This window comes from Ornithorhynchus anatinus, chromosome 4, assembly GCF_004115215.2.
Source record: "Ornithorhynchus anatinus isolate Pmale09 chromosome 4, mOrnAna1.pri.v4, whole genome shotgun sequence".
NCBI lineage: Eukaryota > Metazoa > Chordata > Mammalia > Monotremata > Ornithorhynchidae > Ornithorhynchus > Ornithorhynchus anatinus.
Window position 1 is genome coordinate 59,116,835 of NC_041731.1, and position 71,156 is coordinate 59,187,990.

The following is a 71,156-nucleotide window of genomic DNA, read 5'->3' on the forward strand; positions in this document are numbered from 1 at the left end:
CACAGTCTTAATTCCCATTTTACAGATGAGGTAAGTGAAGGCCAGAGAAGTGAAATAATTAGGTCACACACAGCAGATAAGTGGAGGAGCTGGAATTTGAATCTGAGTCCTTCTGACTCCCGGGCCCGTGCTCTACCCACCAGGCCATGCTGCTTCTCAAAACAAAATAATTTTAAAAACGGTTTACTCATATTTTCCTTATACTAAACCATCTCCGTTGCGGAACCAACTCTAGCCTGATTTTTAATTGAATGCTCAAAATAAAGAAGCTTTCAGGATAACAAATGAGCTCATTGTAGGCAGGGAATGTATCTGTTATTGTTTTTTAGTCTCCCAAACAGTTAGTACAGTGCCCAGCAGACTGTTAAATGCTCAATAAATACAACTGATTGATTTGGTGGTCCCCCTGAAGCTCCTTAGGTCTTCACTATACTTGACTGTTAAGAGGGATAACCCTTATTTATATTAATAAATCTTGACAGAAAAGCATCTCTTTTTAATTTAAAATCCAATCAGATAATTTGAAAAATGACTTGTTGACATTTAGTACTTTATACCCTGCAATGTCATACTAGGTGGGGTTCAGATAAAGTCGTCAGTTGGTGGGGGAAGGTTGGGGGTCTTATATGAAATCATAAGGCTTTATTTAAACCCACACCAAGCAGCCTTAGGAGACAGATGCGGTACACACTTGTAATAATAATCATAATAATGATGGTATTTGTTAAGCTTTTACTATGTGCCAAGCACTGTTCCAAGCGCTGGGGGAGATACAAGGTTATCAGGTTGCCCCAAGTGGGGTTCACAATCTTGATTCCTATTTTACAGATGAAGGAACTGAGGCACAGAGAAGTGAAGTGACTTGCCCAAAGTCACACAGGGGACAAGTGGAGGAGCCAGGATTAGAACCCAGGACCTTCTGATTCCCAGCCCGGGCTCTTTCCACTAAGTCACAGTGCTGTTCAGTGATGTCCCGAGGTCACCCAGCAGTCAAGTGGCAGAGATGGGATTACCCAGAAATTTATGCTCAGTGATCTGAAAGTTGGCAGAGTCGGCTGTGTGACTGTGGGCAAGTCACTTAACTTCTCTGTGCCTCAGTTCCCTCATCTGTAAAATGGGGATTAAGACTGTGAGCCCCACGTGGGACAACCTGATTCCCCTATGTCTACCCCAGCGCTTAGAACAGTGCTCGGCACATAGTAAGCGCTTAACAAATACCAACATTATTATTAAAAGTTATTCTGATATGGGTAAAGTGAAACAAAAATATTCCAACCCCAAATATGGTGCAGTGCCTAGCATATTAATAGTGCTCAATAAACATTTACTATTAATAAGGACTGCACCAATGCCTTAGCTTAGAGGAGCATTCTGGCAAAATTAATAATAATAATAATGTTGGTATTTGTTAAGTGCTTACTATGTGCAGAGCACTGTTCTAAGTGCTGGGGTAGATACAGGGTAATCAGGTTGTCCCACGTGAGGCTCACAGTCTTCAACCCCATTTTACAGACGAGGTAACTGAGGCACAGAGAAGTTAAGTGACTTGCCCACAGTCACACAGCTGACAAGTGGCAGAACCGGTATTCGAACCCATGACCTCTGACTCCCAAGCCCGGGCTCTTGCCACTGAACCACACTGCTTTTCTCACACACACACACACACACACAAATACAGACACACACAAATAGAGGTACTGGGATCGGGAAACTGAAGTAAAACACGGGCCTGAACAAAACAAACTGGAATTTCCGGAACTGGTTCTGATGACCAACCTGTTTCAAAGTGGAGAAGTACTGATGCTCGACACTTATATAACGTCTAAAACACCAGACTTTATTGCCCGACGAGAGCTCATGATATTGCCAAGAAAGAGGAGGGGGACACAAGCCAAGTAAAAAGCGTAGGGAGTTGTCCGACTTTTATAACTGATGCACGCACCGACGGTTTGAAGAACAAAAGGCAAAGAATCTAAGCAGGCACCACCCGCTTCTCTGCAGTTGCAGGTCTCTAGACTGTAAACTCATTGTGGGCAGGACACATGCCTACTAACTCCGTTGCATTATACTCTCCCAAGAGCTTAGTGCAGCACTCTGCACACAACAGGCATTCTATAAATACCACTGATTGATCGATCTGTGGGAGTCAGCCTCAATTCTAAGAGGATTTGGTAACTAATAAGTAGACATGTCGCACAAAGTGGATTGACCTGTGCTGGGAGTAGCAGCAGGGGAAAGAGTCAAAGGCGGACGATCGAGTGATCAAAACGACGATCAAAGACGACGGCAGAGCCGCGAGTTTTTACTGCATGGGAGAAGGCGATGGTGAACCACTTCCGTATTTTTACCAAGAGAACTACGGATACACGTACCAGAACGACCCTATGACAGAAGACGGGACGTTCTGAAGAGGGTATGTCCATGGAGTCGCTACGGGTCGGAAACGACTCGAAGGCATTTGAAGAAGAAGAGGTAGAAATAAGAACGGTATTTATTAAATGCTCGCTGTGTGCCGAGCACCGTTCGAAGTGCTGGGAAAGATTACACAGGAGGGAAATAGACCTGGTCTCCGTACCTGGAGGGGCGGGAAGAGGTGGTTCACAATCTTAAAGAGGATGCTTAACGGACATCTGGTTGTCTCTCTGCTCCCAGCTACTACTACCTAGACTGGAAGCTCATTGTGGGCAGGGAATGGGTTTGTTTCTTGTTATATTGTACCCTCCCGAGCTCCCCTCTCATGATGGCACCTGGAGAGTTTCCAGTACACAACCAGTCTCGGCTACTGGAGGGAGAGTCAAGCAGAGGCCTACCCATTCCATTCCTAGCTTGGGCAGTGGCTAGCGAGGGGAAGGCCATCTGCTACAAATCAAAAGTCACCCGTGCTGGGCAGCGGTGGCACGGGAGAGAGTCGAGGACGGAGACTCGAATTTTCTGCACAGAGAAAGGCAGTGGTCAACCGCTTCTGCATTTTTACCAAGAAAACTCCACGGATACACTAGCAGAACGATTTCAGATGGAGATGGGGAGAGATGCGTCCATGGAGTAGCTGTGGCTCGGAAATGCCTCGACAGCCAAAAACAAGATAAGACTCACCCAAGCACTTAGTACACAGTAAATGCTTAATAAATATGACTGGCTGACTTATCTAGGCCCTGAAGAGTATCCTGATGACACCAAGGCAGTGGCCTCTGGGAGGGAGCTCAAAGGGAGGGGCAAGTGGAAAAATCAGGGTGTGTGTTCTATGAAAAGAGAAGCAGTATGGTATAGTGGATAGAGCACGGGCCTGCGAGTCGAAGTCATGGGTTCTCATCCCGACTTGGCCTCAGGTCTGCTGCGTGACCTTGGGCAAATCACTTCACTTCTCTGGGCCTCGGTTACCTCATCTGTAAAAAATGGGGATTAAGAGTGTGAGCTCAATGTGAGACAGGGACCTTGTCCACCTTGACTAACCTGTACTGCCCCATTGCTTAGAACAATGCTTGGGACATGGTAAGCGCTTCACAAGTACCCAAATTATTGCTATTATTAAGGAGGTGGGCCGGGGTATTGGTCGTCCGGGTGACAGAGAGGCAGGCATCAGCAGCTCCACGCAGGAGGGCACTGCTCACGCCAACCGAGGATAGGGAACAGACAGTGAGGTCCTAAAATAATGATGGCATTTGTTAAGCGCTTACTATGTGCCAAGCACTGTTCTAATGCCAGGAGGGGTACAACGCAATCAGGTTGTCCCACATGGGGCTCATAGTCTTAATCCCCATTTTACAGATGAGGGAACTGAGGCACAGAGAAGTTAAGTGACTTGCCCAAAGTCACACAGTTGACAAGTGGCGGAGCCGGGAAGCCGTTAGCCTCGCCCAAACTCAGACTAGACTCACCTGAGGGCTTAGGTTGGTAAGCGGCAACCTGAGGGGGAAAAACTAAACAGAAACCTGCAAACTCTTAAAAAAAAAATCCCAAAGATAAAGCCTCTGTGAAACCGGTCATACGGACACTCTCTGACGATGAGGACAGTCAACATCCTATAAGGAGGAGAGCACTTGTTCCTTTTGAATTAGTCAGATAGAGAGAAAACATCGCAATGCTCAGTCCCCGAAGACTTCCTGTTGAGGGGCAGCTGGAAGAGGCGGGTGCTGGATTTCTCTTTTTCCAGAGAAGATTTCCCTCTTCCAAATGAAGACTCACCGGTGTAGGCGTCACACTCAGAAGATGACTCGTCTCAGAGGCTTTAGTAAGTATCACGGTGTGGCTTCATGGAAAGAGCCCGGGCTTGGGAGTCAGAGGTCGTGGGTTCTAATCCCGACTCTGCCACTTGTCAGCTGTGTGACTTTGGGCGAGTCACTTAACTTCTCTGTGCCTCGGTTACCTCACCAGTAAAATGGTGATTAAGACTGTGAGCCCCACGTGGCACAACCTTGTATCTTCCCCAAGCGCTTAGAACAGTGCTTGGCACATAGTAAGCACTTAAATACCATCATTATTATTATTTTACCTCTAATAAGACTAGAATTAGAATGCTTAACAAATACAGTTGAATGAATCTCTGCACAAGTGCTCAGTAAAACCGTATTGCGCACAGTAAGTGCTCAGTAAATAGCATGTCTGGCACACGGTAAGCACTCAGTAAAAACTTGTCTGCACACAGTAAGCGCTTAGTAAATCGCAAGTCTGCACACAGAATGGGTTTAGTAAATACCATGGCCGCACACAATAATAATAATGATGGCATTTGTTAAGCGCTTACTATGTGCAAAGCACTGTTCTAAGCGCTGGGGAAGATACAAGGGAACAGGTTGTCCCACGTGGGGCTCACAGTCTTCATCCCCATTTTACAGTTGAGGGAACTGAGGCACAGAGAGGTTAAGTGACTTGCCCAAAGTCACACAGCTGACAAGCGGCGGAGCTGGGATTTGAACCCATGACCTCTGAGTCCCCAGCCTGTGCTCTTTCCACTGAGCCACGCTGCTTCATAGGTGCTTTTTTTTTTAACCTCTAATAAGACTAGAATTAGAATGCTCAATAAATACGATCGAACGAATTTCTGCACAAGTGCTCAGTAAAACTGTATCTGCACAAAGTAAGTGCTCAGTAAATAGCACGTGTGCCCACAGTAAGCACTCAGTAAATAACATGGATGGATGTTAGAAGCTTAACATCAGTTGGCAAGATCACAGAAATCAGAGAGAAGTCCTAGAATACAGTTAGAAGTCCAGCATCGAGGCAATACCGCAGCTGGGTTGGGACACCAGAGTGGAAAACGACGTGATACCCAACAGGAGGCTTTGAAGCGGGCTGACATGAGGTAACCATAAATAGGGCGAACAGAAAAATCCCAGTGCAGAAAACACAAATGAGGCCAGACTTCACACAGTGTGGCTGCAGAAAGCAGGTCAGAAGCAGGGTGATGGTGTGGGAGCAGATTTTTCAGGAAGGTGGCGAGTCAAAGAGGTAGAAACAGTGCAGTAAGGGACACTATTCACCCGCACGTAATGTGGCAGGGTGTTCATCACACACTGGTCTGAACAATTTCACCCAAATATGCCAGAAAAATCTCCCTGTCGAACTAAAGAACGCACTTACAGAGAAGAGCGTGGTTTTCCATTTTAGCAAGAGCTCAGGCCCCCGGCACGTCGGGGAAATACCGGGCACCAGCCTCACCCTATCAACCCAACTTTCTACGAAGATACAGAGTTAAGGAATAATTGCGGGTGTAAGCAACTCAGCAAACCAGAAGTAGTGTTGATTCTAGGTGGCGGATCTTCTGTGCCGGAGACCGGCACTTTGGCTTCAAGGCCAATGTGATCTTGAACTTTTCGATGGGGTATTAAAACCAAGGTCAGTATGAGATTGGATATTAAGCTCACTTCTTTATAACACAGAGGAGGTCCCGATTCTACCAGGAGGTCCTCGGCTAGAAATAGATATAAAACGCCTGTTCTGCTTTAAAAAACAAAACACCTTTTCCTCTCCATTTCCAGGTTGTTCCACGTTTGAACTCCCTCTGAGTCCGTTTTGCGTGTCTCACCTCAGTAGGACCACGCTCTTCCCAGAGGTACAACAAATACGATCGAATGAACGAATAAATGAACGACACCTCTTTCTTCTACCGGCTACGTAGGCAAGGTGATATAGTTTCAGATGAATTTTCTAAGCGGAGGTGAACAAGTGGCTAGGACTCTTCTCCTTAGAAGGAGACATCGATAACTTGATTCTGATGTTATTCAGAGGGTTCGTTTCTCGACTAGGCCTTTACCTGATAAACCACCAGAAGCAGATTGAATAAACTGTATCACCCATTTTGTCGAGAATACGTGAAGACATTCAACATCTCTCCTTACATTACAGGGAGTGTAAATAAATTGAAGATACAAATGATCATTAGGGTTCTGCTGGCCAACTCCTGCCTACTTCCTTTGACTCATTCAATCGACTAAACTGATTGAGCAGTGTGCAGAGCACTGTAGTAAGCGCTTGGGAGGGTACAGGAAGACAATATAACCGACACATTCCCTGCCCACAACCATGCATTAGTTAGAGATATACCAAAACAACCACTTTTGTCACACGGCTGCTCTGCGAGGCCCAGGTTCTCAACTAGATTTTTCAAGACCACCCCAATAATTAAATACCAGAATCCGTTTCCTGAAAACACAAAACGGCTTTGAAGAGAAAAACAATTTGTCAAAAGATGATTTTAAAAAAAAAAATAATCCCTTCGGACCTTTCCTATTCCATCCCAGCTCTGCCACTTGTCAGCTGTTTGACTGTGGGCAAGTCACTTAACTTCTCTGCGCCTCAGTGACGTCATCTGTAAAATGGGGATGAAGACTGTGAGCCCCACGTGGGACAACCTGATTCCCCTGTGTCTACCCCAGCGCTTAGAACAGTGCTCTGCACGTAGTAAGCGCTTAACAAATACCAACATTATTATTCTTTCCCACTGCCGATATTTCCCCGTGCAATTTGTTACTTCTGCGTGAAAACAGGACGTGTAAAAGCAAGTTGAGTTTTTGAAAAAAAAGTTTAATAATACAGCAATAGTTGGAGAATCACCTAGGAAAAGTGTACTGTAAAAATGTTCGGAATATTAATTTACCTCAGATAACTTTAGAGTTATAAATACTCGCATTATAAGTGAGGTAGACAGTTTAAAACAAAAACGGTTTCCATTGTTAGCACAGAATTTAAATTTCGCAATAATATTAAGGAAATGATGATGTTACGTAAGAACGAAATATCTGATTAATGCTTAACTGTACAACTCAAATATAAACTTTTAAAATATTAGACATTATAACATTTCGAGTGCATATAATGTTTTGTACATTAAAATGAAAGGCGGGCTGTTCACTTCCGTTTTGCACTTTCAGTCTGCTTAAATAAACAAATATTTACAGCCTTAACATGAACAACAGTGCATCCAAAGCAAATGTGCATTTTAAATTATTGCTCCTGGCCGAGTCCTTTTTATTAGTATTTTATATTATAATTATTTTCATTATTATTATTCTCATCCTGTCTTTGCCAGTTTGTAGTTCTGTGAACCAGAGAAGCTAACAGTTTCACACTAAGAGAGAGTGAAACTACAGGGGGGGGGGGGGGGGGAAAAGAAAGAAAGAAAAAAAGAAAGAAAAGAACCGTCGCTTGATGCATGGTTCTTGGACGTGGTTCTTTGTCCTCTGGGCGAAACCGCTCCACAGGCCAAACGTGGAAAGCACAAAAACTCTCTGTAGGGTTGTTTCCAGAACCGTGTTTCCATATAATACTGGTGCAGGTTGACAAAAAAAAGAGATCACATTTTTGATCCTACCACATCGGGGAATCGCACTGTACCTTCTTCTAGCGGAAAGTTCATCGCGACTCCCTCTGTCCCCCCCTCCACACCTCCCACCACCCCTCTCCCTCCCTCCCACCCATGCTCTTTGTAACACTTTGCTCTTTTCACAGTTTTTTCATTACTACGTTTTAAAACGCGGTCTGACTGGTAACTGCAATCTGGAAAAATTCTTGGGGAGGGCAGGGGGAGAGGATGGCGAGGGGAGGCGTGGAGGGGGTTGGGGAGGGGGGCCTAGGCTATTTCTGCTGGTAATCTTGCCTGAACGTCAGTGCGGAAGGGAGACTTTTTAGAAAACACTTCAGAGAGATGCTTCCTCTCTGTCTCCCTTCTTTTCGCACCGCCTCCCCGCATTATTTCCCTCCACCTCTTCTTCCTCAGCCCTTCTGCTAGATTTTATTTCAATCTTTCTCTTCCCCCACTTTCCATATTATAGGCCTCCACCATTCCTCCTTTTCCTCACTTATTTCTACCGCCCTTTCTCCCCTCTGTTTCCTCTCCTTTCACTTGATGTCTTTCAGTTCTGGCTAAATGGCCTTCGCCTTTAAAGGGAATCTTGGATCATCAGATAACTCTGGGAGAAAGAGAAGTCCGATGGGGTTGGGGCGGGAGGGGGAGGAGAGAAGCGGTCTAATGCCTCGATTCTCCTCCGGCTCTCTCCATAACCCTGCGGGTGGCCAATTTCCTCTTGCTCTTCAGCGGGCTTCAGTGCAGGTCACCATACCTCGTGTCTACTCCCCACGTAAAAAGCAAAAAAACAAAGAGAAAAACCACAAACCAAAAAGCCAACACAAAAGGCAACTGCGGAACCTACCCCTCTCCCGGCCAGATTCCCAGAACGCGGATCTGGTCGACGCTGGGCCGCAGCATCCCCGCAGAGAGTGGCCCCGACGACTGGCTCCCGTCGGTAATGATATTAATAATAATCGCTGCGGTATCTGTTAAGCGCTTAGTATGTGCCAGGCACCCTACTGAGCGCTGGGGTGGGTACGAGCAAATCAGGTTGGACGCAGGCCCTGTCCCCAAGGGGGCTCGGAGCGTCAATAGAGAGGACGGTTGTGGGTGAAGAGCAGTGTGGGAACATCTGGGGGAGGAAAGTGGGAGAGTCAGGCCTTCCGGGTCACCCATCTGGGCCATCGTGGGCCTGGTGGGCCACGAGGCGCCGTTGGCTTGGGCTCCACGTCGGGGGTTTCCAGTTTGGGGCTGGCCAGCACATTTAGGGCAGGCGACGTCGCCTACCACCTCTGTTGTACTCTCCTCGGCGCTCAGGGCAGTCCCCTGCGCACGGGAGGTGCTCAATAAACACCAGGGAGGAGGATGATTTAGGAGGAGGATGCGGGGAAGGAAAAGGGCGGTGACCTAGAGAGTAGGCCGCTTGTCTGCTGGGTGACCTTGGGCAAGTCACTTAACTTCTCAGGGCCTCAGCTCCCTCATCTATAAAATGGGGACTGTGAACCCTCGCGGGGGGACGGGGACTGCGTCCAACCCGATTCGCTTGTATCCACCCCAGCGCTCAGCACGGTGCCTGGCACACAGTGAGCACTGAATACCATAATTATTATTACTGTTACTGTGGGCAGGGAACGTGTCCGTTTACTGTGAGCTCATTGTGGGCAGGGAATGTATCTGTTTGTTGTTGTACTGCACTCTCCCAAGCGCTTAGTACAGTGCGCCGCACACATGAAGAGCTCAATAAATACAAACGAATGAATGAGTTGCTATATCGTAGTCTCCCAAGCGCTCAGTACAGTGCTCAGCACACGGTAAGTGCTCAAGAAATACGACTGAATGAATGGTTCTACCGTAGTCTCGCAAAGCGCCTAGTACAGTGCTCTGCACACAGAAGGTACTCAATAAATACGAGTGAATGAATGGTTATACTGTAGCCTCCCAAGCGCTTAGTACGGTGCTCAGCACACAGTAACCGCTTAATAAATATGACCGAATGAATGAACGATTATATTGTGGTCCCTCGAGCGCTCATTACAGTGCTCAGCATAAAGTAAGCACTCAATAAATACCACTGAATGGATGAATGGTTTCACTGTGGTCTCCCAAGAGCTTAGTACGGTGCTCAGCACAGAGTAGGTGCTCCCTAAATACGACCGAATGTCTGAATGAGCACTTCCCGCCTATTTACGTATTTAGGCAAGTGGACACACACGAGAAGCAACGTGGCTCGGTGGCCAGAGGCCGGGCTTGGGAGTCAGAAGTCGTGGGTTCTAATCCCGGCTCCGCCACCTGTCAGCCGTGTGACTTTGGGCCAGTCACTTCACTTCTCTGGGCCTCGGTGACCTCATCTCGAAAACGGGGATGAGGACCGTTAGCCCCAGGTGGGATAACCAGATGACCTTGGATCCACCCCCAACGCTTAGAGCGGTGCTTGGCACGTAGTAAGCGCTTAACAGATGCAATAATAATCGTTATTATTACTATTATTAATGACATCCGAGCAGCTGGGAGAGGAGGAGGGGTTACATCGAGTTCCGGCTCCGCCACTTGTCAGCTGTGTGACTTTGGACAGTAATAATGATAATAATAATAATGTTGTTATTTGTTAAGCGCTATGTGCAGAGCACTGTTTTTCTAAGCGCTGGGGTAGACGGGGTAATCAGGTTGTCCCACATGAGGCTCACAGTCTAAATCCCCATTTTACAGATGAGGTCACTGAGGCACAGAGAAGTGAAGTGACTCGCCCACAGTCACAGTAAGCTCTCGACAAGTACCACCGAATGAATGGTTATATCGTACTCTCCCAAGAGCCTCGGACAATGCTCAGCACACAGTAGGTGCTCAATAAATACAACTGAATGGTTACGTTGTCGTCTCCCAAGCACTTTGGGCACATCAGCTGCGCGACTTTGGGCAAGTCACTGGGCACTTCCCTGTGCCTCAGTGACCTCATCTGTAAAACGGGCATGAAGCCCGTGAGCCCCACACAGGACAACCTATTTGTAGTTCAGTTGTACTTTGCAAGCGCTCAGTACAGTGCCCTGCACACAGTAAGCGCTCAGTTAAGAAGAAGAATAATAGCGATGATGGTATTTGTCGAGTGCTTACTATGTGCCAAGCACCGTTCTGAGCACCGGGATAGACACGAGGTAAGCAGGTTGTCCCACGAGGGGCTCGAGGTCTTCATCCCCCTTTTTCCAGGTGAGGTCACCGAGGCCCAGAGAAGTGAAGCGACTGGCCCCAAGTCCCAAAGCGGACAAGCGGCAGGAGCCGGAATTCGAACACATGACCTCTGACGCCCAAGCCCGGGCTCTTTCTAACGAAGGGACCAATCACCTTGCATCTCCCCCAGCGCTCGGAACAGCACCTGGCAAACAGTAGGTGCTCAACAAACTCCACGGTGACGATTACGACCGTCTTTTTGACGGGTCCGACTCGGGGACGGTCCACCTCCGCTCTCCCTCCCCCGATTCGTTCGTTCATTCGGTGGTATTTACTGAGTGCTTACTGCGTGCGGAGCACTCTACTAAGCGCTTAGCACTGTGAGAAGCGGCGTGGCTTAGTGGAAAGAGCCCGGGCTTGGGGGGTTCAGAGGATGAGGGTTCTAATCCCGGCTCCGCCGCTTCTCTGCTGCGTGACCTTCGGCAAGTCACTTCACTTCTCTGTGCCTCAGTGACCTCCTCTGTCAAATGGGGATGAAGACTGGGAGCCCCATGTGGGACCCCCCGATGACCTTGGGTCTCCCCCTGAGCTTCAGGGGAATTGGAGCCTACTTTCCAGAGCGCTCAGTACGGTGCTTGGTACATGGTAAGCACTTAAACACCATCATTCCTATTCTTATTACCCAGCTCTTCCCCGAGGGCCTCAGGGAATTTGGAGCGTACTTTCCAGAGCGCTCGGTACCGTGCTTGGTACGTGGTAAGCGCTGAACAAATAGCACCGTTCTTATTATTACCAAGTGCTTCCCCTAGGGCTTCAGGGGAAATTGGAGTGTACTTTCCAGAGCGCTCAGTACAGTGCTAGGTACACAGTAAATACCCTTGTTCTTACGCTTATTCCTAAATGGTTCCCCGAGGGCTCCAAGGGAAATCGGAGGGTACTTTCCAGAGCGTTTAGTACAGCGCTCGGTACATGGTAAGCGCTTAACAAATACCATCACCCTTATTATTCTTATTACCAAGCGCTTCCCCGGGAGTTGCGGGGGAATTGGAGCATACTTTCCAGAACGCTTAGTACAGTGCTCGGTACTCGGCAAGCGCTTAACAAATACCACCATCCTTATTCTTATTCCTAAACCCTTCCCCGAGGGCTTCAGGGGAACTGGCGCATCTTTTCCCGAGCGCTCAGTACAGTGCTCGGTACACGGTAAGCGCTTAACAAAGACCATCACGGTTAGTATTCTAAGCAGTTCCCCGAGGGCTTGGGGGGAAATTGGCGGGTCCTTTCCAGAGCGCTCAGTACAGTTGCTTGGTACGTGGTAAGCGCCTAACAAATACCATCATCTGTATTATTCTAAGCGGTTCACCGAGGGCTTCAGGGGAAACGGCGTGTACTTTGCAGGGCGCTTAGTACAGGGTTCGGTACATGGTGAACGCTTAACAAATAGCATCATCCTTAGTATTATTCCCAAGCGCTTCCCCGATGGCTTCGGGGGAATCGGAGCGTCCTTTCCCGAGCGCTCAGTACAGTGTTTCGGTACAAGTTCGGCGCTTAGCAAATACCACCGCTCTGATTCGTATTCCTAAACCCTTCCCCGAGGGCTTCGGGGGAAATTGGTGGGTCCTATCCCGGGCGCTCAGTACAGCGCTCGGTACGTGGTCAGCGCCAAACAAATACCATCCTCCCCATTCTTATTCCCAAGCGCTTCCCCGAGGGCTTCGGGGGAATGGGCGGGGTCCTTTCCAGAGCGCTCAGTACAGCGCTCGGTACGTGGTCAGCGCTTAAATACCATCCTCCCCATTCTTATTCCCAAGCGCTTCCCCGAGGGCTTCGGGGGAATGGGCAGGTCCTTTCCAGGGCGCTCAGTACGTGGTCAGCGCTTAACAAATACCATCCTCCTCATTCTTATTCCCAAGCGCTTCCCCGAGGGCTTCGGGGGAAAGGGGCAGGTCCTTTCCAGGGCGCTCAGTACAGCGCTCGGTACGTGGTAAGCGCTTCATTCTTATTCCCAAGAGCCTCCCCGAGGGCTTCGGGAGAAATTGGGGGCGTACTTTCCCGGGCGCTCAGTACAGCGCTCGGTACGTGGTGAGCGCTTAACCAAATACCATCCTCCTCATCCTTATTCCCAAGCGCTTCCCCGAGGGCTTCGGGGGGGAAGGGGCAGGTCCTTTCCCGGGCGCTCAGTACAGCGCTCGGTACGTGGTCAGCGCTCAACAAAGCCCCTCCTCCTCCTCCTTGCCAAGCGCTTCCCCCGAGGGCTTCGGGAGGGGAAAGGGCAGGGGAAGCGGGGGGAGGAGGGCGGGGCGGGGGGGGGGGTCCCGAGGCGGCCGGTAGCGCTCAATAAATAGGAGGGTCCCGAGGGGACGGCGGGGCGGCTACCGGCAGCCGCAGGACTCCACCACCATGTCCTCGTACTGCTTGTAGACGACGTTGTTGCCGGCGTCGATGTAGAGGATGCTGATGGGGGTGAGCTTGGTGGGGACGCAGCAGCTGGGCGGCGCGGCGGCGGGGTCCATGGAGTGGATGAGCGTCTGGATGATGGCGTGGTTGGTGGGCTCCAGGTGCGAGCGCAGCGGGAAGTCGCACAGCCCGTCGCAGTGATAGGCCTCGTACTCCAGCGGGGCGATGATCCAATCGTCCCAGCCCAGCTCCTTGAAGTTGACGTGCAGCGCCTTCCTGCCGCAGCGCAGCCGCGCCTTCTTGCCGTGCCGCTTGCCGTGCCGGACGCCGGGGGCCGTGCGGGGCCGCCGGGGACCCCGCCGAGGACCCCGCCGAGGACCCCGCCGAGGACGGGGGACCCCGAGCCGGACGCCTCCCGACGGGGACCAAGACCGGGGCGGGGCCGTCGAACGCGGAGACGCCGCCCGCGGTACCGCGGGGTTCCAGGAGGGCGTGGCCTCCGCACGCGGAGACGCGGCGTTCGAAAGGGGCGCGGCCTCCGCCCGCGGAGGCGCCTCCCATTGGGCGGCGGCCTCCGGAGGGGGCGTGGCCTCCGACCGCGGAGACGCGGCGTTCGAAGGGGGCGTGGCCGCCCGCCGCGGAGGCGCCTCCCATTGGGCGGCGGCCTTCGGAGGGGGCGTGGCCTCCCGCCGCGGAGGCGCCTCCCATTGGGCGGCGGCCTTCGAGGGGGGCGTGGCCTCCCGCCGCGGAGGCGCCTCCCATTGGGCGGCGGCCTTCGGAGGGGGCGTGGCCGCCCGGCGCGGAGGCGCCTCCCATCGGGACGCCGCCGGCGAAGGGGGCGTGGCCTCCCGCGGGGGCGTGGCCCCCCGGTGCGGAGACGCCGCCCATTGGGTGGTGGCCGGTCGAGGGGGCGGGGGCTCCCAGCGCGGAGGCGCCTCCCATTGGACCGTCGCCGACGGAGGGGGCGCGGCCCCCCCGCGCAGAGAGGCCTCCGATGGGGACGCCGCCGGCGAAGGGGGCGTGGCCTCCGAGCGCGGAATCGCCTCCCATTGGCCCGGCGGGGGCGGCAGGGGCGTGGCCTCCGACGGGGGCGTGGCCTCCGAGCACGCAGACGCCTCCGATTGGGCCGCGGGCTTCGACGGGGGCGTGGCCTCCGAGGGCGGCAATGCCTCCGAAGGGGGCGTGGTCCTCGAAAGGGGCGCGGCCGCCCCCAGCTGCTCCCGCATCTCGGCGAACAGGTTCCTCCGCTGCGACCTGGCGAAGACGACGAGCAGGGCCCGCTCCCGCGGCGGCCTCCCCCTGCGCCCGAAGCCCAGGCCGCGCAGGTCCGCGGGGGCCCTGAGTTCCAGGCACAGCATCCGCCGGCGCGGCTGGTGGCGCAGGCCCTGCCACACGTCGAACACCTCCCAGCCGGCGGGGGGCGCCCTGCGCGGGTCCAGGGGGCGCGCGGCCAGGACCCGGCGGGAGAGGCAGGGGGAGAGCTGCACGTGCAGCGGGCCGCCGGCAGGGGGCGCTCCGGGCTGCGCGTGCAGGGGGCCGCCGGCAGGGGGCGCTCCGGGCGTGGCGCTCGACATCGCCACCTTGCGGTAGAGGCGCAGCTCCGCGCCCACCAGCTCCTCGTGGTCGGAGAGCGTCGACACATCAAACAGATACTTCTGTCTCCCCAGAGGCCTGTGCGAGAGATCGTCTGCCACGTTAAAAGAATAAAATAAAAGAAATAATAATGACCCTCAGTTCCAATTAAGGGGGAAATTCATTCCATAGTGTGTCCTGAGCGCTTACTAGGAGCTTCTACTATGGAGAAGCAGCGTGGCTCAGTGGAAAGCGCATGGGCTTTGGAGTCAGAGGTCATGAGTTCGAATCCCGGCTCTGCCACTTGTCAGCTGTGGGACCGTGGGCGAGTCACTTCACTCAATAATAATGTTGGTATGTGTTAAGCGCTTACTATGGGCCGAGCACTGTTCTAAGCGCTGGGGTAGACAAAGGGGAATCAGGTGGTCCCACGTGGGGCTCACAGTCTTCATCCCCATTTTACAGATGAGGGAACTGAGGCCCAGAGAAGTGAAGTGACTGGCCCACAGTCACACAGCTGACAAGTGGCAGAGCTGGGATTTGAACTCATGAGCCCTGACTCCAAAGCACCGAGCCACGCTGCTTCTCAACGCCTCAGTTCCCTCATGTATCAAATGGGGATGAAGACTGTGAGCCCCACGTGGGACATCCTGATTCCCCTGTGTCTACCCCAGTGCTTAGAACAAGTGCTCGGCACATAGTAAGCGCTTAACAGCGTGGCTCAGCGGAAAGAGCACGGGCTTTGGAGTCAGAGATCATGGGTTCGAATCCCGGCTCTGGCACTTGGCAGCTGTGTGACTTTGGGCCAGTCACTTCACTTCTCGGTGCCCCAGTTCCCTCATCTCTAAAATGGGGATTAAGACTGTGAGCCCGACGTGGGACAACCTGATTCCCTTGTGTCTACCCCAGCGCTCTGCACATAGTAAGCGCTTAACAAATACGAACATTATTATTAACAAATACCAACATCATTATTATTATGTGCAGAGCACTGTACTAAGCGCTTGGAATGCACAATTCGGCAACAGAGAGAGACAATCCCTGCCCACTGACGGGCTCACGGTCTAATCGGGGCAGCCGGACAGACGAAAACAGCAATCAATCGAATCAAGGGGATGAACATCTCATTAAAACAACAGCAAATAAATCGAATCAAGGGGATGTACATCTCATTAACAAAATGAATAGGGTAATGGAGATGATATACACAGTTGAGCGGACGAGTACAGTGCTGAGGGGGAGGAGGAGAGGGAAAGGGGGGAGAAGAGGGTTTAGCTGCGGAGAGGTGGAGGGGCGGGTAGAAGGAGCAGAGGGAAAAGGGGAAGCTCAGTCTGGGAAGGCCTCTCGGAGGAGGTGAGCTCTCAGTAGGGCTTTGAAGAGGGGAAGAGAGTCAGTTTGGCGGAGGTGAGGCGGCCCCTGGGCAAGTAGAGGGGCCGGCAGAGGGGGCCTCCCTTCCTCCCTCCTTCCCACCCAGAGATTCTCCCTTCTTTTCCCCTTTTCTTCCTCCCTTTTCATTCGTCTCTTCATTCAGTCGTATTTATGGAGCACTTACTATGTGCAGAGCACTGGACTAAGCGCTTGGGAATGATCAGTTGGGCCACAGAGAGGGACCGTCCCTGCCCAACAAGGGGCTCGACAGACAGCAAAACGAAACAAGTAATCAGGCGTCAATACCATCAAGGTAAATAGAATCATAGATACAGACACGTCATTAGAAAATAGAGTAATAATACATGATGTTGGTATTTGTTAAGCGCTTACTATGTGCGGAGCACTGGACTAAGCGCTGGGAACGGGCAATTGGGCCCCAGAGAGAGACCATCCCTGCCCCACAAGGGGCTCACGGTCTCAACGGGGGAGGTGGCAAAGCAAAACAAGTAGACGTCAATACCATCGAGATAAATGGAATCACAGAGAGACACATCATTATAAGGGAGAGTAATAAATGATCTACGATGTCGGTATTTGTTAAGCGCTTACTATGGGCCGAACACTGTTTTAAGTGCTGGGGGAGATACAAGGTGATCAGGTTGTCCCCCGTGGGGCTGACAGTCTTCACCCCCCTTTTACAGATGAGGGAACTGAGGCCCGGAGAAGCTAAGGGACTGGCCCAAAGTCACCCGGCTGACAAGAGGCGGAACCGGAATTGGAACCCAAGACCTCTGACTCCCAAGCCCGGGCTCTTTCCCCTAAGCCACATCTACAAATATCGACAAGTGCTGTGGGGAGGGGAAGGGGAAAGAGCAGAGGGTGGGAGAGGGGGAAAGGGGGAGGGAAGGGGGAGCGGAGGGAAAGGGAGGGCTGGGCCTGGAAAGGCCTCCCGGAGGAGGTGGGCTCTCAAGTAGGGCTTTGAAGAGGGGAAGGAGGTGAGGAGGGAGGGCGTTCCGGGGCGGCGGGGGGACGCGGCCCGGGGGTCGACGGCGGGACGGGCGAGACCGGGGGACGGCGAGGAGGGGGGCGGTAGAAAGAGAGAAGGGAGGAGAGGTAGGAAGGGGCAAGATTTTCCCGGCGTCTCTCTCCTTCCTCTTCCACCGTCTGGACCTCCCTGACCGGTCCCACCTCCCACCGCCCCCGGCAGCCGGCTGCGGCACACCATCCTCTGCCTCCTCGCCGGGAACACCCCGGCCCCCTCCCACTCCTTACCCCCGTCTCATTTTCTCTCTTCCTCGTTCTCACTCGCTCTTCTTCTCAGTCTCATTCTCCTTCTCTCCCTCACTCGCTCTCATTCTCATTCCCTCTCATCCTCTCTTTTCTCACTCAGTCTCATTCTCTCTTATTCTCATTCTCTCTTCCTGATGCTCTCTCGTTCTCTTTCTCTCTTCCTCTTTCTCTGTTTGTCTCTTTCTCACTCTCTCTCGTTCTCTCTTATTCTCATTCTCTCTTCCTGATGCTCTCTCGTTCTCCTTCTCTCTTCCTCTTTCTCTGTTTCTCTCTTTCTCACTCTCTCTCATTCTCTCTTATTCTCATTCTCTCTTCCTGATGCTCTCTCGTTCTCCTTCTCTCTTCCTCTTTCTCTGTTTCTCTCTTTCTCACTCTCTCTCATTCTCTCCGTTTCTCATTCTCTCCGTTTCTCATTCTCTTTTTCTCTTATTCTCTCTGTCTTTCTCATTCTTTCTCTCTTTCTCCTCTCATTCTCTTTTTCTTTCATTCTCTCCATGTTTCTCGTTCTCTCTTTTTCTCATTCTCTCTGTCCTCTTTCACTTATTCTCTTTCTCTCATTTTCTCTTTCTCCCATTCTTTCTGGTTCTCATCCCCTCTCTCTCATTCTCTTTCTCTCTGTCTCATTCTCTCTGTGTTTCTCATTCTTTCTTAGTCTCTTTCTCTGATTCTCTCTGTTTTTCATTCTCTCTCTTTCTCTTCTCATTCTCTTTATCTCATTCTTCCCTTCATTCTCTTCATGTTTCTCATTCTCTCCTCTTTCGTTTATTCTCTTTCTCTCGTTTTCTCTTACTCCCATTCTCTCTTCCTCATTCTCTCTCTCTTATCATTCTCTTTCTCTTATTCTCTCTTTCCCTCTCGTTCTTTCTCATTCCCTCTCTCTCTCACTCTCATTTTCTGTCTCTCCCTCCCCTTCAAAACCTTATTGAAGGAGCATCTCCTCCAAGAGGATTTCCCTGATCCGACTCTCCTTTCTCCTTCTCCCACTCTTTCCTGGGTCACCCTGACTAGCTCCCTTTATTCATCACCCCCTCCCAGCCCCACAACACTATGTCCATATCTCTAATTCATTTACTTATTTATATTAATGTCTGTCTCTCCCCGCCCCCCAGACTGTACGCTCACTGTGGTCAGGGAATGTGTCTGCTTATTGTCATGTTGTATTCTCCCAGCGCTTAGTACAGTTTTCTGCACCCAGCAAGTGCTCAGTAAATATGATGAAATGTGCACTTATGTACATATTTGTGATTTTATTTATATTAATGTCTGTCTCCCCCTCTAGACTGTAAGCTCTTTGTGGGCAGGGAACGTGTCTGTTATATTGTACTCTCTCAAGTGCTTAGTACAGTGTTCTGCACACAGTAAGCACTCAATAATATGATCGACTGACTCTCTCTTTCCCTGTCTGTCTGTCTGTCTGTCTGTCTGTCTCCTCCTCTCTCTGAGACACCGAGAGGCTGTCTCGCATGATAAAAGGAAAGCCTCTCCAGGTTAAATTCCTTTCGTTGGTACTCCGGGAAGTTTGGTCCTTCAGGCGGGGACTATACAGGCGGAGTGAAGAGAGGGTCAAAACGATTATCTGAGTGACCTCCCTCCTCCCCCTTCCCCAAATAAAACCTGCCGTTGAGGACAAGCAAAATTCACCAGAGAATTTCCCAGGTAGCTTGGAGAGGCACGGCCTAGGGCTGATTAAAATTAATCAATCAGTGGTATTTATTGAGCGTTTACTATATGCAGAGCACTGTACTAAGCACTTGGGAAGAGCACGATCCATCAGAACGAGCAAGAGAAAAACTGAAAGGAGGGGACACCCCCCTCATTCCACACAAAGACGGAGTCGGAGAGAGAAAACGACTCCGTGGTAGATCCGGAGAGAGAGGGACTCGGCGGCGGATCCCCCGGCAGACACCGAAAAGTAACAGTCCAAGGAGGTGAAACCAGAAATCCACTCCCAGCAGAAAAAGACTCAAGCTTTCCGCTCAACCTGGTACCTGAGGTGGACTTTCACAGCTGACGCGCAACTGGGGAGAAGATATCTGCGGGGAGGGGAAAGGGCTTTTAAAATCCAAGGAAAATATTCCCGGGCCCTAGCCTAACCTGGACTTCTTTTTTGACACGTTTGTTCCCGAAGCCCAACACCAATCCAACGGGCAAGGCGGAAAGCTAACCAGATTTCCCCTGAGCTGCCTTCCCATAAAATGTTTACAACCCAGCAAATACAAAAATCCCCAAAGCTCCTGGCTTTCCCCAGAAGCTAGTAAAGTTTGGGTAGATTTCAATAGTAAAAGTGTCACTGGAGCCTGTGTTCAACCCTCGCTGCCTTCCCAAGCCCAGCTTGCACCAAAGCCTCGCGCTTTATTGATTTCAGAGGCCGCGGCTCTCAGGAACCGGTGCATGTCCCAACCTGAGGAGGAGGGGTGGGGAAGGGTTAGAGAGGTGAAAAGGGAAAGGCCTTCTGGGGGGAATGAACAGCCGGTTGATTTATGGAAGACGGGACCTTCGGGCTGACCGGGGTCATGTCAAACATCAATGGGGATTCGGCAGAGACCCTCCGAAACTACTTTCACGGCACCGTCTTCCGCCAGGTTCTCTTCTGGATTCAGTCTCTGCTCTAGCCCAGAAATGGCACTCCTAAACTCCTAATCTTGTGACTCCGTTGGATTGGCGAATCCCTCACCAAACCTTAAGTAACTTGAGGGCCAAGGCCACATCTATCGACTTCATTGTACCCTATTCTCCCAAACACTCAATACAGCGCTCAGCACACAGTATGCCCCAAATAAACGCCATTGATTGATTCGCTTTCCCACACCTATCGTGGGGATTATCCTCCCTGTCAGGCCACTGACCCATCCGGAGGTGGCGTTCGGAGGAGGGAAGCAGCACGCCCTAGTGAAAAGACCCCGGGCCTGGGAGTCGAAGGACCTGGGTCCTGATTTCGGCTCCGCCACCTGTCCGCCCCGTGACCTCGGTCAAGTCGCTTAACTTCTCCGTGCCTCAGATTCCTTCCTCTAAAAATGGGGAATCAATACCTGTTCTTCCTCCTACTCAGACTGTGAGCCCCTTGTGGCACCTGATTATCATCCATCTACCCCAGGGCTTAGCACAGAGTAAGTGCTTAATCGATACCACAATTGCTTATCAATATTATTTTCAATAATGAATAATAATAGATTTTCGGGAACCTCACAGCTTCTCCTGTATGCAAACCATTTAGCCTTAGGCCAAAGGAAAATAATAATTGTGGTATTTGTTAAGTGCTTAGTAGGGGCCAGGCATCGTACTAATAGCTGGGGTGGATACAAGCCAGTCGGTTTGGACACCCTCCCTGTCCCACGTGGGGCTTACAGTCTCAATCCCCATTTTACCAGTGAGGGGACTGAGGCGCAGAGAAGTAAAGTGACTAGCCCGAGGTCAGACAGCAGATTTGTGGTGGAGCCGGGATTAGAATCCGTGACCTTCTGACTCCCGGGCCCTTGCTTTATCCACTCTGCCATGTAGTTATACAGCTGGGGGAATTCCCAAAGGAAACCATTCTCATTCTCATCCCAGACCAGTGGACGGTCGCATTTCTGTATGCAGATTGGTTTATAGAGGCAGGAGAAAGTTGCCCTGAAGCAGGAGGGGGCTTTCTGAGAAGCAGCGTGGCTTAGTGGAAAGAGCACGGGCTTGGGAGTCAGAGGTCATGGGTTCTAATCCCGGCTCTGCCGCTTGTCAGCTGTGTGACCTCGGGCCAGTCATTTAACTTCTCTGTGCCTCAGTTACCTCGTCTGTAAAATGGGGATGAAGACTGTGAGCCCTATGTGGGACAACCTGATTACCTTGTATCTGCCCCAGCACTTAGAACAGTGCTTGGCACATAGTAAGCGCTTAACAAATGCCGACATTATTATTATTACATTTGAGAGGTTAGCTTCAACCAGGAGATTTTTCTCTTCCCCCCACCTTCCCAACCCCAAGGCTTTTTTTCCTTCCTTCAGACAAATCCACCTGTCCACCAGGTTCTCTGTGATGCCGAAACCGTGTGCTTCTAAAACACCGCCATGAAACACGCAGGTGAGCATCGGGGTTCTCACGGCCCCGTGCTTGCCTGTGCTTGCAAGAGTGGCACATGAGGAAGCTGCCTGGCACTCGCCGTCTCTTCCCTTCGGAATTCACGGCTGCCGGCGGCTCCTTTGAAACAAGGGCTGTAATTGCGGGATGCCAGAGCTTCACGGAAATTGTTTTCCTTGAAGGAAGCCATCGCTCTGCAATAGTTCTCTCCCGCCTAGCTAGGCCAGGGCTTTTCAATCGGCAGAAACGGTGATATTTCATAGCTGCCCTCAACTTGGCACTTGGCCCAAGCAGCCCTTTAGGAAAACTCCCTGTAATGTTTGCTCTGCTTGGGAAGGCTGGATAGGCGACTGGGGGTGGGGATGGAGGAGAAGGGAGGCATCTGCTTGTTTCAATTGTTATGTCTCTGTAAATATTGTTTTAATTTTCCACTTGCGATTTTAAGAGAAATTCGAGGGGTGCAGAACAGGAGCCAGATAGCTGTAAGTGGCATGTGTCCAACCCGATCAGCTTGTATCTACCCCAGAGCTTAGAATAGTGCCTGGCATATAGTAATCACTTAAATACAATCACTGTTATGATTATTATTAATATCATCCTTAAAAAAAGGTTGATGAGGATTAGACCGGGAAAATCTCTTTACCCACATTAAGGTCTCAACCTACCTTTTGTCCCGTGACCTGTTTCCTAACCCTACCAGATATAGGATGTAAGTGGTGTAGAGGCAATTCGAGTGAGAAGGGATCTTTTAGATAATGGGATTCCTCTTTCTAATACCGATTAACTGCTGACAACTGAATAAATGAATCTCTCAAAAATGTCATTCTTGAGGTTGGCAAGAATCCTCTGTCATCTGTGGTTAAAAAAAATTTCAACCACTGAATTATGAAGTGCCTGGAGGAAGTTCTTTGTGTGTAGATTAATTCCTCTCTGGATAAAAGGGATTAGAGGGGAAAGGAGTGAGGTCTAGATTGTTACCCAGCACACATTTTTTACGGCTGCTGTAGTTAAAAAAACAATAACAGGACAAGAAAGAAGTGGGCAAAAAGGCAGGGGACACAGGGAAGGAAGGAAAAGAGGAAGCTATGAGATACTGCTGAGACGTTTTCCGGGAACAGATTTCCTGGAACCGATGGTTTCCTCCCCCTAGCTAGCAGCTCCCCTCTCCGGCTCGCACCTGGAGAGTTTCCAGTCCTCCACCAGTTTCGACTATGGGAGGGAGAGTCTAGCAGGGGTCTGTCCATTCCATTCCTAGCTTGGCCCGTGGCTAATGAGTGCAAGGCAACCTGCGACAAGTCAAACTCCCCTGTGCTGGGCAGCAGTGGCATGGGGAGAGAGTCGAGGGCGGAGACTCATTTACTGCCCGGAAGGAGGCGGTGGTAAATAAACCATTTCTGTATTTTTACCGAGAAAACTGTAGGGATCCACTACCAGAAGGATTGCAAGTGGAGATGAGTCGTTCCGGGAGCCCACTGTTGGGTAGGGATTGTCTCTACTTGTCTTTGAATTGCATTTTCCAATGGCTTGGCACAGTGCTCCGCACACAGTAAACGCTCAATAAATAGGATTGAATGAATGAAGGTGCCCACGGTGTCCCCGTGGGTGGGAGACCGCTCGACGGCATAAGACAAAAGTAGCAACTGCTGAGACAGGCAGACAGACCAGCGGAACGCAGGAGAAGAGGCACAGAGCGGAGAGGGGAGAACGTGCAGCACAGTGTGTAAAAATCCCGCACGTTCCTGCTCCTTAAGGGCAAGCATTTGGCCGTTTTCCAGCCGGATGTGGACGGGACCTGGTCTGCCTAGCCGGCAGACAGGAACCCGTCTCCACCTCGTCTGTGCGATCTGCAACCAAGGAGGCGCAGGGCCTCTGACCTCACGGCACACGCACACGCAGACACACCTACACACGCGCACAGCCTCCAATTATAATAGTAATGATGGTATTTGGGAATCACTCACTCTGTGCCGAGCACCGCTCTAAGCGCTGAGGAAGATACGTTCTAATCAGGTTGGACACAGTCCCTGTTCCCCCCATGAGGCTCATGGTCTTCGTCCCTATTTTACAGATGAGGTCACTGAGGCCCAGAGAAGTGACTTGTGCAAGGTCGCACGGCAGACAAGCAGCGGAGCCGGGATCAGAACCCACGTCCTCTGACTCCCAAGCCCGGGTTCTTGCCACTGATCATCCATGGCATTTATTGAGGACTAGGATCCAATAACATTTTCATTCATTTGTATTGTCTGTTTATTGATATCTATCTTCTCCCCCCCCCACCCCCCGACTGAGCTTGTCGGCCAGGGATTGTCACTCTTTATTATGACCATAACGCACTTAGTACAGTGCTCTGCACACAGTAAGTGCTTAATAAATACGATTGAATGAATGAATGCGTGCGAGCGCTTAGGAACGTACAATACGACAGAGTCGTTAGATGCATTCCGTGCCCATAACAGGCTTAGCGGTTGAGTCCGGGTTTGGGAGTGCGAAGGACCTGGATTCTAATCCCGTCTCTGCCTCTGGTCTGCTGTGTGACCTTGAGTCTCTTCACTTCTCTGTACCTCAGTCAAATGGGGATGAAGACAGTGAGTCCCATGTGGGACATGGACTGTCCAACCTGACTAGCTCGTATCTACCCGTGGCTCAGTGGAAAGAGCCCGGGCTTTGGAGTCAGAGATCATGGGTTCGAATTCCTGCTCTGCCACTTGTCAGCTGTGTGACTGTGGGCAAGTCACTACACTCCTCTGTGCCTCAGTTCCCTCATCTGTAAAATGGGGATTAAGACTGTGAGTCTCACGTGGGACAACCCGATTACCCTGTATCTACCCCAGCGCTTCGAACAGTGCTCTGCACATAGTAAGTGCTTAACAAATACCAACATTATTATTACCCCAGCACTTAGAACTAGCGCACATAATAAGCGCTCAACCAATACCATTAAAAAACAAAAAAAAAAGAAACGAGTTGTGACACTCACTCGACCCCCTGTGGTACCGTCAGTATCATTCTGTTGGTTGTCCTTGAACTTGATCAAAAAACCAAAACCAAAACACAAACAACGCCTGTTCCATTATCTGTTCCAGCCTCCTCGGCCTGTCTCCCCGGAACCTTGGAGTTGATTAATCCTAAAAATCCAAACTGGAATGGCCCTAGCCTCGGATCAGCAGGGAGCTTCAGTAGGGAGCCTCACACCCTCATTCCTCTTCTTTCTCGGGGAAGGAACCGGAAAACATTAGAAGCAACAAGGTGTAGTGGACAGAACAGAGGGCTGGGAGTGAGAAGGACCTGGGTTCTAATTCCGGCTCTGCCACTCGTCTGCTACTTGCCAGTCTACATGTTTTGTTGTCTGTCTCCCCCTTCTAGACTGTGAGCTCGCTGTTGGGTATGGATTGTCTCTATCTGTTGCCGAACTGTACTTTCCAAGCGCTTAGTACAATGCTTTGCATTCAGTAAGGGCTCAATAAATACGAATGAATGAACGAACGAATGCTGTGTGACCTTGTGTAAATCACTTCACTTCTCTGGGCCTCACTTACCTCATCTGTAAAACGGGGATTGAGAATGTGAGCTCCATGTGGGACAGGGATTGGGTCCAACTCAATTTGCTTGTATCCACCCCAGCTCTTAGTATAGTGCCTGACACATAGTAAGCGCTTAACAAATATCACAGTTATTATTATTTTAAAAGTCTAACATAGACTTCGAACCCCAGCTGTTTGCTGGAGGTGCCCGAACTCGTTGAGGGCAGGGAACAGGTCTACCAACTCTGTTATACTGTACTCTCCCAAGTGCTTAGTACAGGGCTCTGCCCACAGTAAGCACTCAATCAATACGATTAATTGATTAAATGATTAAGTCCTTATAGCACTCTGGGGGCCGAAGGGCCCTGCTCCCTCCCTCTTCTCCAAGAGGCCTTTCCGGATTAATCCTCTTTTCCCCGGCTGGCTCTCCCTTCTGCTTCGTCTAGGCGTCTAGGCCTGGACCTGTGATCTTTGGACATTTGAAATGAGTATAAATTATTTATTTCTATTAATGTCTTAATTAATGTCGTATTCTATTATTTTATGAATATAGTATAAACTATTTATTTCTAGTAATGTCTTTCTTCCTCTCTAGACTTTAAGATCGTTATGGGCAGGGAAAGCATCTGCTAATTCTGTTGAACTGGACTCTTCCAAGCGCTTAAGCATAGTGCTCTCGGCATGTGGTAAGTGCTCTATAAATATGATTGATTGATTGATTGATTGATTCTGTCTTTCCCCCCGGAGAGAGCCCCCTGAGTAGGGCGGGAAGGAACCAACTGGAGGCCCTTGGAAGCAGTGTGGCCTTGTGGATAGAGTGTGGGCCTGGGAGTCAGAAGGTCATGGGTTTTAATCCTGGCCCTGCCACTCGTCTGCTGTGTGACCTGGGACAAGTCACCGCACTTTTCTGAGCCTCAGTTCCTTCATCTGTAAAATGGAGATCGAGACTGTGAGCCCCATGTGGGACAGGCACTGTGTCCAAACCGATCAGCTCGCATCCACCCCAGCGCTTAGTAGAGTGCCTGGCACGTAGTAAGCGCTTAACAGATACTATGATAATTCTGATGATTATTAATTTGTCCTCTCCAAAATTCCCTCCTTCCTCCCCCGGTAGAGAGAGGTGGGTGAGACGGAAGAGTCGGAGTAAGGCAGGCTGCAGAAAGTTTCCTCTTCTCATTGGGCTCCGGGCCAATTCATCAAGGCTCTAATCTCAACTTTCCATCACTGCAAATTACACCCAAACCGCAGTCTCAGAACGACAACTCAGCCCCTTTCCCTACCCCTCCCCATCCCCGGGCCTAACCTGCCTTAAACCCCCACACCCCAGAGGCACGTTTGGAGTTCTGCACACAGTAAGCGCTCAATAAATACGAGGGAATGAATGAGTTTAAGACCCTTTAAATGGAAAGTGGAAAAACAGTATCCGAATGGCCTCTCCCCCAGGCGCTGGGGAGTTTGCGGGGGGGGGGCCTGCGGAGACCTTCCCGAGGGTGGCATATCTCTCAGATCTATCGACGGGGCCTAACCGCGATGCTGGGGTTTTTTTAGGGTATTGGAGGAGATGGAAGGGTGTTTTTTGTTTTTTATTTTGCTTCCTTATCGAGACGCGAGGGAGAGACCGCGGCTTTACGCGATCTGGCTTTAATCCTCCCCAAATCAGGACAGATTTGGAGGGGTTAGTGAGCCCAATCTGAAGCCCTCGACGCCCAGGGTATTCGGGCTGCGGTATCTTGTGTCCGGAGTAATTTTCTAAAAATTTTGAATGTCTATTAAAAAAAAAAATCCACGCCAGAACGTTTGGGTGTGAGGCCCTCCCGTTCAGAGTCACACCGTCGTCCAAAGCCTCTAATTCTTTAGGGTTGGGACAACAATAATAATAAAAATAATAATATTTATTAAGCATTTACTATGTGCCAAGCACTGTTCTGAGCGCTGGAAACGATCCTGACCCTGACCAAGGATGGGGGAGGGAAAGAGGCGGGGGATAACACCAACCTCTCTGCACGGCCCCCTCCCCCCCCTTAATGGTATTTGTCAAGGGTTTACAGGCTCTGTACTAAGCGCTAGGGAGGATACGAGTTAATCCGTAGGTTGGATTAGAGTCCCTGTCCCACATTGGGGTCACAGTCTTAATCCCCCTTTTACGGATGAGGCAACTGAGGCCAAGAGAAGCAGCGTGGCTCAGTGGAAAGAGGCCGGGCTTGGGAGTCAGAGGTCACGGGTTCTAATCCCGGCTCCTCCCCTTGCCAGCTGTGTGACTGTGGGCGAGTCACTTCGCTTCTGTGCCTCAGTTCCCTCATCTGTAAAATGGGGAATGTAGGCTGTGAGCCTCACTTGGGACAACCTCATTCCCCTGTATCTCCCCCCGCGCTTAGAACAGTGCTCTGCACGTAGTAAGCGCTTAACACATACCAACATTATTGAGTTGCCCAAAGTCACACAGCAGACACGTGGCAGAGCCGGGATTAGAACCCAGGTCCTTCTGATTCCCGGGCCCTTGCGCTATCCACTAGGCCACGCTGCTTCAATAATCCCTCTCTAGCCGAGGGAGCCAGGAAGGCCAGGCACCCCGCTCTCTCTGCCTCCGATTAGAACCGTCCTCGGGTGATGCTTTCCCCTCCCTCCCTGCGACCCCCCGGAGACTCCTCAATTCCGTGTCCCCCCAAGCCATCCAAGTGTGTCCGGCAGCAGCCCCCAGGTGATTCTCGCCGGAGAATCCTGGCTCCGCCACTTGTCTGCTGTATGACCTTGGGCAAGTCGCTTCACTTCTCTGTGACTCAGTGCCCTCATCTGTAAAGTGGGGATTGAGACCGTGAGCCCCATGTGGGACAGGGACTGTGCCCAAGCCGGTTTGTTTGTTTGAATCTACTTCAGCACCCAGATATACAGCGCTTGGCACAAAATAATAATAATGATGATAAAAATAATAATTGTGGTATTTGTTAAGTGCTTACTATGTGCCAGGTACTGTACTAAAAGCTGGGGTGGCTACAAGTAAAGGTGGTTGGACACAGTCCCTGTACCATCTGGGGATTACAGTCATTCGTTCGTTCATTCATTCGATCGCATTTATTGAGCGCTTCCTGTTGTGCTAAAGCACTGTACTAAGCGCTTGGAATGTACAAGTCGGCAGCAGACAGAGACAATCCCTGCCCAACAAGTGGCTCACAGTCTAAAAGGGGGAGACAGACAGCAAAACAAAGCAAGTAGTCGGTCAGTCTTTAATCCTCATTTTACAGATGAGGTAACTGTACCCTGTGCCAAGCACTGATCTGAGGGCTCGAAACGATCCTGACTCTGACCAAGGATGGGGGAGGCCCAGAGAAGTGAAACGACTTGCCCAAGGCCACTCGGCAGACAAGTGGCGGAGCAGGGATTAGAACCCATGGATTTCTGACTCCCGGACCTGCGCTCTATCCGCTATGTTATTATTATCATTATCACCTGATACATCCTAGACGCGCAAGGCAGCAACTCTGGAACCGCATTATTCCGGGAAAGGACCATTTCATTCTAGCAAACCGGAAACATCGTTAAGCAAACACTGAGCTGGAGAAGAAATAGACTGGCCGGCACAGCTTGTAGTAACAACTGAGAAGCAGAAGAGCAGTGCTCTTCCCTGGCTGGTCAATCGGCTCTGGCCCCCTTTCCTTCCCCCCCCCCCCCCCCCCCCCCAGGGAGACAGGGACCATTGTTTGGCTGTGTGGTCAGTAAATAACCGGGATTTTATCTTCAACGACCCAACAGACGTCTTTCTCTTTACTTAAAGACTCCAGGGCTGATTGCCGGTTTGCTCACCAGAGTTTGATCAACACAGCCGGGCATTTAAGGAAACAAGGATTTCGCCTCTATCTCTCCCTCATTCTCATTCTTTAATACTCTCTCTCTCTTCCTCATTTTCATTCTTTAACAATTTCTGTCTCTCCGGCTCTCCCTCATTGTCATTCTTTAATATTCTCTCTCTCTCCCTCATTTTCATTCTTTAATATTTTCTCTGTCTCTCTCTGTGTGACTCTGTCTCTCCCTCATTCTTTAATATGTTCTCTCTCCCTCAATTTCATTCTTTAGTATTTTCTGTCTCTCTCTCCCTCATCTTATTCTTTAATATTCTCCCTCTCTTCCTCATTTTCATTCTTTAATATTTTTTCTGTTTCTCTCTGTGTCTCTCTAACTCTCCCTCATTCTCATTATTTAATATTTTCCGTCTCCCTCAATTTCATTCTTTAATATTTTCTCTATGTATCTCTGTCTCTCCCTCATTCTCATTCTTTAATATTCTCTTTCTCTCTCCCTCATTTTCATTCTTTAATATTTTCTCTGTCTCTCTCTCCCTCATTCTTATTGTTTAATATTCTCCCTCTCTTCCTCATTTTCATTTTTTAATATTTTTTCTGTTTCTCTCTGTGTGTCTCTGCCTCTCCTTCATCCTCATTCTTTAGTATTCTCTCTCTCTCTTTCTCTCTCTCTCTCTCCCCTCCTCTCTTCTTTCCCTTCCTCTCTTTCCCTTCCCTACTCGGTAGTGACCGATCTAAACTAGTGGGGCATTGCATACCTTTTCTACTCCGAAATTATTGGTCCCCTGAGAAATCTAAATCTCTTGCCGATAAAACTCTCCTTCCTCCCCTAGGAACACAGTCAAGCAAAAATGATTCCAAGACGATTCAATCCAGCTCAGATCCGGACGCCAAGAGGTCGTGTTACCCATTCAATTATAGTCTCCCAAGCGCTTAGTGCAGGGATCGACCCACGGTAGGTGCTCAGTAAATACCACCGATGGATCAGAAGCCCTCGGATCTAACTGGGGAATCATTTATCACCTGTTGGAGAGGGGCGAGTTTTCATTTTTTCATTCTATTCCTAGTTCGATTTGACCGACGCCAGGTTCAGAAAGATTAAAGTGATGGTTTCCTAGGCTGCATTTTTTTTCATTTCGCGGAAAATTCAAATGGACATTTGGCCACGCTTTAGGTGCTATAATTTCAAATATTCTGCAAGGACCCACAAGGTTAGAAACAGCAACAGCAGCAGCAGATCGGCCAGTGAACTCTGCAGGTGGGGGGGAGAGGGACACCCATCCCAGGGGTGGCTTTAGGAAAACACTTGCCCCGCTGCTTCTGGGGGGGTCCTCGGGTACAAGCAGAGGATCAAGGGTCTTGATTAGAAAAAAAAGGCCCATAAGATTTGGGGGTTGGAAAGCTACTTGGACCCATTGATCTGTAAAAAAAATAAAGACCCACTCACGATTTTTTTTTTCCGCATGTGTCAAATGTTGATTTTTTTTTTTCTCCAAAAGAGGAAGCAGCCTGTCATGTTGGATTTGCATTTGGGGTGGGGGTTAGGGGTGGCTCTAAAGGAGCCATATAGGGTGGGGGATGGGGGGCTCTAAAGGAGTCATATAGAGTTTGTGCTGGCAAACTGTCTGTCTCTGTATCTCTGTTCCTCTCTCCGTCTCTCTCTCTTTTACTCCTCTTTTACCCCCTCCTTCTATTCCTTTCCCAAGGCCGCGGCTACCTCTTACCGGGAAAATAAAATGTAGATTGGAACCTTCTGCCCCTCTTCCCCTCCCCGGCCGTATGGTGTGCATTAGGGTTTTTATAAGGGACTCCAACAAATCGAATACAAGGTCACCAAATAATTAACAGTTGTGAATTCCCTTCTTCCCCATTAAAATACTTCCCTGCTTATATTTCATTTTCCGTTTGCCAACGACAACACTGCCTGGGCAAAGGACTGCACTGATTAGACTGCCCTGCAGCTTCTTGTCCACCCAGAAACCCGCTGTTTTGCATAAACTTGCCGCACCCGGTGAATTTCGATAGGGATTTACGTTACTTTTCTCCTGCCCTAGGAACAGCGGGCCGTCTTCGAGGGGGCTGACGCCTCGGGACCCCTCCCTCCCCTTGCTCCCCATTTTCCATTTTTTCCTCCTCTCGACGCTCCAACAGCCAAAATCTCATTTCGCAAACGTTTCCCCCAAAATCCTTCTCCGTGAGGCGAGAAGGCAAGAAGCAAAACTCAATCCCGAGAGTTGTCTGTGGAGCTTCAAGCCCCTCGATGACTATAAAATGGTGTCAGATCTTTCGTGTTTTCCCGACTGTCTCTTTTCTGTCCCTGAGAGCCTCCGTTGAAAAAAAAAAAAGAAGAAGAAGAGAAAAACAAACCCCCAAAACAATGTGTTCCTCTTTGGAAATCATCTGGAAGCCCACAGAGCGTATTCCCACCCAAACACAGGCGCATGCAGATCCACAAATGTAAATACACGTGTTTATACACAAACATTCACACGTGCATAAACACACACGTACAAACATACGCACACGGAGACATAAACCCAAATATATACACGCGCACATACACAAACCGATACCACGTGCGTATACACCCATTGCTACCACGTGGACCCAAACCCATGGGCAAACCTGCACGTGCATCCACCCAGTCCCCTAATGCACACACCCAGTCCTCTGACAACCCTTTAACCGCCTCTCTAGGAATAACCTTGGGCTCCTGAAGCTGAGATTTTCCGGCACTGGGGGTCAGCGGCACCCTTGGCTTTTTTTGAGCTGTAGCTGGCCAAACTGGCACTTGTCTCTGTCTGCCTCTCCCCGGCTTTTCCTTTCAGTATTTCTCTCCATCCCTCTCTCCGTTTCCTCCTCACCTTCTGTCATTCATTCATTCAATCGTATTTATTGAGCGCTTACTATGTGCAGAGCACTGTACTAAGCGCTTGGAATGGACAATTCGGCAACAGATAGAGACGATGCCTGCCCAGTGACGGGCTCCCAGCCTAAATCCCTCAAACCCCTGCCCCTCCGACAGGCAGAGCTCGGAGTTCATGCTGATTGTCCCTGCTTTATTGGGATGGGGAGGAGGGGTCCTCCGATGCTGGGGGTCCCGCGACCGGGAAGCACCATCCGCGTTTATAATGAGGAATTTCATGTGCCAACGGTAATTTTCCTGCTTTCAGCTCCTTTCTGACGCGGCCCCAGAACCAAGGCAGAATAAAAAGTTCACCGACTTTCTCTTTTCTTCCATGGGAGTGAATTTTCACCAAATTCCTCCGAGCATCCATTAGAGCTTTCCTTTCTCATATTTTTCTCCTGCTGAATGGGGAACACGAAACCTCACCCCAGTTCCTTGTCTCCCAGTTCCCGACACCCCATTTCTCTGACGATCTGATTTGGCTTCGCTTTCACCCTAGAAACCATCTCTCCTTCCCTCTCCCGGGGCTTTTTGAGACAACTCTCACCTTCCTAATTCTAAGAGAGAACCGGCGTGGCTTAGGGGAAAGAACCCGGGCTCGGGAGTCCGAGGTTGTGGGTTCCAATGCCGCCTCCGCCTCTCGTCAACTGTGTGACTCTGGGCAACTCACTTCACGTCTCTGGGCCTCAGTTACCTCATCTGGAAAATGGGGATCAATTAATAATAACGATGGCATTTGTTAGACGCTTACTATGTGCAAAGCACTGTTCTAAGCGCGGGGGTAGATACAAGGCAATCAGGGAGTCCCACATAAGGCTCGCAGGCTTCATTCCCGTTTTGCAGATGAGGGAACTGAGGCCCAAAGAAGTTAAGTGAGTTGCCCAAAGTCACACAGCTGACAAGCGGCAGAAGCGGGATTAGAACCCATAACCTCTGACTCCCAAACCCGCGCTTTTTCCACTAAGCCACGCCGCTTCTACTTAAGACTGTGAACCCCACGTGGGACAACCTGATTACCTCGTATCTACCCCAGCGTTTAGAACAATGCTTGGCACAGAGTAAGCGCTTAACAAATACCGCCGTTATCTATTATTATTATTACTACTATTAAGACCATTTCATTATTTGTGCCAAACCTGGAGAGGAGGGGACGCCTGCGTCCACCTTACTGGACTCCCTCTCCTCCACTTCGCGTCGCGATCTTCTATGGTTTGAGGGATGGAGATTCTTTTGCGGGGGGACCCCGGCCCCTCAAAGCCAGGGCCAACACGGAAAATAAAAACGATCAGGTGTCTTTATCCCCCCGCCCACAACTTTTACCTCCAGGAAAAGAGAGGCTCTTCCCAGCCTGTCCGCGCCCACCAAAAACGAGCAGTCGATCAGTGATATGTATTGAGAGCTTACTATGTGCAGAACACTGTGCTAAGCGCTTAGGAGAGCACGCTCACACAGACTCATTCATTTCTTTCATTCCGTCGTCTTTACTGAGCGCTTACAGTGTGCAGAGCCCTGGACTAAGCGCTTGGAAGGTACAATTCAGCAACAGATAGAGCCGATCTGAGCCCGATGTTGGGCAGGGATCGTCTCTGTTGCCGAATCGTCCATTCCAAGCGCTTAGTCCAGTGCTGAGCACACAGTAAACGCTCAGTAAAGACGACTGAATGAACGAACGAATGAATCCCTACCCCACAACGGGCTTCACGGTCTACAAGACTGGTTCCCTGCCCCCAAAGAGCTTACTCATAGACCCTCCTGAATACAAACTTAATCAATATTTGTACCGGTTCTGAGCTTCCCAGAATATCTCTTCCCCTCACCCGAGGAGGAGGGTTTTTTTTTTGTGTGTGTGTGGGGGGGGGGGTACCGCATGGTTGGAGAGGGATGGAGGGAGAAGGAAGGACCGACAGAAACCTCTCCCTTTCTCTCTTTGGGGTCTGGGAGGCGGCGGCAACAGTCCAGTTCCAGCTCGGCAATTAACTGGACGACAATCCCGCAGGGAGGTGGTCGGTCAAAACAAAACCAAACCGAAAAAAAAAAAAATCTACCACTTCAGAGGAAAGGAAGTTCTCTTGAAGTTTCTGGTGATGTGCCACCGACCAGTTCCCCTTCATTATCGAAGACTAGACAATATTTGATATGTTATGACATGAACCCTCAATTAGATCGCTGAGTTGAACTACTCCAATCAGGAGTTTGAGGCTAAGCAACCCTCGGAAGGTCCCCCACGAGGTCACGGGCTGTGACACATCAAATCAAAATCAATGGGGGGAAAGTGAGCCTTTTCCTTCATCAAACCGGGACGTCTGTTGGCGACTGCCCCCGCCCCCTCCTTCTCTCCAGACCAGAAATCTCCCCATTCATCAAGATGAGCTCAATTTGTTAAATGAACTGTCGTTCTTCCGACAGTTCAAGCCTCTTGAAAGAGGCTTTTTGATTATTTGATTATCATTATTATCATTTTGCCTTTTAAGGCGCCTCTCTGTGGGAGAAAGTCGTTTTCCCCTTTCGGAGCCCAGGTAAAGAGGAGAGTCTTTCATCCAATCGTATTTATTGAGCGCTTACTGTGTGCGCAGCACTGTCCTAAGCGCTTGGGAAGTACAAGACAGCAATAAAGACAGATAATCCCTGCCCCCACTTACCGGCTGGGGGACAACCTCCTGAAATCTCATTTCTGGACGCCAATCTCCTAACCCACCGCCCCACTGCCCGCCTGAACGACCGCTGGCACTCTCGGGACCGCATGTACACAAACACACACACAACACACACACACCACCCCTTCCCCACACACCCTTCCACTCCCCCCCCCCCCACCCCTCCACTCCCCCACACACTACACCTCCCGCACACCATATCCCTAACACACACACACACAGACACACACACACACACATCACACGCATGTACCCAGGCACACGTACACCCACGAAGGTGGAGACCCTCCCTCCCAGGCAACCAAGCCCCCCGACTTCCAGAAACCTGGATACAAAGGGAGGAAAATCCCGGTGCAGACCAGCGCGGCGGGACAGTGGGAGGGAGAGCCACTGTCCTTTATAAGGATGATGGTATTCGTTCAGCGCTTCCTATGTGCCAAGCACTGTTCTAAGCGCTGGGGTAGATCCATTCATTCATTCATTCATTCATTCAATCGTATTCAGTGAGCGCTTGCTGTGCGCCGAACACTGGACTGAGCGCTTGGGAGAGCACAGTACAGCAATAAAGAGTGACCACCCCGGCCCACAATCTAGATGCAAGGCGGTCAGGTTAGACACCGTCCTTGTCCCATTTGGGGTTCGCAGTCTTAATCCTCATTTTTCAGATGAGGTAACTGAGGCAGGGAGAAGTTGAAGTGCCCAAGTGGGGGAGGTAGGATTAGAACCCAGGTCCTCTGACCCCAGGCCCGCGCTCTAGCCACTATACTTCTGCCCGCCATCGCCGCGGATTCTACGAGTGGTCCAAATTAGTCAGAATTGCTTTATAAATGTCTCTGCCTCCTCCTCCTCCTCTTCCTCCTCCTCCTTCTGCTCCTCCTCCTTTCGAGCGGATCGGGGGAGCCCGGGATCCCGCGGACCAGGGGGCCTGGAAGAGGGGGAAAAGGACTTGGGGGTCTGGGGTCGGGGCACCCCTTCCTCGGGGAGTCTGCTCTGCCAGCCGGGGTCTGGGGGGCTTCACCGGCGGCAGCTCGTAAAACTATACAGCGGCCCTCGTGGCCTTAGAGAAGCAGTATGGCCTAGTGGATAGAACACAGGCCGGGTGTCAGAAAGTCGGGGGTTCGAATCCCGACTCCGTCCTTTGTCTGCTGGGTGACCTTGGGCAAGTGGCTTCACTTCTCTGGGCCTCAGTTCCCTCATCTGGAAAATGTGGATGTGGGATAGGGCCTGGGTCCAACCTTCATTCATTCAATCGTATTTACTGAGCGCTTACTGTGTGCAGAGCGCTGTGCTAAGCGCTTGGAAAGTACAATTCGACAACAGATAGAGACAAGCCCTAACCAACAACGGGCTCACAGTCTAGAAGGGGGAGACGGACAACAAAACCAAACAAGTAGACAGGCATGGATAGCATCAAAACCTGATTACCTTGTATCTAACCCAGAGCTTAGAACAGTGCTAAGGACATAGTAAGCGCTTAACAAATACCATTATTATTATTGCTGCTGTTTTGTCCCTCAACCAACCCCAAAAAACAGAGAAGGCGAATTGTCTGGTCAGGGTTTTTGGCAGGAAAGGAGCCCCCGGAGCCTGGGGCCGCAGCTCCCCCGAGGGGTGGGTGGACAGGTGGAGCTCAATCCAGTCCAGCCCAGTCCAGCCCAGTCCAGCCCAGCCGGTCCTTCGCCGAGGGGGAAGCCAGGGGAGGGTCGCAGCGAGGGCGAGCTCAGCGGGAGCGAGGGGGAGGACGAGACTTTACAGCCCTCATTAAGGACCAGTTAATTAGCCGGCCATTAATGGCTCGCGAAACGAGATAACGCGCCGGGCCCGGCCTGGGCTTTGTTGATCTTTTGGGTTTGGGGTTACTGGTGATTTTTCAATCCTCCTCCTCCTTCTCTTCCTCCTCCCCCATCCCTCCTCCCTCTCTGCCTGCCACAGCCAGACACTTTCACTGGCCCCGGCTCCGGGGACGAGGGGGTCCCGGAAGAAGAGAGGAGCGGAGCGTTGTGCGGAGGCCGGGTTGGGCAGGCTGTAGGAGGTCCCAGAATACGGTCTGGAGTAGAGCCCACCCATCCCCGCGGCTCTTCCTTCCTTCCTCTCCTCTTTCCTTCCTCTCTTCCTCCCTTCTTTCCTTCCTCCCTCTCTTCCTTCCTTTCTCCTTCTTTCCCTCCCTCCCTTCTTCCCCTCTCTCCTTCTTTTCTTTCTCCTTCTTTCCCTCCTTCCCTCCCTCGTCCTTCCTTCCATCCACCTTTCCTTCCTTCCTTCCTCCTTCTTTCCCTTCCTTCCTCCTTTCCCTCCCTCCCTCCCTTCCCTCTCTCCTTTCTTTCTTCTTCTTTCCTTCCCTCGTCCGTCCTTCCTTCTTTCCTCCCTCCCTCCCTCCCTTCCTTCCTTCCTTCCTTCCTTCCTTCCTTCCTTCCTTCCTTCCTTCCTTCCTTCCTTCCTTCCTTCCTTCCTTCCTCCCTCCCTCCCTCCTCGCTCCCTTCTTTCCTTCCTTCCTTCCTCCCTCCCTCCCTTCCTCCCTCCCTCCCTCTTTCCCTCCCTCCCTCCCTCCCTTCCCTTCCCTTCCCTTCCCTCCCCGCTCCCTTCCTTCCTTCCTTCCTTCCTTCCTTCCTTCCTTCCTTCCTTCCTTCCTTCCTTCCTTCCTTCCTTCCTTCCTTCCTTCCTTCCTTCCTTCCTTCCTTCCTTCCTTCCTTCCTTCCTTCCTTCTTTCCCCCTTCCCTTCCTCTCTCCTCTTTTGTCTTTGCTCTTTCTCTTTCCTTTCTTTTTCCTCATCCCCTTCGGATGGTCTTCCCTCTGTCCTAATCCAATTCTTCCTCCTTTCCCTGCCGCCCCAACTCCAAATTCCCTCGGTAATGGGAGCTGCTTGGCTCTGAGCTCGAGTCCCGCAGTTGTGATTGAGGAGATGCTCCACTTTCCCCGCTGAAAAACCTCCAAGATCGGGATGGCGAGGGGAGAATTGAAGGGAGGGGAGGGGTCCCCTGGAGACATGGCAGTGGAAGCCAAGGTCCCTCTGAGGACCTTTTTCTTTTCCTTTTTCTGTCCTTTCCTTTTTTCATCTTTCCTCAGAATGGTGGCCTGTTCTCCAGGCTCTCTCAACTTCTCCACCTTCCAGCCGTCACCCCAAATTTACCTGGGTTCACAGCCAGCGCCCAAGCCCCCTTCGAGGGGTCTTCAAGGGTGGCAGAGCCTCAGGGCCCGGAGATGTCCCTACCAGAGTCGATACTTTCTCAGATGGTCGGAGAAGAAGTGCCCTCTCACCCACTTCTCCTCCCCGCCCCCCCCGGCCACCGCTCCGCAGAGGCGGGCAGCCCCGGGAGTCAAATCTGGAATCAGCTGGAGCGTTTTGCACCAGGTGCCAGCAACGGGACGAGGGGCAGAGCAATTCCCCCGGTCCCCCGGGCAACTTCACCCCCCGATTACAAACCCCCTTCATCCTCGCGGATGGAAAGAGCAGGGGCTCGGGAGTCAGAGGCCGTGGGTTCTAATCCCGGCTCCGCCACTTCTCAGCTGGGTGACTTGGGGCAAGTCGCTTCGCTACTCTGTGCCTCAGTCGCCTCGTCTGAAGAGTGGGGATTAAGACTGCGAGCCCCACGTGGGACAACCTGATTACCTCCTATCTACCCCAGCGCTTAGAACAGTGCTTGGCCCGTAGTAAGCGTTTAGCAAATACCATCGTTATTATTGCATTAGTATTAATGATTATAATAATAACAATTATAATAACGGGGGCATTTGTTAAGCGCTTAACGTGGACCAAGCACTGTTTTAAGCGCCGGTATCACCATTTATTATCTCACCAGACAGCACCGCACATGCTTGCAAGCGCTTCTTCCCAGCCAGGCCCTCCTCCTTTCTTCCAGCACACGCACAAGCAGAAGAGATCTCATCCCCCTTTCCCTTAAGCCGAAGTCACTCTCCTCCCGCTTCTCCCCTTTCCTCCCAACCAGAGTTTCTACCCTTCCTCTGCCTTCCCTCCCTCCCCGCCCCGCCATCCACCCGCCACCTTCTAGATGAGGGAAAGCCGGATGGTAGAAAGATGATAGAAAGACGGAGAGTAAGCGGGCCGAGGGGCCGAAGAGAGACGGAGAGCGCTAAAACTTCCAGGCAGGCAGGGCATGGGAGGGGAGCCAGTGTTCAGATTTCTCTAAAACTGCGAGACCTGCAGTTCACGGGAAAAAGAAAGGAGATCCGTAAAGGAAGAGAGGGAGAGGGGAGGGGAGGACCAGGCAGAATTCCTCTTTCTACTCCCAGAAGAGAGTTTGGAGGCAGAATTCCTCTTTCTACTCCCAGAAGATAATTTGGAGGCAGGATTCCTCTTTCTACTCCCAGAAGAGAGTTTGGAGGCAGGATTCCTCTTTCTACTCCCAGAAGATAATTTGGAGGCAGGATTCCTCTTTCTACTCCCAGAAGAGAGTTTGGAGGCAGGATTCCCCTTTCTACTCCCAGAGAAGAGAGTTTCGAGGCGGTCGGGACCCCGGGGCCCCGGGGCGAGGGGGGCGGCAAAGGTGGGATCTCCTTGCCAACTTACCTCGTCCCCTGTCTACGAAGCTAGTGATGGTGTTGGCGGCCTTGGAGGGCTGGAAAAAGCTGGCATTGATCCCTAGTTTTTCCGCGATAGAGTAGGTCCGGTAAATGGACAGCATGTACTCGTGGGGCTCCACCCGCTGGCTCCTGCCGGGGGGACCGTGTTGGTGAGGACCGGGTGGTGGCGACCGGTGCGGCGGATGGCCCGGGGGCTGGGGAGGAGACTGCCTCGGCGACTGGGCCGGCGAGTGGCCCGGAGGCCGGCGTGGTGACTCGTGCGGTGACCGGGGAGGAGACTGACCCGGAGGTCGGTGCGGTGACTGGGGCGGTTGCCGGGGAGGAGACCGCCCCGGCGACGGGGTTGGCGAATGGCCCGGAGTCCGGGGCGGCGAATGGCCCGGAGTCTCGGGCGACGAATGGTCCGGAGGCTGGCGCGGTGGCCGGGGAGGAGACCGCCCCGGTGACCGGGGCGGCGAATGGCCCGGAGGCCGGTGCGGGGGCTGATGGTGCGGTGGCTGGGGAGGAGACTGCCCCGGCGCCTGGGGCGGCCACCGGCCCGGAGGCTGGTGCGGTGGCTGGAGAGGAGACTGCCCCGGCGCCTGGGGCGGCCAACGGTCCGGAGGCTGGTGCGGTGGCTGGGGAGGAGGCTGCCCCGGCGGCCGGTCCTGCGGCGTCCCCTCCTGCCTCCCTCGGGCCGAGGAGCTCTCCCGCGGGCCCCGGGCCACCTTCCCCTCTTTGCGGCTCCTCAGCCCCTTGGCGGGGGAGCCCAGCTCGGCGGGCGAGGAGGAGGAGGAGGAGGAGGAGGAGGACGGCGACGACGGGATGGACGCCTGCTGGACCCCGGGCAAATCCCAGAGGAAGCCGATGAGGAACACGGCCGAGAGCAGGGCCCCGGGCGCATCCATGGCTGGCTCCCCCGGCCTGGGTCCCGGCGGGGAGTGCGAAGAGTCCGGCCCCGGGCTTCCCAGCCTTCCCAGCCTTCCCGGCCTTCCCAAGCCCCGGCCCCGCCACGCCCCTTCCCGCCCCCTGCCCGGGAGGGGACAAGGGGAGGGGAAGGGGGGTGGGGGGGAAAGAGGTGCGGGACGGGGAGGCGGGCAGGCCCCAGACCCCCCGCGGGACACCCGCCGGACCGTCCTCCTGATACCACCGCTGGTCTCCTCTCTACGTGCCAAGCACTGTTCTAAGCGCTGGTGGGGGCCTCCCACGGTCCTCAGGTTTGTCTCGTGCTCTGCACCGCTCAATAAATCCGATCGAATGATAATAACGTCGGTATTTATTAAGCGCTTACTCTGCGCAGGGCACTGTTCTAAGCGCTGGGGGAGATACGGGGCCATCAGGTTGTCCCACGGGAGGCTCACAGTCTTCACCCCCATTTTACAGATGAGGGAACTGAGGCCCAGAGAAGTGAAGTGACTCGCCCCCAGTCACCCAGCCGACAAGTGGCAGAGGCGGGATTCGAACCCATGATCTCGGACTCCGAAGCCCAGGCTCTTTCCACTGAGCCACGCCGCGGTGGTCCCACCTGGGGCTCCCAGTCCGCATCCCCCTTCGGCGGGAGAGGCCCGGAGAAGTGAAGTCACTCGCCCAAGGACGCCCAGCAGGCGAGTCGGGATTAGAACCCACGGCCTCTGACTCCATCGGCATCCGCGTCCTTCCCGGCGGCAGCAGCCTGGCTTCTCCTCAGCGCTTATCTTGTGCCAAGCGCTGGGGTCGATAGCGGCTCATCAAGGTGCCCCACGTGGGGCTCACGCTCTCCATCCCCATTTCCAGCCGAGGGAACTGAGGCCCGGAGAATAATAACGATGGGATTCGTTAAGCGCTGATTATGTGCCAAGCTCTGTTCTGAGCGCTGGGGTAGATACGCAGCAAGCGGGCCGTCCCACGTGGGGCTTACAGGTCTAATCCCCATTTTACGATCATCAGGTGACTGAGGAACAGAGAAGTGACTTGTCCAAAGTCACACAGTAGCCGAGCCGGGATTAGAATCCACGATCCCCGACTCCCAAGCCCGTGCTTTTTCCACTTAGCCACGCTGCTTCAATGGCGATGGGGTTTGGTGAGCGCTTACTCTCTACCAAGCTCCGTTCTAAACCCTGGGCAGGTTGTCCCACGTGGGGCTCACGGTCTCCATCCCCATTTTCCAGTTCCCGAGGTGCAGAGAAGCGAAGAGGCTTGTCCAAGGTCACCCAGCAGACAGTGCTTAGTACGGTGCTCTGCACACAGTAAGCCTTCCATAAATACGGATTGATTGACAGGTGGCAGAGCCGGGATTGGCAGCGCCACGGGGGGATGCGACTCGCCAGAGAATCCCAGGGGCCAGGGGGACCGTGGGGTGGGAGGGAAGGGAGAGGGAGGGGAGGGGAGGGACCCCCATCTCCTCCCTCCACCCGCTTTCCCATTCCGGACCCTGCAGATGGCCCCCGTGGAGGATTGTGCCCGGATACTCATTATTCTTATTCTTATCATTAGAATTGCATTTAAGCGTTTACTATACGCCAGGCATTGTTCTAAGCGCTGGGGTAGACACGAGGTAATCGGGTGGAGTTCACGGTCTTAATCCCCATTTTCCAGATGAGGTAACAGGCCCAGAGAAGTGAAGTGACTTGCCCAAGGTCAGCCAGGAGACAACTGGGGGAGGCGGGATTAGAACCCAGGTCCCCTGACTCCCGAGCCCGGGCTCTTGTCACTAAGCCACGCTGCTCTGTCCCCATGCACTCAGCTCTTCTCCCCGAGCCCTCCACTTTCGCCCCCTCCCCTCCCTCGGCCTCTCGCCCTTGGCCAGGCCCGGACCAAGGCCGTGTCCAGCGGTGGCGATTTCCCCAGTCCACCAGCCTGTCCCCCCACCCCCCCCTCACCTGCCCGGTCGCCCTCCTCTTCGCCCTTTCCCTCTCCTCCTCCCCTCCGGTTTTCTCCCCCTTCAGGACCTCCCCTCTAATCCAGGTTTCCCGGCCCTCCATCCCGTTTCCCTCTCCTGTCCCCTTCCTGCCTCGTCCCGCTTCTCCCTACTTTCCCACTGCTCTGTCCCCCTTTTCCTTGCTCTGGAGGCCTTCCCCGGACAGCCCCATCCCATTTTCACTACGGGCGCTGCTCTTGCCTTTCTGCTTCTTTATTCAGATCAGTCTAAATAGGCGTCTCTCAGATGCTGGAGAAGAGACGAGAGGGTGCTATTCTCCTCCAAGGGATTTGTCTCCGGTCGATTAGTCAACTGGAGGGTGTGTTGGGGCTCCCGTTTGACGTCTTTCCTTCGGCCCTCCTCTGCCCCGGGCTTTCCCCTTCGGGGAGCTCCCGTAACTTTCGTCCGGGTTCGCCCTTCTCGTCCTAGTTATTCCTTTGTCCCCAGAAATTCATCCCTGCCCCATCCGCTGCTTCCCACTGCCCCCTCTGCTGGCCCTGACTGGTCACCTCTGCAGAATTCCCGAGTAAAATTCCTGGGATCAGGATCGCCCATGGAAATGACCGTTCCCGGAACGCCTATCTGCGCTGGGGGGGGGGGGGGGGGGGGGGGGTGTTGGGGGTGGAGGGCTCATTCATTTCACGTGAGCTCGTTTAGCTGACAACACACTCCCTCCTTCTTAATAGTAATAATGGTACTCGTTAAGCGCTTACTCCGTGCCAGGCGCTGTTCTAAGCGCTGGGGTAGAAACAAGATAATCGGGTTGGACACGGTCCCTGTCCTACCTAGGGCTCACAGTCTTAATCCCCATTTTCCACCTGAGGGAACGGGGGCACAGAGAAGTGAAGTTACTCGCCCAAGGTCACCCAGCAGACAAGGGGCAGAGCTGGGATTGGAACCCGTGACCTTCCGACTCCCGGCCCCGGGCTCTATCCCCTGGGACATGCTTCTTGCATCCAGCCCCCACATCTGGGAGAGAGGAGGGTTCCTTTTTTCCTTTCTGTTCTAGCCCCCTCTCCCAGGGAAACAAACAGTCATGGTTGGTGTTATAGAGATTTTAATTTATATCAAGGGTCACTGCAGGGGCTGATGAATGATGGTTCACGATTACAGTCTCTCCTCCAATAACAGAGGTATTTTTTTTAGAAGCTACAGGCTCATGTCCCTTTTTCCCTTTGCCCCCAGGGGTTGTTGTTATCTGTTACAACCTATCGGTAAACAGGAAACAGAGCCTGTTTGCTGTGGCTGAGGATTTTTCTGGACTGGGAGTCTATTCACTCTGAGTATTAGGTGACACTAATAATAATAATGAAAGTTGTGCTTCTTAAGTGCTTATTACATGCCAAGCACTGTTCTAAGCACTGGGGAAGATACAAGTTAAGCACATTGGACACAGTCCCTGTCCCACTTGGGGCTCCCACTCTTAATCTCCATTTTACAGGTGAGGTAACTGAGGCCCAGAGAAGTGAAGTGACTTGCTCAAGGTCACACAGCAGACATGTGGCGGAGATGGGACGAGAACCCTGGTCCTTCTGACTCCCAGGTTGGGGCTCTTAGCCACTAGGCCATGCTTGTCCGGGGCCCCCGCTGGATTATTATAACTTGGATTATTTGCTTCTGCATTTCCCAGGCAGTAATTTCCTGGGCTCATTTCTACTTCAAGATAATGATTTTAAAAAAACCCAAAGAGAAGTCCCACCCACCTTTCCTGAGAAACATTTACAGTCATCTAGTAGTAACATAGGTGCTGGGTATGTAATAACTTCTTCACACCACTGAGGATGTTTAAGAGGCACTGGGCACTGTAGGTGTATGTGCTTTTCATTCATTCATTCATTCAGTTGTATTTAGTGCTTACTGTGTGCAGAGCACTGTACTAAGCGCTTGGAAAGTACAATTAGGCAACAGAGAAAATCCCTGCCCAACAACGGGTTCACAGTCTAGAAGGGGAAGACAGACAACAAAACAAAACAAGTAGGCACGAAACAAGTAGATAGGCAGAGTGCTAGAGTGTCATGCCAGGCTTTGGAGAGGGTGCTGTTAGATACCTCCCGTCCTACAAGTCCAGGATCTCTTTTACTGTCTCTGGTGTCAGATATCCCTCGACTAGATAATAACATCTGTGGTATCTGTTAAGCCCTTACTATGTACTAAGCGCTGAGTTAGCTATGAGATAATTAGGCTGAACACAGCCTCTCTCTCACATGGGGCTCCCAGTCTGAGAGAGATGGAGAACAGGCATTTAATCTCCATTTTACAAGAAATCGAAGCCCAGATAACTGAAGAGACTTGTCCGAGGTCACACAACAGACCAGAGGTAGAGATGGGATTAGATCTCCACTGCAGGACCTCTGCCCGTTTTCCTGCTCCGGTCTCCGCTCCAGGGTTAGGGACCCCAGGGTCGTCCAAATGGTGGGAGAGGGCCATAACGGCACCAAAAATCTGCTGGCTCCAGAATCCCAGGAGGAGCTTCCAAGATGCTACCCTAGAGTCAGCTCACACTCAACCAACTTCACATGTATTTCCACTCTGGAAATATTTATGAGACACTGGTTAAGTACGAGACTTCTCTAAGGGTCAAAGACACTTCCGGGGAGTGATTTAGCACCCAGAAAAGCCTGCTGCCTGGGCTAAGCATTGGGATGCATAGATGATAAATCAGTTTCGGTTTGCCCAGGAGAAGAACAATAAGAGGGTGGATTGCACTGTGGAGGCAAGAGTAAAATCACTGGAGTCGCCAAGCTTGTTAAAGGAACTTCACTGCCAGTAAGGTGGCCAAAGATGTTTCTCTCCTTAGAGAAGCAGTGTGGCTTAGTGGAAAAAGGATGGGCTTGGGAGTCAGAGGTTGTGGGTCCTAATCCTGGCTCGGCCACTAGTCACACTAGCTGTGTGACTTTGGACAAGTCACTTCACTTCTCTGTGCCTCGGTTACCTCATATGTAAAATGGGGATTAAGACTGTGAGCCCCACGGGGGACAGTCTCATTACCTTGTATCTACCCCAGTGCTTAGACCAGTGCTTGGCACATGGTAAGTGCTTAACAAATACCATCATTATTATTATTATTATCATTTCCATTCTTCACAACCCTAGCCCTTCACCTCCTTGCCCAGGATGGATTCAGGCAATATCCAGAGTTCATTCATTCAAACATAATTATTGAGAGCTTAACTGTGGGCAAAGCACTGTACTAAGCCCTTGAGAGCACACAACACAACAATAAACAGACACATTCCCTGCCCACAGCAAGCTTACAGTTTAGAGGGGGAGACAGACATTAATATAAATAAATAAATTACAGATATACTAGATTCAGAGTTGGTTGGTAGGGTGAGGGAATAGCACGGGCTTCTAGAACTCCCAGGAATCTGCTGGCACTCAGATAGCCCCTCTGAGCAGATTAGGTTCAGTCAAAGTGTCCTGTCTATATGAATTCAGTGTAACACTCGTCATTTAATTTGGGACTGAAAGTACCAGCAAAAAATAGCCCGTTCAGAAGCAGTGTGGCCTGGTGGAAAGAACCCAAAACTGGGCGCCAGGAGACCTACCCATCAACGTCATTTCAACAGTAAGCTCATTATGGGCAGGGAACTTGTCTGCTAATTCTGTTGTATTGTACTTTCCCACATGCTTAGTACAGTGCTCTGCACATGATAAACACTCAGTAAAGACCACTTCACTGATTGATTGAAAATCTTCATCATCATCATCAACAATTATACTTATTGAGCGCTTACCGTGTGCAGAGCACTGGAGCAAGTGCTTGGAAGAGTACAGTTCAACAGAGATGGTAGTTAAACTCCCTGATCCTAATAAGATTACGGTCTAGGAGGGCAAGACAGACATTATAAATAAGTCATTTATTTTATGTGTAGTTTAAAAATATGTACACAAGTGGAGTGGGGTTGAGAGCGGGGTGAATGTAAAATGCTCAAAGGTCACAGACCCAAATGCAGAGACCATACAGAGAGAGCGGGGAAATGAGGGTTTAATCAGGGAAGGCCTCTTGAAGGAGATGTGAATTTAATAAGGTTTTAAAGATGGAGGGAGCGGTGATCTGGTGAATATGGAGGGAGAGGGAGTTCCAGGCCAGAAGGAGGATGTGGGAAAGGGATCGTGGGTTAGGTAGACGAGAACGGGATACAGTGAGTAAGCTGCCGCAAGAGGAGCAGAGTGTGTGGGCTGGGCTGGAGTAGGAGGTACAGATGAGGTTACTGAGGCACAGAGAAGTTAAGTGACTTGTCCAAAGCACACAGCTGATAAGTGGCAGAGTCAGGATTAGAACCCGCGACCTCTTACTCCCAAGCCCGGGCTCTTTCCACTAAGCCACGCTGCTTCTCTAAGGAAGAAAACACCTTTTGCTACCTTACTCATTGAGCTGTGGTAGGACTGGGTAAGCTGACGGAGTGCTTTAAAGCCAATGGTGAGGAGTTTCTGTTCGATATGGAGGTGGAGGCACAGCCGTTAGAGGTTCTTGAGGAGTAGGAAGATATGGATTTAACTTGCTTTTAGAAAAGCGATCTGGGCAGCAGAGTGAAATATGGACTGGAATGGGGAGCGACAGAAGGCAGAGAGGTCAGCAAAGAGTCAGATGAAATAGTCAAGGTGGGATAGGATAAGTGCTTAGATCAGTGCTGTAGCAATTTAAATGAAGAGGAAGGGGTGGATTTTAATCATGCCGTGAAGGTGGACCCCACAGAATGTGGTGACCGATTGAATATGTGGATTGCATTAGAGAGATGAGTCAAGCACAATGCCTAAGTATACAGAATAGTGAGATAAGGAGAACAGTGGTATTGTCTACAGAGATAGGAAAGACTGGGAGGACAGGTTTGTGTGGGAAGATAAAGAATTCTATCCTGGCTCTGCCACACGCTCGCTGTGAGACCTTGGGTGAGTCACTTAACCATCTTGTGCTTCACTTTCCTTAACTGTAAAATGGGGGTAAAATACCTGTTCTCCCTCCCCTCTAGACTGAGCCCCGTGTGGAACAAGGACTGGGTCTGTATTGTACCTACTTCAGTGCTGGGCACATAGTAAGCGCTTAACAAATAGAGATTTTTTAAAAAAATATCTATTGGGTCAAATGCCTTTTACATTTAAGGCATAGGAGGTGCATTGGTGAAATTTTTTCAATCTATCTTTGCTCTCGCCAGAGCTGACCTGGTCATCAGGTTGAGAAGCAGCATGGTTTAGTGGAAAGAGCGTGGGCTTGGGAGTCAGAGGTCGTGAGTTCTAATCCCGGCTCCACCACTTATCAGCTATATGACTTTGGAGAAGTCATTTAACTTCTCTTCGCCTCAGTTACCTCATCTGTAAAATGAGGATTAAGACCGTGAGCCCCACATCAGACAACCTGATTACCTTGTATCTAACCTGGCACTTAAAACAGTGATTGACACATGGTAAGCACTTAACAAATATCATTATTATTATTATTATTATATCTTTATAGGTAGCTGTTGTGAGTCCTTTGCCTAGAACGAGAGTAGGGTATGTTCCGTGGATGCTTTAGGCTCCCCGGCTAAATAGATATATCTCTGTCCTGAATTCCTTCTGCCAAATCAGAGATTTAGGTGACTTTGGGAACACTGTAGCATGAGCCTCTAGGAGTCTGTAAACCAAGACTGTGAGCTTATTGTGGGAGGGAACGTGTCTGTTTATTTTCATAGGATACTCTCCCAAGTGCTTAGTACGGTGCTCTGCACAAAGGAGGCACTCAATAAATACTATTGAATGAATTATCGAAAAGAATGATATTTACCAAGGACTCCGCGCTTATACTGGGTTGTATCCTACAGCATTTCAGAATCTTTATTTGGGGAATAAAAGGAGACAGGCCCAGGAACTAGTATAATAATTGTGGTATTTGTTAAGCACTTGCTGTGTGCCAGTCAATCTACTAAACCCTGGAGTATATACAAGATAATCAGGTCCCACATGGGGCTTACAGTTTGTGTCATTTAATTAATCAATCAATCAATCATATTCATTGAGCACTTACTGTTTGCAGAGCACTGTACTGAGTGCTCGGAGAAGTCAATATAACACAGTTGATAGACACAGTGGAGGGAGAACAGGTAATGAATCCCCATTTTGCAGATGAGGGAACTGAGGCATAGACAAGTTAAGTGTCTTGCCCTAGATCACACAGCAGACATGTGGCTGAGCTGAGGTTAGAACCTAGTTCTTCTGACTCCCAGGCCCCGGGCTCTTTCTACTAGGCCACACAGCTTTTATGTTTCCCAGGGTTCTAAGATTGAAAACTCTTTCAAGGCCGGGACCGTGTCCTTGACTTTTACAGTACTCTTCTATATATCCTCTAGACAGTCATTCATTCAATCTTATTTATTGAGCGATTACTCTGTGCCTTGCACTTTACTAGTGCTTGGGAGAGTACAGTATAACAACAGACCCACACGTTCCCTGCCTACAATTTGCTCACAGTCTAGAAATATGGGCAGGGAACACGTCTACTAGGTCTGGTGTCCTGTACTTTCTCAAGAGCATTATACACTGCTCTACACACAGTAAGCACTCAATAAATACCACTAATTGATTGATTTATGCTTTTTTATGGTATTTGGTAAGTGCTTCTAATGTGCCAGGCTCTGTACTAAACCCTGGGTAGATTAAGCTATTCAGGTTCATTCATTCAATAGTATTTATTGAGCGCTTACTATGTGCAGATCACTGTACTAAGGGCTTGGAATGTACAATTTAGCAACAGATAGAGACAATCCCTGCCCACTGACGGGCTTACAGTCTAATCGGGGGAGACAGACGAAAACAACAGCAATAAACAGAATCAAGGGGATGTCATTAAAACAATAGCAATAAATAGAATCAAGGAGATGTACATCTCATTATCAAAATAAATAGGGTAATAAAAATATATACAAATGAGCGGACGAGCACAGTGCTGAGGGTAGGGGAAGGAAGAGGGGGAGGAGCAGAGGGCAAGGGGGGGAAAGGGGGGCTTAGCTGAGGGGAGGTGAAGGGGGGGGCAGAGAGGGAGCAGAGGGAAAAGGGGAAGCTCAGTCTGGGAAGGCCTCTTGGAGGAGGTGAGCTCTCCCTAGGGCTTTGAGGAGGGGAAGAGAGTTAGTTTGGCGGAGGTGAGGAGGGAGGGAGTTCCAGGACAGCGGGAGGATGTGGGCCAGGGATCGACGGCGGGATAGGCGAGAACGGGGGACGGTGAGGAGGTGGGCGGCAGAGGAGCGGAGCCTACGGGGTGGGCAGTGGAAAGAGAGAAGGGAGGAGAGGTAGGAGGGGGCAAGGGGATGGAGAGCCTTGAAGCCTAGAGTGAGAAGTTTTTGCTTCGTGCGGAGGTTGATAGGCAACCACTGGAGGTTTTTAAGAAGGAGAGTGACATGCCCAGAGTGTTTCTGTGGGAAGATGAGACGGGCAGCGGAATGAAGAATAGCCAAGAGCGGGGAGAGACAGGAAGAAGGGAGATCGGAGAGAAGGCTGACACAATAATCCAGCCGGGATATCATGAGAGTCTTTAGCAGTAAGATAGCCGTTTGGGTGGAGAGGAAAGGGCGGATCTTGGTGATATTATAAAGGTGAGACCGGCAGGTCTCGGTGACAGATTGGATGTGTGGGGTGAACGAGAGAGCCGAGTCAAAGATGACACCGAGGTCGTGGGCTTGAGAGACGGGAAGGATGGTCGTATCGTCCACGGTGATAGGGAAGTCAGGAAGAGGACGGGGCTTGGGAGGGAAGATGAGGAGCTCAGTTTTGGCCATGTTGAGTTTTAGGTGGCGGGCAGACATCCAGGTAGAGACTTCCCGGAGGCAGGAGGAGATATGAGCCTGAAGGGACGGGGAGAGGACGGGGCAGAGATGTAGATCTGTGTATCATCTGCATAGAGACGATACTTGAAGCTTTGAGAGCGAATGAATGAATGAACGTTCAGGTTGGACGTTGTCCATGTCCCACATGGGCCTTACAGTCTTAATACCTGTTTTACAGGTGAGGTAACTGAGGCACAGAGAGTTAGGTGATTTGCCCAAGATCACACAGCAGACAGGTGGAAGAGCTGGGATTAGAAACCAGATCCTTCTGGCTCCCAGGCCCATGCTCTAACCAGTAAGCCACACAGCTTCTTCCCTACCTTTATTCTCCATTGGACCCAATCACCTACCTAAAGTTATGACCGTGCATTCATTTTAAAATTTCATTCCCCAGCCTAACCTTGGGAGATGGACTTCTTATTTGGGTGAGACTCTCAAGGGAACCCAAGCTCACATTGTTACAGGAGCAGACATCATCCCAACCATACCAACAATAGAGTGAGGAACTTTCAATTTAGCACAACATGGTGTTTTTTTACGTCGACATTCTCTGACATTTCAGTGTTATTCTTTTCGGTAGTACTAGGTTAAAAAAAAGCCTCTTTAGAATTTCCAGCTGTGAATGTGAAGAGAAAATATGGGTCAAAATAAAATAAAATAACAATGCAATTACTGCCTGATACTTTTTCTCACCCCTCTCAGGGTTGCACCTGGAGAATTTCCAATACTCTACCAATCTCAACTACGGGAGGGAGAGTCAAGCAGAGGCCTGTCCATTCCATTCCTGGCTTGGCCAGTGGCTAGCAGTGGAAGGCAATCTGCCACAAATCAAAACTCCCCCGTGCTGAGCAGCAGCGGCACGGGAGAGAGTCAAGGGCGGAGACTCGAGTTGATGGCGCGGAAGGAGGCAAGGGTCAACCGCTACCGTATTTTTTACCAAGAAAACGCTATGGATCCACTACCAGAACGACGGCAGATGGAGGTGGGGCGTCTGGGGGAGAGATGTGGCCATGGAGTCATTAACGTTCGGAAATGACTTGACAGCTGAAGACAAGACTTTTACTCAAGAGCGCTCCAGCAATCTGAATAAACTTGAATCAGAGATATTCATAGATAAATAGTAACTGACTCATACATCTAAGGCTGGGAATGTGTTGGTCTATTGTTATATTGTACTCTCCCAAGTGCTTAACACGGAGCTCTGCACCCAGTAAGCGCTCAGTAAATACGACTGACTGACTGACTAGAAATATCATAAACAGGGCCAGCTCAGGAATGAGGCAGGGACTAGGGGTAACGGTCACTGCAAGAGTCAGTCGCCAGCCCCTGACTCCAGAGTCCCACTAGGAGGTAAGCAAGGGAAGTAAAGGGACATCTCAGCAATGACCTTAAGAAGTAATTTTAGTCTCAGAACCCAACGGAGGCTACTGCGAATGCACAAGCAGGAAGCTGTGACTTTAAGCTAGTCTGTAAGCTCGTTATGGGCAGGAAATGTGTCTGTTTAGTTATATTGTACTCTCCCAAGTGCTTAGTGCAGTACTTTGCACAGAATAATAATAATTATGTCGGTATCTGTTAAGCGCTTACTATGTGCCGAGCACTGTTCTAAGCGCTGGGGTAGACACAGGGGAATCAGGCTGTCCCACGTGGGGCTCACGGTCTTAATCCCCATTTTACAGATGAGGTAACTGAGGCACCGAGAAGTTAAGTGACTTGCCCAAAGTCACACAGCTGACAAGTGGCCCAGCCGAGATTCGAACCCATGACCTCTGGCTCCAAAGCCCGGGCTCTTTCCACTGAGCCACGCTGCTTCTCTATACGACTGACTGAATGAATGAAAGCATGCTTGGACCTGCCAGCAGCACCCCAGTCAATCATCCCCCCCACAGCCCCAAGTCGGCAGTTATTCGAGGAGCTCTGGGCTGCGAAGAGGGAATCTCGGTCCAGTTCAAATCATATCTTCACTGGGAATCAATCACGTCAATCCGTACATTCAGTCTGTCATGAAATCCTGTCGGTCCTACTTTCACAACATCGCTCACATCTGCCCTTTCCTCTCCATCCAAACTGCTACCAGGCTGATCCAAGCCCTTACTCTATCCTGTCCTGACAACCTTTACCGACCTCCTCATCGACCTCCTTGCCTCCCGTCTTTCTCCTCCCCTATCCCTATTTCATTTTGTTGCCCAAATCATTTTCCTGAAAAAACTGTTCAGTCCATTCTCCCCACTCCTCAAAACCCCCCAGATCAAACAGAAGCTTCTTAACATCAGCTTTAAAGCACTTTTTCTCCCACTTAAGTTCGCCGCTGTCCTACTCCAACCCAGCCCCCACACTCGATGCCTCCAATGCCAACCTGCTTTCTCTACCTTGATTTCATCTATCCTGCTGGCGACCTCTTGCCCATGCCCTCCCTTGGGCCTGGAACTCCCCCGCCTCTCACATCTGACTTTCCTCTGCCCTCCCCACCTTCAAAACCCTCCTAAAATCACATCTCCTCCAGAAAGTTGTCCCTGGTTAAGCCCTCATTTCTCCTATCTACCCTCCCCGATTGTCAACTATGCATTTGGCTGTGAAGAATAATAATAATAATGATGATAATTATGGTATTTGTTAAGTGTTTACTATGTGCCAAGCACTGTTCTAAGCGCTGGGGTAGGTACAAGATATTTGGGTTGGACAAAATCCCTGTCCTACATAGGGCTCACAGTCTCAATCCCCATTTCACAGATGAGAGAACTGAGGCACGGAGAAGTTAGGTGACTTGCCCAAAGTCATACAGAAGACAAGTGGTGGAGCCGGAATTAGAACCCATGACCTTCTGACTCCCAGGCCCATGCTGTATCTACTAGGCCATGTTGCTCCTCTACAAGTGAATTCCTTAAAAATTCTGATACTCGTCCCAGTCTTTATATTCTACTATTTCTCTTATCTGTGATTTATTTTAATGTCTATCTCCCCCTGTAGACTGTAAGCCCCTTGTGGGTAGGGATCGTGTCCACCAAGTCTTTTGTATTGTACTTTCCCAAGAGCTTAGCACAGTGCCCTCTGTGTGCTCCGCACACAGTAAGCACTCAGTAAATACCATTGACTGACTGGTCATAATAAATGATATAATGTGTGGTATATATGATTATATAATGTATTTATAAACAATAAATCATTTGTTTATTCACTAGACAACTATGCAAAAGTGAGTGTCTTTGCCCCACTGGAATAATTCCCCTTAAAGGTATGCTATCCTATCTTCCCCTTATTAGCAAATATTGAATATTTGATATTCTAAAACCTCAATTTAAATCTTGAAAAAGTTCCATTTAGTCCTATCTTGGGCTACACTCCACCCTCGAGATTGTCCTTATTCTTTCCATGTGAGGTCCATGTGGGACTTGATTATCTTGTATAATAATATTGGTATTTGTTAAGCGCTTACTATGTGCTTAGCACTGTCCTAAGCACTGGAGTAGATACAAAGCAATCAGGTTGTCCCATGTGGGGCTCACAGTCTTAATCCCCATTTTACAGATGAGATAACTGAGGCAAAAAGAAGGTAAGTGACTTGCACAGTCACACAGCTGACAAGTGGCAGGGCTGGGATTAGAACCCACGACCTCTGACTCCCAAACCTGGGCTCTTTCCACTAAGCCCTATCTACCCCGGTGCTTAGTACAGCGCTTGGCATAGAATAACTTTGGCCTTAACAAATACCACAATTGTTATTAATATTTTGCCCCCATACACTAATAATGTTAATAATGTTGGTATTTGTTAAGCGCTTACTGTGTGCAGAGCACTGTTCTAAGTGCTGGGGTAGATACAGGGTAATCAGGTTGTCCCACATGAGGCTCACAGTCTTCATCCCCATTTTACAGATGAGTTAACTGAGGCACAGAGAAGTGAAGTGACTTGCCCACAGTCACACAGTTGACAGGTGGCAGAGCCGGGAGCCGAAGCCTCTCTCATTCCTCACCTTCCTCGAATCCAGCTCTTTCCAAATGTCCTCATTCCTTATTCCAGTCACTTTTTGATCTCTACTGGTGCAACAGAGAAGCAGCGTGATCTATTGGATAGAGCACAGGTCTAGTAGTCTGAAGGAACTGGATTCTAATCCCAGCTCTGCCGCTTGTCTGCTGTGTGACCTTGGGCAAGTCACTTCACTTCTTTGTGATTCAGTTACCTCATCTGCAAAAGGAGGATTAAGACCAGGAGCCCCACGTTGAACATGGACTATACCTAACCTGATTAGCTTGTACCCATTCCAATGCTTAGTAAGGGTTTAACAAATACCACAGAAAAATCCCAAACAAACTGGGGAATTCCCAAAAGAGGGAAAGGGAAGCAGCCCCTGGGAGCCGTATCAGAAGTCCAAGAGAACTCAGTCAATTGTTAGACGTGGTCAGAAACCAGTGGAAAAAGATTCAATAAAGCAATCGGGAGAAAACAAGCTGCAAAAAACACAAAGCAGGGAACAATCAAAGCAGCAGGATAAGGGTCTTGGAGTCAGAAATGTCAAGCACTGTACATCCAAAAGTGGGATAAAGAAATAAGTCCATAGAATGCAGAAACGAAAGATAATTCTCCCCCTGGACACAGCCCTGGTCAGACACTTACTAGAAAATAGTACTCTATCCAGTTGTGGAGCTCACAGGGGTGTTGTGAAGAATCTGAAAAGGATTTGGAGAAGAGCCAGAAAGAGAAGTGGTTGGAAAATAAGATCTGTGAGCAAAGATGAAATAATTGGGATCATTTCTGGAGAATAGAAACCTGAAAGGCTATTAAATAACAGACTGCAAGTATAGGCAGGTCTTTTACACCAAGGATGATGACCAGCTATTTCTCCATCCCTCCTGAGGACCAAACCCAGGACGTCGAGCTAACCTACGGAACGAGGGACTTGGTACATGGTATAAGGAAGAATTTCTTTCCAGTGAGGTTGTTAAATACTGGAAGGGATTACTGAGAGAATCTGTGGAATTTCTTTCTCAAGAGATCTTTAAAACCAGGCTGGATTATCACCTGTCTCCGATAGTTTAGCTGTGGTCCTTCATGAAGGCAGGCAAAAGGAGAGGGATGATCTCCAGGGCCGGAGTAAGACCCAGCAAAGATGCCTGGGGCAGAAATAATGTGTCCCTTAGTTTGGGCACTAGAGGTTTTAGTGGTCCCTGGATGCTCTAAGGGGAGGGGTGTTAAAGAGCAGAACTCCTTGCTGATTCAGTAGCTTCTCTACCTCAACTTCACTCTCTTGGACCAGGGCTGGAGAGGCTACCAGTAGGTAGCCCCAGAAAATGGTGGCCCAGTGGGGTCTAGTGGAAAGGGCATAGGTCTAGGAGTCAGGAGCCCTGGGTTTTAATCCCAGCTATGTGACCCTGGGCTAGTCATTTAACATGCCTGATTACCCTGTATCTACCCCACCGCTTAGAACAGTGCTCTGCACATAGTAAGCGCTTAACAAATGCCAACATTATTATTATTATTCTTATTATTATTGTCCCTAAACCTCACTCTCTTGGACCAGGGCTGGAGAGGCTACCAGTAGGTAGCCCCAGAAAATGGTGGCCCAGTGGGGTCTAGTGGAAAGGGCATAGGTCTAGGAGTCAGGAGCCCTGGGTTTTAATCCCAGCTATGTGACCCTGGGCTAGTCATTTAACATTCCTGTGCCTCAGTCTCTTCATGTGTAAAATAGGAATCTTCTTCTTACCCACCATATGGAATAGAGGCTAGGTTTGATTTAATTATATTTTGACTACCCCAACATTTATTACAGGGGCTTGGCAAATACCACTATTATTATGCAGCACCCCAAACAACTGTCTTCCCTTCCTCATCCCTTTCTCTAACAACCTCTTAAGGCAATGAAAATTGAACCCAATTCTCACCGTTATATATTAATAGTAATTATGGTATTTGTTAAGTGCTTACTATGTGCCAAGCACTGTTCTAAGCGCTGGGAAAGATACAGGGTAATCAAGTTGTCCCACGTGGGGCTCACACTTTTAATCTCCATTTTACAGATGAGGTAACTGAGGCCCAGAGAAGTTAAGTGATTTGCCCAAGGTCACACAGCAGACAAGTGGGGGAGCCGGGATTAGACCTCATGTCCTCTTATATTGTATCATCATAAGGATGGCTTGGGCTTTAATGGAAAGGACACCTAATGGAGTCTTTCTCCTTCGGTTTGTTTTAAGAATCACACAATCCTAAAGTGGGGACCCTGAGAGGTCTATGGACCTAATCCCTTACCTCCAAGATGATTAATGACTAAACTAACCAAGATAGAAGATGATCCGTCCCCTTTTTTAATCTTAATCTCTCCTCTCTGAAATGGTCAGTGAAATCGTCAGTAAAAATTCATGCCTTGTATTCCTCTTTGACAGGGTCCACGTCAAGTTCACGAATGAGATTAAATGACATAAAGTTTGCTTATAGGAAATCAAAAAGGCAGTAAGCCTGTTATTAAAACTTGTCCTTTTAGGTTTTGATGATTTTATCAACCAACCAGTGGTATTTGTTGAGAGCTTGCTATGTGCAGAGCACTGTACTAAGCCCTTGGGGGAGTACAATACAACATAATTAGTGGACATGTTCCCTGCCCACAATGAGTTTATAGTCTAGACATGGGAAATCAGTCACTGGTGAGACAGATGAGATTGGGGCACAGTGGGTAAGCTGGTGCTAGAGGAGTGAAGTGCGTAGGCTGTACTGAAGTAGGAGATCAGTGAGGTGAGGTAGCACAGGGCAAGCCGCTTGATGCTTAAAGGTGATGGCAATTTCATAATTGGTAGAAAATAATAATAATGTTGGTATTTGTTAAGCGCCTACTCTGTGCAGAGCACTGTTCTAAGCGCTGGGGTTAGAAAATCTGCTAAGACTTTAAGAAAAACATTTTCTGATAAATATTTCATAAAGGCAATCAACCTCTAGTTCTGAAACAGAACACAAATGATCAACAGATTGTTTTTAAGAGCAATTCTGCAGAATCTTCCCATAAGTAGAAGTCTAAACCCACACTGACTAATTAACTTGAAGGTTAATTTGAAAGTGTTTAGCTTGACACAGTTTGCTGTTAACATGTTTTGTTCTTTTTTTAATTCATGAAGATTTCCTGTATGCTCAACTAACTATATTCTGCCTGATATAAAGTGGCCAAAATTTCCCCAAATCACACCAATCGCTCCATCTGCACGCAGGAATTAACTTATGAAATGCCATACGCTTGTTGTGAAATCTGCTTTTTCAGAAGCTTTAGAAGCTTCTCATCAGGTCAAACGGTCATATAGAACATTGGACACCTTGACAGCAACCATCTACTTGGTAATGGAGTTTGATATTCCACCATTGTCACACTCTGTCACTTTGCCACAATCGATGTTGGTCTTTTTTCATTGTTTTCTGCTTCTTTGTCTATCCATCCTCTTTAGCAGTTTTCACCAGCTTCATCCGGGAACCAAACTCAGTAGCAAATGGCAAGACGTGATTAGCAACCACGGGGCCTAGAAATAGTAGATTCGCTAGCACCGAGACAACACTCATGGCAGCATGGCTTCCCTGGGAGAGACATGTAAGGATTTTTTTTTTTTAAATGGCATTTGTTAAGCGCTTATTATGTGACAGGCACTGTTCTAAACGCTGGGGTAGATACAAGCTAATCAGGCTGGACACCATCCATGTCCCACATGGGACTCATAATCTTAATTCTCATTCTACACATGAGGTAAAAATTGTTGATAGTAGGATACTAAAGCTGCTGCTACATAGTGACTTGAAAGGTAACACACATAAGCAGATTAAAGACAGAGTGAAACACAGTCTCAAACAAGGCGTCATAGCAGCGGGATGGCAGAAAAACCAGTTCTACGACAGTTGAGCCTACTTCAAGTGATTATCGTGTCGGGCAAATTTTCTTAGGGGGGCTAACTTCTGGGCATGGCTCTGGCCTCTGGGAAAATTTACTATCTTGGAGCAAAGACTTTACAAAGATTGGGATGGCTGGAGGCCGGTTTGACAAAAGAAAGTGCAGCAGGGAATTTTCTTCAAATTTTCAGACAAACAATGAGGAAGGAAGTGTTGATGGCTCACTGGTATTTTCATACACCCGGATAGGATCTCATCATCAGTGGCGCCATCTTTGAATACGTATATTGGTAGTGTAAAACCGACTTGCCACGAATAACTATCACAGTTTCAATGGTTGCGAAAAGAATTAGGGAAAATTTTTGAGGATATTTAGAATGCAATGTTTATTTTTCAAAAGGAAACAAATGCCAATATTTAAGGACAAAGTATAAGAAGATTCTAAAACTGATTTTGATATTTTCTCCAATCAATCATATTTAATTGAGCGCTTACTGTGTGCAGAGCACTGTACAAAGAGCTTTGAGAGGGTACAATACGAATTAGTCGATAAGTGTGTTCCCTGCCCACAACAAGCGGATGGCATTTCATAAATTAATTCCTGCGTGCAGATGAAGTGATTGGTGTGATTTGGGGAAATTTTGGCCACTTTATATCAGGCAGAATATAGTTAGTTGAGCTTACAGGAAATCTTCATGAATTAAAAAAAGAACAAAACATGTTAACTGCAAACTGTGTCAAGCTAAACACTTTCAAATTAACCTTCAAGTTAATTAGTCAATGTGGGTTTAGACTTCTACTTATGGGAAGATTCTGCAGAATTGCTCTTAAAAACAATCTGTTGATCATTTGTGTTCTGTTTCAGAACTAGTGGTTGATTGCCTTTATGAAATAATTAGAATTGAGAAGCAGCTTGGCCTAGTGGATAGAGCATGAGCCTGGGAGTCAGAAGGTTCTAATCCCGGCTTCACCGTTTGTCTGTTGTATTGACCTTGGACCTTGACTTCTCTGTGCCTCAGTTACCTCATCTATAAAACGGGGATTAAGACTATGAGCCCCATGTGGGACACGGACTGTAGCGAACCTGATTTACCTTGCCTCTACCCCAGTGCTTAGAACACTGCCTGGCTCATAGAAAGCACTTAACCAATATCATAAAAAAAATTCTGCTTTTAGTAGAAAAACAAATGATAGGAAAGGTGATCATTCAATTTGTAGCATTTGAAGTTCTGAAGCAGAAATAGAGATTATGACAGGCTAATGGGAAATGGGACATTTTCTATGCTTGTGAATAAACACTCAATCTGAGTACCTTGGTTTTCCCAGAGCAGTAGGAAATGCGCATATAACAGAGACCTCGTGTAAAGTAACCATATGCTTATAATTATCCAAACTTTTGTAGATCCCCAGTGTGAAATTTCACATCTTTATTGCTTCTATTTTAATGTTTACAAAGTTGGTAGTAATTTTTCAAAACCAAATCTGATCCTAAACAGCAAAGTCAATTTCCTCAATAATTATAATTTCAAATGCCAGTTGTGCCAAATCAAACCGTTTCTATGGGTTGATCATCTTCACTTTCACATCCGCCATATGTTATACTTCATTTAAGACTGTGCTTTGTGTACATATTTTAAACATCTCAAAACTTATTAATGAGCTTCAATGTGGTTCTAATCTAGAGCATTTGGACAAACATAAAACATGTAGAGTCCTTGCAGGAGAGAAGTATTGCCACTAATTTATAGCTAAACAATCAAAGGAAACTGTGCCAAACAAAGTAAGTCTTGCCTGTCCCTTGTTTTCTTATGAATTTATCCACAAGAAGATTTTTCTATAGGTTGTTAAAGTCAGTAAATTGTCTACTTTAATCAAGGAATGAGAAAATTACAATGACCACAGGTTTCCTAAACTACAGGTAGCTTTAGAAAGCCGATTTTTACCTCATTCACCTGAAATGGCTTTATCAATGAGACACTTTTTTATCCAACACAAACCACAATGATTAAAGGAAATAAACATTGCATGGAACACAGCTCTCTAAAAACCTCAAAAATCCTTTAGAACGTTGTCCCACCACAAAAATTCAAATTAATCCAGGCTCAAAATGTGTGCTGGATTATCTCCCTAGGGGGAGGATTTGGAGAGGGCAGGCTGCAGGGGGGTTTGTGGTGGAGCAAAAGGGACATTGCCTTCCTTCCTTATGTCTTAGATGGTGAAGCTAACGAGAAACAGGGACTGGGTCCAATCTGTCTTGTATCTTCCCCAGGGTTTATTCATTCGATAGTATTTATTGAGCGCTTACTATGTGCAGAGCACTGTACCAAGCGCTTGGAATGTACAAATGGGTAACAGATAGAGACAGTCCCTGCCCTTTGACGGGTTTACGGTCTAATCTGGGGAGACGGACAGACAAGAACAATAGCAATAAATAGAATCAAGGGAATGAACATCTCATTAAAACAATAGCAAACAAATAGAATCAAGGTGATGTACATCTCATTAACAAAATAAATAGGGTAATGAAAATATATACAGTTGAGCGGACGAGCACAGTGCTGAGGGGAGGGGTGGGGGGGGGAGGAGCAGAGGGAAAGGGGGGAAAAGAGGGATTAGCTGAGGGGAGGTGAAGGGGGGTAGGGGGGGAGCAGAAGGAGCAGAGGGAAAAGGGGAGCTCAAAACAGTGCTTGGCCCATAGTGCTTAACAAGTATCACTATTATTATTATTATTATTAAGAGTTGCCTAATTCTTCAGAGCCTGTGAGGAGTTCAAGGATGCTGGCTCCTTATTTTATGGGTGGGTAAACTGAGGCACCATTCTCTTGCATCCACACGGAATGGGTCTGCACTAGTGTCAGACTAATTTATGGTCACAGTAGTGAAATCACTCACTCGTGAATCAACCACGACGTTAACGTGGCCAATAAATGACATAGTATGGACTGATGATAAGATTCAGTGACCAACAGCCCCACCGTGTCCCAGAAGTAAGCTTGAAATAAGACGGGTTTCTAGTCTCCCAGGCTATGTTCTCTATGTAGCAAGGCAGCAGACAATGATATAGAGAGGAGACACAATGTTTGAGGTAGAGTAATCCTGATTCATTAGGGGGAAGCCCCAGGAACTGGATCTTGGAGATCTCTGAAAAATTTCTTCTAACGGCATTTGACAATGGAATTATGGGTCATTCCGAGAATATCAACACTAATGTCAAGCAACTGTTTGAACATCCCTCAGTGTCTTCTGGAAATCCCCTGATTATCCCTAAGAATTTCCCAGGTCAGGACAGCTGTTTCAAAGACTTCAGCGGCTCTGTTGTGGGACTCCCTCAGTCACATAGAGAGCTGGAGGAGGCTGGAAGGAGGGAGAAGACGTAGAACTGGCATAAAACAGCCCATCGATCAAGCATTCAATCAAAAGTATTGAGTATCTACTGTGCGCAGAGAACCATACCAAGCCCTTGGGTGAGTACAATGGAATTAGCAAATATAAACCCTGCCTTCAAGGATTTTATAATCTAGGAGGGAGTCAGAGACCAAAATAAGGATAGGAGGAAATAACAAAGTAACAAATAACAAATAACCAAGTACAAAGATAAGGAAATGAGAGTTTCCGGCTGCGGGAGGGGAGAAGGAGGGAGGGAGTATGAGGTGCTCAGGTGGTACGGGAGGGCTGAAGTGGAACCGGTATTAATCTGGAGATTAGAAGTTAATCGGGGAAGACCTCCAAGAGGAGATGAATGAAAAAATAAATACTATCGAATGAATTTCAGTAGAACTTTGAAGATTGGGAGAGCTGTGGTCTGTCAGATGCGGATAGGAAAGGAATTCCAGGCAGGGGGAAGGTGAGGACAAAAGATCGCGACAGGAGAGACGAGAACGAGGCACAGTGAGTAGGAAGGTTGGAGAGAGATGAAGTGCGTGATCTGGGTTGTAATAGGAGGGCAAATGGAGGGATAGGCTAGAGATAGATTAGCTTACTTCACCAATCAATAAAACAAATGAGCCCCTATCGTGTGTAAAGCAGCAGAGCAATGTGGCCTGAGGGAAAGAGCGTGAGCCTGGGCATTAGGGGACTCGACTTCTAATTCTGCCTCCACCACTTGCCAGCTGACACGGTGGGCAAACCACAACGTCTCTCTGCCCATGTTTCCTCATCTGTAAAATGGGGATTCAATCACTTTTTGCAGATTTGTGAAGTGCTTACCGTGTGTCAAGCACTGGGGTAGATAGAAGATAATCAGGCCAGACACAGTTGTTGTCCCAGTTTCTGCTGGAGAAGCAGCATGGTGTAATGGATAGAGCATAGGCCTGGGAGTCAGAAGGTCATGGGTTCTAATCCCGACTCTGCCACTTATCTGCTGTGTGATCTTGGGCCTTGAGGCACTTTTCTGTGCCTCAGTTACCTCATATGTAAAATAGAGATCTACTCGTATCCACCCAGAACTTAGTACAGTGCCTGGCACGCAGTAATCACTTAATAAACACCACAGTTCTTCTTCTTATTATTATATGGGGCTCACAGTCTAGGGGGGAAGGAAGAACAGGTATTGAATCCCCATTTTACAGATGAGGAAACAGGTGCAGAGCAGTTAAGTGATCTGCCCACCGTCATCCGGCAAGCGACTGGCATACAAGGATTAGAGAAGCAGCGTGGCTTAGTGGAAAGAGCCCGGGCTTGGGAGTCAGAGGTCCTGCGTTCTAATCCCAGCTCCGCCACTTCTCTGCTTTGTGGCTTTGGGCAAGTCACTTAACTTCTCTGTGCCTCAGTTACCTCATCTGGAAAATGGGGATTAAGACTATGAGCCCCATGTGGGACAACCTGATCACCTTATATCTCCCCCAGTGCTTAGAACAGTGCGTGGCACATAGTAAGCGCTTAACAAACGCCATCATCGTCATCATCAACCTAGGACCTCTGATCCCCCATGTCTGTGCTCTCTCCACTAAGGCATGCTGCTGCTCTCCTGCCTACTTAGAGTATGAGCCCTGCTTGGAACAGGAACTGTGCCTGACCTGATTATCTTGTATCTACCCCAGCCCAATATCTACCCCAGTAGAGCGCTTGGCACGTAGAAAGTGCTTAACAAATGCCGCAACTATTATTACCTAACTAAGCATCATGAGAAGCAGCATGGTCTAGTGGACAGAGCACAGTCCTGGGAGTCAGAAGCACCTGGATTCAGCAGACAGTTGGAGGAGTCGGAATAAGAACCCAGGTCCTTCTGACTCCCAGGCCCTGGTTCTATCCAGTAGGTCATGCTGCTTATCTATCTAACGGGGTCGGTCAACTATTTCGGAGCCAACTGCGAGGATTCTCTGAATGAGAGACTAATTTGTCTCCCGGGGAAGCAGCATGGCGTTGTAGATAGAGCATGGGCCTAGAAGTCAGAAAGTCATGGGTTCTGATCTTGGCTCCACCACTTGTCTAATCTTGGCTCCACCTGGGCTAGTCAGTTCACTTTTCTGGGCCTCAGTAACCCTCAGCTGTAAAATGGGGATTGAGACTGTGAGCCCCACGTGGGACAGGTACTGTGTCCAACCTGATTTGCTACTATCCACCCCAGGGCTGAATAAAGTGCCTGGCACATAGTAAGTGCTTAATAAATAACAGAATTACTATTATAATTATTAATAGTAAATATCAGAGGCATGGGATGAAACCTTGGAAGATTAAATACTTTGGACTGAACCGCTGAAGGCAAAGGCAGCATGTTAACCAGCTAATGTTTTCTTTCACATGGTTTACAAAATGTACAAACTGGCAAAGCATTTACACAGTTACAAAACCAGGTAAGTAGACCTTCAGCTAATCACCGACTGCTCCAAAATTACCAACGTAACGTGATTAACTTTCTCACATAAACTGGGAGATGAACTAAAACTGCTAACCCCCATCACTTCATTCCAGCCCATAGATTGCGACAGTTTTTACTACGATCCTTTCAGAGAGATGCTTTCTTGCCCCAGACTGGGTTTCAGAGCCCCCATTTAGCAGATGTTATTAAGTGCTTGTTTAATGAGTGTTCCTTCATCCCTATTATTTATTTGTTTTATTTATAACAAACGAGCCCCTGGCTCATATGGCCTAAGGGTGCATAAACACACTTTATAGATACTATACACTGCTAAAACATTTAGAAAAGGATTCAATAAAAATACCATTAGCATTTAGGGTGTGTCTGTCCTAAGCAGTTGAGTAAAGTTCTCTGGAACAAGGCACCTTGAGGGTGGCTTTGGCGAATCACCAGCTCCAGAATGGGCACAGGAAGTTTTAGCACATACAGCTGGGATTACCCTCCCAGACAGCATTTTTTCAGCAGTGTACGCTAGCCAGTCAATTCATCCATCCATCCACCAATCAATCAGTGGTATTTATTGAGCACCTCCTTCATTCCCTCCCCTGCCTCAACTATGCCCACTTGCTGTCACCATCGCTGCTGTGACTGTAAGCTCACTGTGGGCAGGGAATGTGTCTGTTTATTGTTATATTGTACTTTCCCAAACGCTTAATACAGTGCTGTACGCACAGCGCTCAGTAAATATGATTGACTAAGTGACTAACTGGCTTGTATGGGTGCCAACAGCATCATTCAATCAATCAATCTATGGTATTTATTGAGTGCTTGCTATCTGCAGCACAGATTCCAGGTAAAACATAATTTTACTTTCCCTCTCCAATAGGGAAAGATGTAGATGAGTGTGATTTCCTAAGACTAAAGGAAAATGCAGTACTTTAACTGAAAACATTTTTTTCCCCTCTTTGGTCAAAAATCTTAAAATGACTTAACTGGATTGGACAAAGAGCTGACAATTTCATGTTGAAACCCGCAGCCTCCTTAGAACTTCCTTGCAGTCCTTCAGCTGCCCAGAGACCTGGGGACTCATCCGTCGACCTGCCGTTATATTATGGAGGGGTTTTTTTAATGGTATCTGTTAAGTGCTTATTATGTGCAAGGCACTGCACTAAACGCTGGGGTAGATACAAGTTAGAAGCAGCCTGGCTTAGTGGAAAGACCACAGGCCTGGGAGTCGGAGGTCATGGGCTGTAATCCTGGCTCCGCCACTTGTCCGCTGTGTGACTTTGGGCAACTCACTTAAATTCTCTGTGCCTCAGTTACCTCATCTGTAAAATGGGGATTAAGACTGTGAGCCCCACGAGGGACAACCTGATTACCTTTTATCTATCCCAGTGCTTAGAACGGTGCTTGGCACATAGTAAGCGCTTAAGAAATACCGTAATTAGTATTATTATTATTTAGTCAGGTTGGACGTAGACTCTGTCCCACTGTCTCACTGTCTTAATCCCCATTTTACAGATGAGAGAGCTGAGGCATGGAGAAGTGAAGTGACTTGCTCAAGGTCATAGAGTAAGTAGACAAGTAGCAGAGCTGGGTTAGAAAGCAGTTCCTTCTTACTCCCAGGCTGGGGCTCTCTCGAACCATTAGGTCATGCTGCTTTTCCAAGTTGGTGGAGAAATTTTGAAAAGTTTAGGGGTGATAGGAAACCTCACGTCTACCAACTCTGTTGTATTGTAGTCTCCAAAGCACTTAGAAGAATGCTCTGCATGCAGTAAGCACCCAGTAAATAGAATTGATTGACTGATTAAGCAGAAATTACATCTCCTCTAGGAGGCTTTTTTTTTAATGGTATCTGTTAAGTGCTTACAATGTACCAAGCACTGTACTAAGCACCGGGGTAGATACAAACAAATCGGATTGGACACGGTCCCTGTCCCACCTGGGGCTCACAGTCTTAATCCCCAATTTACAGAGGAGATAACTGAGGCAAAGAGAAGCTAAGTCACTTGCCTAAGGTCACACAGTAGACCGGTGGTGGAGTCAGGATTAGAACTCAAGTCCGTCTGAGTCCCATACTCTATCCACTAGGCCATGCTGCTCCTCCTGTCTGTAATTTATTTTAGTGTCTCTCTCCCTTGGTACATTATAAACTCCAGACTAAGCCCTCCTTTTCCTCAGATCTCCCACCCCTCCCCATCGCCCTGACTCGTCCCCTTTGTTCTACTCCCCCTCCCCACCCCACAGCACTTGCGTATATATGCACATATCTATAATTCTATTTATTTTTATTAATGCCTGTTTACTTGTTCTAATGTGTAGATACATCTATAATTCTATTTATATATTTTATATAAATATAAATATAGACTATATATTCTATTTTATATTTTTAGAGAAGCAGCGTGGCTCAGTGGAAAGAGCCCGGGCTTGGGAGTCAGGGGTCATGGGTTCGAATCCCGGCCCCGCTGCTTGTCAGCTGCGTGAATGTGGGCAAGTCACTTCACTTCTCTGGGCCTCAGTTACCTCATCTGTAAAATGGGGATTAAGACTGTGAGCCTCATGTGGGACAACCGGATTACCCCGTATCTACCCCAGCGCTTAGAACAGTGCTCTGCACATAGTAAGCGCTTAACAAATACCAACAATATATATATGGATGCCTTTTTACTCGTTCTGATGTCTGTCTCCCCCCTTCTGGACTGTGAGCCCGCTGTGGGCAGGGATAATCTCTCTCTGATGCTGAATTGTACTTTCCAAGTGCTTAGTACAGTGCTCTGCACACAGTAAGCGCTTAATAAATATTGAATGATTGAATGAGGGCAGAAATAATGCCTACCAACTCTACTGAATTGTCCTCTCTTAACTCTTTTAGTACATTGCTCAGCAAACTGACTGCACTCAGTAAAAGTAATTGATGGACCGAATAAAGTGGACACAGGCCAATGTCACGGACATACCTTCTAGAGATACCTCAGCTTAAGTTACTTCGTTTCTGATTCAAATTTGCATTTGGTTATTCTGGGCTGTATTTATAGGGTTGTCAGGAGTTTCTGGAAAACATCTAATTGTAGGGAGTTCCTTAATTTTGAAAGTAGACTGCAGAAAATCCTAACCCTAATGGATTTAATACATCACTTATGATTAAGTAAATGTTGTTATAAACTGGTCCACCTGCTAAGATGATCTATTCCACAGGGAGAGTTGTTTTCCCCTGGAAGGGGAGACCTTTTAATATGCTAATCTGGCTCTTATCATTTCTCAGATGGACTTCTCCAGGACCTAAGGGGGGGACTTGAATAGAATAAACTTTGCCTACCACATCACTGACCAGTTCAGGGCCTGAAGTTCTGCTCCAGTAGCTCCTTCAGCATGTGGGTGGGAGAGGGATGGGGTGTGCCTATAAATCAATCAATCATATTTACTGCGTGCAGAGCGCTGTATCAAGCGCTTGGGAGAGTTGGATAGAACACAGTTAATATACATGTTCCTCGCTCGCAATGAGCTCCCAGTCTAGATGACTGTACTGAGCGTTTGTGAAAGCACAATAGAATAGAGTTGGCAGACATGTTACCTTCCCACAACGAGCTTAAAATCTAGAGAGGGAGACAGACATTATTATACATAAATTACGGATATGTATGTAAAGTGCCGTGGGGCTGAGGGAAGAGTGAATAAAGGGAGCAAATCCAAGTGCAAGAGTGGAGCAGAAGGGATTGGGAGAATAAGAAATGAAGGCTTAGTCGGGGAAGGCCTTTGGGGAGGAGATGTGCCTTCAGTAAGGCTTTGAGAGTGGGGAGACTGAAGAGGGAGGGTGTTTCAGACCAGAGACAGGACGGGTGAGAGGTGGACAGCTAGATAGAGGATACTGGGCCTCAGTGAGGAAGTTAGCTCTGGAGGAGCCAAGTGTACGGGCAGAAAGAGGACTTCCGCTAGAAGTTATTGACACTTCTTGCACATTTGTATTGCTTAATACAGTGCCTGGTACATAGCAATCGCTTAACAAACGCCATTTGTACGCGCCCCTGGGTCGGCACAGAGCCATCCTGACATTTTTCCTGGAACATCTCTCCCTGTCAGGGCTGTGACATGTCCAGAAAGGGTGGTTTCGGACTCGCTTGAGGGCTCCGATTTTAAATTTACATTACCGATGCCATTCATAGCTGAGCGGTTTCACTGCCTTCCGCCAGAACTCCTCAAAACGGGAGCTCCAGTACAATGCCCTGACTTGCTCCTTTTTCAACCCCTCACCCAGCCCCACAACACTTATGTGCATATCTGTCATTTCTTCATTTATATTAATGCCCGTCTAGAATTATTTCTTCATTTATATTAATATATAATTCTTCATTTATATTAATGCCCTTTAGAATGTAATCTCACTGTGGGCAGGGAATGTGTCCGTTTATTGCTGTACTGAACTCCAAGGGCTCAGTACAGTGCTCTGCACACAGTAAGCGCTCAATAAATATGACTGAATGAATGAGAGTGGGTACTGGCAGACCCTCATGATCTGCAGACCTCATAATACCACAGTGGGCCTATTTATTGAGTGCGTAGTGTGTGCAGGGCACTGTACTAAGTGCTTGGGAGAGTACAATATAATGGAGTGGTAGACACATTCCCTGTCCATAAGGAGCTTCCAATCTAGAGGTTCCTGCCGTACAGGCCCGGAAGTGGGGCCTCCTGGAAACTTCCATGCTCTGGGAAGGTTCCTGCCGGCCGGGAAACCAAGACTGCGGCCGGAGTCCACAAGAGTGTGAATGAACCCTTCCTTCCAAGCACCGGGATAAACCATTTTGTTTTACCTTGCTATCTTGCGTTGCTAATTTTGGAATTTATTTTCATTTTGCTAAGGTTAAGGTTCCAACTGTCTGTTTATCCCATAAAGATTGAGAGCTCCACTTAGGACAGGGACAGTGCCTGATCTGTTTACCTCGCATTTATACCAGCTTAACCGGGGCCAAACAATAAATACCCACTGTTCTGCCACCAGCAGCTACGATTATTACTAATCGTGGTATTCGTTAAGCAGCTTGGAGAAGCAGCCTGGCCTAGAAGATACAGCTTGGACCTGGGAGTCAGAAGGACCTGGGTTCTAAATCTCGGCTCCACCACTTATCTGCTGTGAGACCTCGGGTAAGTCACTTCACTTCTCTGGGCCTCAGTCACCTCATCTGGAAAATGGGGATTAAGGCTGTGATCCCCATCTGGGACAGGGACTGGGTCCAATCCAACTTGATTGTATCTACCCCATTGTTTAGTACAGTACCTGGCATATAACAAGTGCTTAAGAAATACTATTATTATTACGATCATTATTACTATGAGCCAAGCACTGTAATCAGGTCAGGCACAGTTGCTCGTCTCGCATGGGGCTCTTAATCTAATGGGGAAGAAGAACAGATATTTCCTCCCCATTTTACAGATGAGGAAACTGAGGCACAGAGAAGTTAAGTGACTTGCCCAAGGTGACAGAAGGGGTGGAATCAGGATTAGAACCCAAGTCTCCTGAATCCCAGGCCTGTGTTCTTTACAGTAGGACACACTGTCTCCCTACGACTGTTTCTTTTGCAATTTTTTAAAATTACGGGTCCAGCCCAATTCCCAACCCCACCTCCCCAGGGCAAAACCGGCCTTCCTGAGGTAATCTCAGCCACCCGCAGTCTGCTGTCCCTGCCGTGTTCATGTTCATTCAATCAGTCGTATTTATTGAGGTTTTACCGCGTGCGGAGCACTGTACTAAGCGCTTGGGAGAGTACGATACTACAGTAGACACATTCGCTGCCCACAGTGAGCTTACGGTCTAGAAGGGAGGAGACAGACAGTTATATACATAAATCATAGAAACTTGGGGATCACAACAGGAGCTTGGACTCCTTCACGGAGCTCCTGCCTCCATACCCTCACTTTCTGCTTTTACACTACTTTCAGCCTGCAACAGTGCTTTATTTAGAAGCAGCGTGGCTCAGTGGAAAGAGCCCGGGCTTGGGAGTCAGAGGTCATGGGTTCGAATCCCCACTCTGCCACTTGGCAGCTGTGTGACTGTGGGCAAGTCCCTTAACTTCTCTGTGCTTCAGTTACCTCATCTGTAAAATGGGGATGAAGAGTGTGAGCCCCATGTGGGACAACCTGATTACCCTGTATCTACCCCAGCGCTTAGAACAGTGCTCTTGCACATAGTTAGCGCTTAACAAATACCAACAGTACTATTGACAGTGGCTGAGGTTGAGGGGTGGAGAGGTAAAGAGAGGCCGCGGGCTCAACGGACGGTCCGGTGGGACAGCCCCGAAAGCTACAGGCCCCTTTCCAAAGGTTAGGGATCTGGGGCCCCCTTTGACCAAATCAAATTCCACAGAGACCTATATGGCCTCCTTCTTTAAACTACAGTTCAATCTAGTCCAATCATAGGAGGGTACAATACTGCAATCAAGAGAGAAAATCCCTGACCACAATGGAGCTCAAGTCTAGAGGGGGACAGTACAGTCGAGGTAAATAGGGATCGCGCAAAGGCCAGATGTGGAGAAATAACTCGGTGACCCATTCTGTTTGTAGTGCAGTAAGTTCGAAACATACAGCACGTACTTTTACCCCGGGATCAATTCGGATTTTCTTTGATATCTCGGTTCTCAAACTCTATTTCTGCCCCAGAACAGCAAAAGTGATGGAACAAGGAGCAGGTGGGTTCTCAGCGCCATCTTGTGTTTCAGTATCACCCTGAATCATTTTGCATCCGCCAGGGGAGAGCTGATAAATTAAAGAAGCAGCCATAACTGACAAGTTTTCCTTTCCATCCATCCATTCGGTCGTATCTGTTGAGCGCCCACGGTGTGCAGAGCACTGTACTAAGCGCTTGGGAAAGTATAATAGAGCAATCAAGAGAGACGATCCCTGCCCGCAACGAACTCAAGTCTAGAGGCGGCGAGGGAAGATACTTTCTCTGTCTTAATGATAATAACGTTGCTATTTGTTAAGCGCTTACTCTGTGCAGAGCACTCCTCTAAGCGCTGGGGTAGATACAAGGTCATCAGGTTGTCCCATGTGAGGCTCACAGTCTTCATCCCCATTTTACAGATGAGGTAACTGAGGTACGGAGAAGTGAAGTGACTTGCCCACAGTCACACAGCTGACAAGTGGCAGAGGCGGGATTCGAACCCATGACCTCTGACTCCCAAGCCCGGGCTCTCTCCACTGAGCCACGGTGCTTCCCAGTCCCTCACTCCAAAGCGCAGGCAGAGATGGGAATAATTGCTCCACACAGCCAACTTATTAAAAGCACATCTCCTCCAAAATGTCTTCCCCCGGCTAAGCTCTCACTTCCTCTTCTCCCCCTCCCTTCTGCATCCTTTTGGCACTTGGATTTGCACCCTTTCTTTATTCCCCCCAACAGCACTTATACCCATATCTGTAATTTATTTATCTATATTAATGTCTGTCTCCCTCTCTAGACTGTAAGCTCTCTGTGGGCAGGGAATGTACCTATCAACTCCGTTGTAGTGTACTCTCCCAAGCGCTTAGTACAGTGCTCTGCACCCAGTAAGTGCTCAAAAAATATGATTGATTACAGTCCACCCAGCTGCCATTGTCAGCCGGTCAACAAGCATAATAATTGTGGTATTTGTTAAGTGTTTACACAGTAACGAGCACTCTACTAAGTATTAAATCCAAAATAATCAGGTCCCACAAGGGGTTCAGAGTCTAGCTAGGAGGGAGAACAGGTATTGAATCCCTGTTTTGCAGATGAGGGAACTGAGGTACGGAAAAGTGGCTTGTCCAAGGTCACACGGCAGGTAGTTGGT

The 71,156-nt window shown here is 49.2% G+C and overlaps 1 protein-coding gene and 2 non-coding genes across 3 annotated transcripts; 2 read left to right on the forward strand and 1 right to left on the reverse strand.

Annotated features, from left to right (window-relative positions):
- Window positions 1-2,729: 2,729 nt before the first annotated feature.
- Window positions 2,730-2,867, forward strand: LOC114811910. Its single transcript, XR_003759605.1, has one exon. It is a non-coding gene; the product is annotated as a small nucleolar RNA SNORA7 (small nucleolar RNA).
- A 10,414-nt stretch (window positions 2,868-13,281) lies between these two features.
- Window positions 13,282-39,925, reverse strand: GDF6 (growth differentiation factor 6). Its single transcript, XM_039911975.1, has 3 exons — window positions 39,025-39,925; window positions 14,448-15,029; window positions 13,282-13,712 (listed from the first exon to the last, which is right to left on the reverse strand). The coding sequence occupies exons 1-3, from the start codon at window positions 39,923-39,925 to the stop codon at window positions 13,318-13,320; spliced, it is 1,878 nt and encodes a 625-aa protein (XP_039767909.1). The 3' UTR covers window positions 13,282-13,317.
- Window positions 22,785-22,922, forward strand: LOC114811453. The gene has a single exon (XR_003759156.1). It is a non-coding gene; the product is annotated as a small nucleolar RNA SNORA7 (small nucleolar RNA).
- Window positions 39,926-71,156: the final 31,231 nt, after the last annotated feature.

What these genes read in the sequence shown, in the direction of transcription:
- GDF6 (XM_039911975.1), bottom strand. Translation starts at nt 39,925, where the DNA reads ATGGATGCGCCCGGGGCCCTGCTCTCGGCCGTGTTCCTCATCGGCTTC. An exon ending in CTTCGTAGACAGGGGACGAG is followed by an intron (nt 15,030 to 39,024) that starts GTAAGTTGGCAA and finishes TTAACGTGGCAG; the next exon opens with ACGATCTCTCGCACAGGCCT. An exon ending in CCAATCGGAGGCGTCTGCGT is followed by an intron (nt 13,713 to 14,447) that starts GCTCGGAGGCCA and finishes GGGGTCCTCGGC; the next exon opens with GGGGTCCTCGGCGGGGTCCC.